The 72,089-nt window shown below is 33.9% G+C and overlaps 4 protein-coding genes across 4 annotated transcripts; all 4 read left to right on the forward strand.

Annotated features, from left to right (window-relative positions):
- The first annotated feature begins 32,864 nt into the window (after positions 1-32,864).
- LOC122275448 lies at positions 32,865-33,727 on the forward strand. The gene has a single exon (XM_043084512.1). It carries the CDS (start codon positions 33,056-33,058, stop codon positions 33,347-33,349), a length of 294 nt encoding a protein of 97 aa, XP_042940446.1. The 5' UTR covers positions 32,865-33,055; the 3' UTR covers positions 33,350-33,727.
- Positions 33,728-37,038: 3,311 nt separating this feature from the next.
- LOC122277091 (wall-associated receptor kinase-like 20) lies at positions 37,039-39,933 on the forward strand. The gene is made up of 3 exons (XM_043086971.1): positions 37,039-37,933; positions 38,522-38,584; positions 38,855-39,933. Exons 1-3 carry the CDS (start codon positions 37,039-37,041, stop codon positions 39,931-39,933), a joined length of 2,037 nt encoding a protein of 678 aa, XP_042942905.1.
- Positions 39,934-64,019: 24,086 nt separating this feature from the next.
- LOC122277092 lies at positions 64,020-68,029 on the forward strand. Its single transcript, XM_043086972.1, has 3 exons — positions 64,020-64,666; positions 64,822-66,381; positions 66,490-68,029. The coding sequence occupies exons 1-3, from the start codon at positions 64,020-64,022 to the stop codon at positions 68,027-68,029; spliced, it is 3,747 nt and encodes a 1,248-aa protein (XP_042942906.1).
- Positions 68,030-68,630: 601 nt separating this feature from the next.
- On the forward strand, positions 68,631-70,944 carry LOC122277792 (mannose-1-phosphate guanylyltransferase 1-like). The gene is made up of 5 exons (XM_043087947.1): positions 68,631-68,791; positions 68,885-69,019; positions 69,685-69,747; positions 69,862-70,101; positions 70,218-70,944. The coding sequence occupies exons 2-5, from the start codon at positions 68,909-68,911 to the stop codon at positions 70,887-70,889; spliced, it is 1,086 nt and encodes a 361-aa protein (XP_042943881.1). The 5' UTR covers positions 68,631-68,791; positions 68,885-68,908; the 3' UTR covers positions 70,890-70,944.
- Positions 70,945-72,089: the final 1,145 nt, after the last annotated feature.

Below are 72,089 nucleotides of genomic sequence, written 5' to 3' on the forward strand. Positions count from 1 at the left end.
GGCGAGACTCTACCACTATCCCTGCTCACCACCATCCCTACACGTGCATCGTAGGTGGTAATCATAGGCGGAACTCTACTATCGTTCCTGCTTACCATCATCCTTACAAGTCCGTCTGTTGATAGGAATCGCAGGCGAGACTCTACCCCATCCTTACTTACCACCATCCCTATAATACCTCTTACTCAAACTAGTCAATCCAATCATTCATATATACCTAAAAATCATTTTTCGCTTGAAAACCCAGTTTTTAAGTTCCAACACATGAACATGCATGCAATTACACGAAAACCTAGTTTTCCTTTTTCAATACATGTACATGCATGCACTATACAATGCAAATGACAAGACATAAATATATCCAACAATTCTCAACATCAACCAACATATAAATAACTTTGTCTTCTAATCCATCTGACTCCCGACTTCTCGGACTCAATCCGGCATAACCAACCAATCACAATTTATTGTTAAAACAAAAATATATTTAAATCTAAAAAAAAGTTTAAAAAATACTTACAGCACTATATAATAATTTTCGGATGATCAATGGGCTGCAAAAGGCAGAGGAAAAGCAACATAACAATGTAAAAACACTGTGGTCGTGGGTTGTAAAATACCCACTTTTGAATGGAGACGAACCAAGACTTGAGATTGATAGGAAATGGCTTAGAGGTGTTTATGAAGCTAGTGAAAGTGAGGGTTGGCCGTGGGTGGGGGCGAAAACGGCGGTAGAAGTGAAAAAAGGCAAAAATGGAGTTGAGCTCGTGATGGCCACTCCGGTGACGGATCGGATCTAGAAATGAATGGTTTAGGTCGGCAAGAGGTTGGTGATGAAGCAGTGAAAAATTGGTGGCTAGAGGTGTAACGACGGCTATGCTGGAGCACTGGAATGCCGCAACTTAGAGGGGTAATTGCGGCTTAACGGCGGCACGGATGTGGTTGAGTTTTGGTAGGGAGGTTCACCAGTTAGAGGGGAAGAGAATGGAGGGGTGGTGCACTGCACAATAGTGACTCCGGGGGCGGTTCTGGGTAGCATGAAAAACTAACCGAAGAGGGACAAGAAGAAAGAGAGAGTGAGCGGGGAAAGAGAGAGAGAACCAGAAGAAAAGTGAGGGAAAAAGAAAGAAAAAAGGAAAAGAAAGAGGAAGAAAAAAAAGAAAAGATGAGAAAAAGAAATGAGGTCCAGTCCTCACATCTAGGTCCTGAAACTGATCCAACGAAAGCAACTTTAAAAACTATAAATTGAATAAAATAATTTAAACACAATACCTCGCTAAAATATAATAAATAACTAGTCAAAACTAACAACAAAATTTTAAATCCAAAAATAAACTAAATTAAATTAAAAAACAATTTAAACATAAAATAATAATTAATATTAAGAAAGTACCTTAAAATAAATTTCACAACTAAACCAATTAAAATTCAATAAATTTAAAATAAAAGAGTCAATATTTTAATTAAATTAAAATACTTATTCAATAAAAATACATGTAAAAATAAGATATCATACAAGATATTTTTTTTCTTCCTCTAATAATCTTCTTGTTAGTGCTTACACAGATTTTCATTGGACGCTACCCCTGGTTTTCTCATTACACTTGGCTCTGGCCTTAGTTCCTGGCGCACTGAAAAGTATCAGAACATTGAACTGTAGTGCCAATTTCTTGGTTGTAGTTACTAACCATGACTCCATACTCTGTTGAACGATAAATAGACCTAAATTAGTAAGTCTATTATAATTATAATTTTATTTTAAATATTTATTAATAAATAATGATACTCATCAACAACCTTTTTTATTATTATTTTTTCATCATCGATATTAAATAATTATAGATTATTTATTATATTTCACTTATGTGTCTATTATTTAATATCATATTAATAAATATTGAGAAAATGATGATAAAAACTAAAAGGGGTGATAAGTAAATTTTTCCAAGTTTGTCTAGAATTATTCACTTTTCTTTTCTTTTTTTTCTTTTTTAATTTTTTTTATTATATATATTTCGTAGTTGAGAAGCCCTAGATTAGTCTAGACTTAGAAATAAAGTTTATAATATGAGTCGATATAAAATTACATCATATCTATTAATGTACAATAAGAATAGATGTACAACATGACATATCATGATATCAAGGCCAACAACTCTGATAGATTAATATCTTAACAAGATATATTTATAGACCAAGGATCCGTAGATTTAGTCAATGCGCCGGCGATTAGAAAAGAAAAACACGTAGGATCCAACCATTGTTCTTATATTAATCTTACGAGTCACGTACCACTTTCATACCACCACCAATTAACAAGTCATGCACTACTGTTCATCCTTCCATTTTTAACTTTCAATTTAACAAATCAATATCATACGATGTTATTGATCTTTTATATGGTTGAAAAATAATCGTTTATCCCTCTAAAATGCCGCCTCACTTTCCACTCTAGATCTAGTAAAAAGTCTTTTTTTTAATATTTTAAAAAATAAACACACACTTTTGTACTGGGAGATCAAGTGAGAGAGCAAAGTGGAGTGGATCGATATATTTTTTACAATAAATTTCTTGAGGTATGTTGTGAATAATAATAAATAAATATGTGAATAATAATAATAAAATATTAAATAATAGTAAAAAATAATGAATAGTAATAAAAGGAGATGAAATATAATAATAAAATAATAAATAATATTAGAGTACGTTAAGAAGTATTAAGAGTATCTCAACATCCAAACACACCAAGCTCTCCATAAATTTTAACTGTATGAGAAGTATTAGCTCCATCGTAAAATTAACTCATAAATTGATATAGTTTTATATAATATATTAAATCTGGAAGGGATATTTGAGTTTCCACAACTTTAGTTAAGAAATAAAATCAAGAAAAGATAAAACAGATCGACTCACTCTCCTAAAAGGAAATAGACTTAGATTCCTAACAGGAGATAGACTCCTACTCCTAGAAGGGAACTACTTCACATGGCTTAGACTCCTAAAAGGAAAATGTTTTACAAGGTTAATTAGACTTCTATCACTCTAAAGAAATAACCTCTATAAATAGCATACAAGAGGTAACAAATTCTTAACTTCATCTTCTATATACTCTCATTCTCATATTATTATTCTAACTTTGACGTCGGAGTTTCTCCAAAACAACCAGTGCCATCCTTTCGTTTATGATAAGCGATCCGTGTGATAAGTGGCGATCCATGTGATAGGTGGCAGTGAAATAAATCCTTAACAAAATCTATTTATGGAATAACAGATACTTAAAAAAATCTCAGTAAAATTTCATTAATGGCTGTCTTCTAATTATTCTTTTTTATTTCTCTCGGAAAGGAAATAGAAGATATGGAGCGGTGAAAATGGATCGAGGCCGAGGTCAGAGAAATTTGTACACATGTAGTCACCATGCTGCATGATCAAAAAGTACTGCTGTTGGTGATCACGGTGAGATCGGCCGCCATGGCCATTTCTTATATAAAGCGATTAACAAAGCCATAGTGGAAAATAATTGTCTCTTTTTTATTTTCTTTTGCTTTTGCTTTTTTTAATTTTTTGAGCTAGTGTCGACACGATCCACAAGTTTTAATATATAATAGGCTAATAAAATTGAAATGAGCCTCTTACTTTTAATTATAGCCAATGGAAGCTGGATGTGACGTACGAAACTTCCCATTAGAGAAAATGAAACCGTAGGATTAGGATTTATTTTCATCTGATACTATGACGAGAGAAAGGCAATACTCGATATAGAAGAAACAAGAGAATAAAAATTGAGAATATTATATCATCAGAAAAATAAAACAAAGTATTTATATTTACAGTATGTAATACCTTGTTTGGTATGGCCAAGATTAATTATAATTTTTTTTGATCATGTACTATTTTTTTTTATTTTTTTGAATCAAAATGGAATTTGTATTTAACTATGAATAGTTTCAGCATTACATTGCTTTTCCTTTTCTATGTATTCAGATTACATGTTTACATTTCTTCCATCCAAATAATCTCTGTATTTAAGTGCAAAGCCTCCTTAGCTAACTTATGGGCCACTTCATTTGAACCTCTTTACAAGTTGGATTTATAATTTTTTTCAATTTAATATATTTTTACACGTGAAACGTATAACTTTTTTTAACTTTTCATGAATACATTTGAACTCATTTTAGATAAGACCCACAAACTTATTCTATTCTCTCAGCTTATTACTATTCATAAAAACTCAACTCAACATTTAAATGAAACCTTAGATAGAAGAGTATATAATTTAGACTACTCTCATAAGGAGAAAATTAAATTAGTCTAGTATGAGATGTCACGAAGCTTTCCACTTTGTAGACTTGTGTGGTTTTTCACGTTGAGTGCTCTTTTAAAGGGAAAAGTAGTCAATAAATCAAGATTCATCGCCTAATTCTAGTCTTGTGTAGCTTTCGTGTTGAGGCTTAAATTATAAATAAATAAAGGTAGGTAGTGCTAATAGATTTGGGAGGTAAGAAATAGTTTGGGGGTTATAACGAGGATGATAATGATTTGTGGGCGATAGTTAATTAGACTTTAATTAAACAAGAACTTGAATATTTTAAGCTAAGCTAGGAATTTGAGTTAGTAGAACATGTGGCACTTGAAGCTAGCCCCAAAGATGAGCGGCACTTGAGGCACACACACCCTTTGAATCGAGTCGAAGTGTTTTTTGTCTGTGCAGATCAACAGTGTGAAATTGGGTAGTGCAGGGCGTGCGTTGCTTAGAGATTACTAGAAGGCGATAGATCAGTCTTGTTTTGTCATAAAAGGGAAAAAGAAAATAAAGAAAGCTTTACAAAAATGGTTTTTAAGCCTTGAAATGGGGAGGGTGGAGAGTATCTGGCATGAAGGAATCTTGACTCATATTGGCATTCTAATAATGGTATATGGGGGAGAGAGATGTAATGTTTGAAAAAAAAATGTATGCATGGTCTCAATACATATGAAGTTGAAGCACACGTACAATATTATGCCTCAAAGGAGCTTGCTCCTAATTTCTCTCACCCCAAAATCATTTTTGAGCCAAGTATCAAGACTCCCTAGCTATAGGATGGGATGGAGCTCTCCTCTAATCTTTCATTCTTTATTTGTGCATAAATTCTTTGATTCTAAGTAGGAACATAACTTATTTGTTACTTTCTAATTTGATCTACTATTTATCAATTAATTATCGGTATAATCGATGAAATCTATGATTGAACTAAAACATGAGTCTATTATATGATCTAAACGCCATTATGAATCCACACATCTAACCATCACATGTGTCTTATAGGTAGATTCTCCAACCTTAAGCCCCATTTGGTTCCTTGACTGCACCACTTTTGAACCCATTCAACCATCCAAACACCTCAGGTGAGCTGTATTATACATGAATTCGATGGGTTCATTTCCTGTAGATGGACATGACTAGGCTGGTTGACAAAAGCTTATCTCCTCTAGAGCTTCTTCTTTTTTTCTCCTTTGTGTTGTTGTCAACTTCTCTCTCTCTCTCTCTCTCTCTCTCTCTCTCTCTCTCTCTCTCAACAAAATCGGTTTGTGCTCAGTAGTAGGAGACAAAACTATTTTTTTCACAAGTCTCCTTGCAGGTTTGGGGTGTCGAGGACAAAAATGTGATGTGAACAATAGTGGGTCTCAATAATTTTACAACTTTTCATAAATATATGTAAACTCATTTTATCATCCAAACACACTTTAAATTCATCTTAAGTGAGTCACACAAAACTCTATTCATAGAAAACTAAGTTTAGCTCAGCTCAGTTCAACATCCAAATGTAATATAAATCTTTAAGAATAGATGCACCTCAACCCTTCACCACCAAGACATAAGCTTTAGGCATCAATACAACCATGTGTGCCACCGAAGATTTGTCCAGTCCAATCTCAATTTTTTTGTTATGTTCTTATTTTTTCTTGAATATGGATTTGAAGTTAGTTGATCTATTATAGCACCAAAATCCCTTAATTTTAGCAATCCCATTAATTTAGTCATTTGACAGTTACACAATTTCTATATAGCTAATTTGTCTCTCTTTCCGTGTATAAATCATCCGCTCATATTTATATATTTGTATACAAGATTAATGAGAAATACAAGATATCATTCTACCAATTTATTTTCTTAACATGTTATCAGCCAAATATCAACCCTGCATACCTTTGTATAGCATCCATGGCTTCCTCTTCTAATGCTTCCCAACTTTCCTCTCTATATCTTCTTCATCCATATTCTCTTATGGCTAATTTCGTGGGTAACTCCTCAACAATCCCCTGCTCTTTTGACTCACAGACGAACTGGATCATTGATAGTGGTGCTAGTGATCATACAAGCCACTATCGATCTTTCTTTTCGAGCCTCCGACGGCCACCCATGGCTCGCACCATTGGCTACCCACAAGAGCAATTGTTCATGTTGAAGGCATAGGCTCAGTCCACTTACCTGCAACCCTCACCCTCCCGAATGTCCATTATGTCCTTGCTTTTTGTTATAATCTCCTATTTGTCCCTTAACTCACTACTCATTTATCTTGTGTAGCAATTTTCTCATCTTCGAATTATTTTGTCCAGGACCTTCAATTGAAGAGATTGCTTGGAGCAGGTGAAGCTTGCAATGGTCTCTATATCTTTGAACCCCCACAGTCCGCTTCTTTCTTAGTGCACCATCTTGATCATAAGACCCTATGGCATCAACGTCTAGGTCATCCTTCCAGCTTTACTATTTCTAATATTTTTATAGTACATATATTCTTTCTTATTGTGATATTTGTGCTCGTTTTAAGCACACCCCCGCTTACCTTTTCCAATTCATGCTAATAAAAGTAAGATTTCTTTTAATTGCTTTTATTGTGATATTTGAGATACAACCATTTGTGGCGCACATTATTATTTTACTATTTTTGATAATTTTTCACGCATCACATAGATTTATTTAATGCGTTTTAAATTAGAAACGTTTAGTCATTTGATGCACTTATTTGCTCTTGTTAAAAATCAATTTAATCCCACAGTTAAATATATATGAAATTTCTTTCTCATAACCTCTAAACCTATTTTCATAATCATGGCATCATTCATGAACATACTTGTATTGAAACTCCTTAACATAATGGTATTGTAGAACATAAACATCAGCACCTGCTAAATGTTGCTCGAAACCTTTAATTTCAAGCACATTTACCCCTTAAATTTTGGAAAGAATGCTTTGTCGCTGCTGCATACCTCATCAATATGACTCATGTCGCTCCCTTTAGAACCAAACTCCTTTTCATCTTCTTCTCAACACTTCACCCACCTACACCCACCTCCATGTGTTTGGTTGCCTTTGCCCGATCCTCCTTCCAACCCCTTGCCAGCCATACCTCCAAACCCTGCACCCACTACCACTATTTCTTCTAGTCCCCACCACAACGTACATTACTCTTACGGTATATCTTCTTGATTATGTTTGTCCTACCATACCCACAAAGTCCATTGCTTCTTCAACAGCTGCAAAGTCCTTAAGTACTTCTCACCACTTATTCACTTTTCTATCATATTCTCATTTTTTCCCTGCTCGTTATTTATTCTTAACTGGCCTTACTGCATCTGTTGAACCTACCTACTACTCAAAAGCCACTCACCACTCCTACTAGCATGAAACTATGGCCTTTGAACTTCGTACACTTAAAGACAATTCCATATGGACACTAGAACATCTTCCTCCTAGTAAGAAATCCATTGATTGCAATTGAATTTTCAAGACCAAACTCCAAGCAGATGATACTGTTGAGCACTACAAGGCCCAGCTCGTGGCCAAAGGCTACACTCAAGTAGAAGGCATAGACTATCATGAAACTTTTGCTCAATAGCCAAAATGACCACAATTCGCTGTGTTCTAGCCGATGTTGCCAAAAAAGATTGAATTATTCACCAGATGGACGTTCACAATGCTTTCTTGCATAGTGAACTTGATGATCAAGTTTACATGATCTCACCACCCGACTATTATATTAAGGGAGAGACACGTGTATGTCGCCTTTGGAAATCACTCTGTGGCCTCAAGCAAGCCTCTCGAAACTGGAGTTTTAAACTAACATCTATTCTTCGTACTACAAGTTTTATTCAATCTCAGACTAGTCACTCTCTATTTACCTTGATCACTGCTACCAGTCTCACAATTGTTCTCGTTTATGTTGAAGACATCTTGATTATTGGCAATGATCTTTCTCAGGTCACTTCAAGTCTGTTATTTCCACTTACTTCAAAACCAAGGATCTTTGACCTCTCAAATATTTCCTTGGATTTGAAGTTGCTTGATCCCCTTTAGGCATTTTTCTTAATCAGCGAAAATATGCCCGGGACATTCTTGCTGATAGTGGCCAACTTGGCTCTTGTCCTGCTCCCTTTCCTATGGAACAAAACCTGAAGCACACAGATGATGACCTTTTCTCTGATCCTACCCCTTACTGACTCAAACTCGTTTGTGGGATGAGCTCAACCTCGAACTCGAGTTGAGAGTTTAACTTATCGAGTCCAGTTCGAACAAAGAATTAAAAAAAATTTCGAATTTGGACTCGAGCTTGAGTATTTTGAGTCAAGCCAAGCTCAGCAAGCTAAAAACCGGCTTGATTCAGCTCGATTACAGCCCTATATGGATCAGTGAAAATGAATAGAGGCCAAGGTCAGAGAAATTTGTACACATGTAGTCACCATGCATGATCAAAAGTACTGCTTTTGGTGATCATGGTGAGATCGGCCGCGATGGCCATTTCTTACATAAAGCGATTAACAAAGCCACAGTGGGAAATAATTGTTTTTTTTTTTTTTTCTTTTTTTTTCTTTTTCTGATCTAGCGTCCACATGATCCACAAGTTTTTATATATAATAGGCTAATAAAATTGCAATGAGCCTTTTACTTTTAATTATAGCCGATGGAAGGAGGATGTGACGTACTAAACTTTCATCAGTTTGCATGGCCCGATCGATAGAGTATGAAATTAAGTTTGGTATGGCCAAGATTAAATATAATTTTTTTGATGATCATGTACTATTAGTTGGTTGTCCCTTATTTCTTTAATTTCTACTCGATATAAAGTAGTCATTTTTAAATTAATTGGCCTGGTACGTCCTAAAATCATGAATGCTATGGTTTTAGATTTTTATAAATATCTCTTTGATTCTAATTGAGATCATAAGCGATCTATTGATTGTTGCCTAAATTAGTGCCATATTATCTGTACGTGTGTGTATATATATAAAATATTTTATATAATATTAAAAATTAATTTATATATATATATATATTTCATAAACCAGATCCCAAAAGGTTAAAAATCAAAATTAGATTAAATTTAACCGATTTTTAAAATGTAGGAATTGGTCCGAGACCGGACTAATTGAAAGCCTTACCAACAGGTCCGGTTTGGTTCAGGCTAGTTCTCCTATTTTTTGGTTTAAAATTTCACTCCTATATATAGCTAGTCCAAATCTTCAAATACTTGACAAACCAGCTTCCAACGTATATATATAGTGATAAGTAGAAGAAGTTATATACCTGCATATATATAAATATATATATATATATATGTGTGTGTATAGTAAGGTGAAAACAACATGTAATGAAACACATTTACCTAGTTGGATGAAACAGATTATTATTAATAGATAATAAAACCTTTTAACAAAAAAATTATAAATGAAGTATAATAATTACATGTTTGGATACATAAGAAAATAAAAAGATTAGTTCAAAATACACTATAGTTTAATACAAGTTGGAGTAGAGTTTAATATAAGTTAGAGTAGAGTAACATAGACAAATGAGATAATATAAAACTTTCATCGATTCCTAATTTATATGCAATTAGCTTAGCTAATTGATAGGATCATATTACATATAAAAGGCAAAAACAAACTTCGCTATAGTGAAGGAATCAAATAAACGAGAAGGGCAAACTTATTGGCATATAAATGAGAAGCTGAGATAATAATACAAAATATTACAATACAAACATGATAATAATACAAAATTTGTCTTGATGAAAAGACCCCCCACCCCTTTTTTTTTTAAATAAGTCTTGAGAAAAAGACTTGAAGAAGAAAGGAAGAGATCTTGCATGAAGGGAAGATTGCGGACCAATAAAGCAGGAGCAGTGGAGTGATTGTCTTTGTAGGAGCTGCATTAAAACATATATTAAATTAACATTTTGTCCTTTGTATAGGCATATACTAAATTAAGATCACTTAAGCTGCATTAAAACATAGATACAAAAAATAAGAAAATACTTATCTAAAGAGAATGCATAAAAACCCACTTAATCACATTTTGGTTGACAATAAAAACATATTGCAGGAAATCACAGGCAAATATTGTACCTAATACCTTTATCATCAACCTTTCTTGTAAACTTGTCAAAACACAGAAAAGCAATTAGATATTCTAAAACAGGTTATAATCTTACAGAGTTAGGTTCATTCTCTTAACTATCCAACTACAAATATCGAAACAATCAATTTACAACAACACATGAAAGTTCTAAATTCTAGCATGTAACTCTGAGTTCCACACACATATTGTACAAACCACTTGAGTGAAAAATGAGACTTGTCCAGTAACAAAAATAAGTTAGGTAAAGAGAGATTTACTCACATATAGAACCTACAATATAATATAAGCGACATAAATGGTTGTAAATATCATCCTCGAGAGCAAAGAGCCTATAGAGGATCTCATTGCCGACATAACATCAACAACAAAGGAAATAGCAACCATCAAAGATTCATTATTTGCCTGTAAAAGTAAAGAAAGCATGTTAGTTGAGAGAGAACTCAGAGGAGAGAGGGAATCGTGAATGTGAGATACAAATTTGAGTATGGTCTCAGAATCTCAAATTGCACTCAGTGGAGAAAACATGAATGGAAAAGAAGAGAAAAATAAGTAAATAAAAAAAAAATTATACTAACAGAAGCACTCGATGGATACAGAGATCACTAACACAAGCAATTCTCTTCTTCATAATTAAAATGATGCACTGACACTTATCAGACTTACCGGAAAAAAATAAATAAATAAATAAATAAAGTTTGCATTGACACAACACTTAGATACATAAAATCTGACACAACCCATCCCCTTTCCCATAATTATAATACACTGACATTGACTTACTGCCCATTGACATAAATCGAAAAAAATAAATTAAAAGATGTCTATATCCTTGTGTAAATGGATGGCACACGGCAAAACAAAAAAGTAAACATATAAGACATAGACGACACGTGAGAAAACAAGAAAGTTTGGATTGCATGTGAGAAAATAATAAAAATACTGTTCATACAGAATATGTGCTTATATTGTATAATATATATATATATATATAAAGTTGTTAATTACGTGATAGCTACTCGATCGTATATATATATACATACATATATATATTATATATTGAATTGGATTAAATTAATTAAAATTACTTATATATGCTGTTATCATGTACTGATAATTAAGTTTGGTTATGGTATACTTGTCTTAATCCAAAGGGACAATATATGTGAATTGGATTCCTTGATTCGTTTGTTTTCTTCTATTAATTTATCGTTGTTGTCCACTATGCACGCACCTCCACACGTACGTATATATCGTTGAAAATTGAAAGTAGCTGCTAGTGATATTGCTTACGTCCTGTCTACGCGTAGGAGTAGTACAAAGTCCAATTAAGATTTATTTTTTATCCAAATGATCCCTATACATAGTTATGTGATATCAAATTGACCCCACACGTTATTCTATAATTGGATATGACATGGCTGACGTGTGTTTGCCATGTCAACATTTTCCATCAGTGAATTATTACTGATAAGAGTTTGGACGGAGGAATTATTTAGTATATAGATCACATAATTGAGTCATTGACCACATGGACGACCTTTGTGAAGCTTCTTAAACTTTAGAGATATTCAATTTAAAAGAACCATAGACAACTTCACCCGGTAGAGAATTAGGTCATTCGTATGGATATTAAAAATATTTTATTTTATCTTTTTTTATTATAATTTTTAAATTTTTACATAAAATATAATAAATAATTTAATTTTTTAAATTTTAAAATAATAATAATATTAAAAAATGACCTAAGGCCATGCATGCATACGGATTGGATTGAGATATGATCATTTGCAAAGAAACATATAAATATAGCTCTTGTATATATACGCTACTATTAATTAAATATTAGTTTTTCTTATGATTTAATAAAAGATCTATACTCACGTGGAGACGAGAAATTAATATAAAGTATAAATTACCTGATCTTGACATCAACCATATATATATTATCAACTCTTGGCATTCTTAAGCCCCTCGATATTGGACCACATTCGTAGGACATGCAAGAAGAAGACCTTAAAAAATAAAAAATAATAATAAATAAATTAAATAAAAAATAAAAAAGAACTCACTAGAAACACTTAAAAATAAATAAATAATAATATACTTATCAAAAGATTAAAACCGAAGAATATATATAACTCATAAATCAAGCCAGTGGTTATAATTAACGATATGTTACTGACAAAAAAAAAAAAAAAACCATATTAAAAGACGTACATCTCTGACGATGTTGATTGTATATATATTTGGCAGATCATTAGATTAAAACGATAATATATATATATATATATATATAAATAAAATAATGCCGACATTGGTCGGATTACTAATATAATAATCGGACCCTCATTTGTCGTTTAATTTTAGTTTTACGTCAGACGACAATATTCTTTGCAGACAATTCGCCCAATTGGTCTTTCTTTTTACCCTTCTAGTTCTATTTCTCTTTGTTTTTTTGTTTTTTGTTTTATTCAACGAAGGGACAATAATATTATTGTTTGGGTGAAGTGTCGTGGCGAGGGACAGTTGACATGGGAAAACATTGAAAACATGAGATTTTGTATACGTACTTTAACCTGGATGAACTGGGCCGGAAAAAAAAAACCCAGCCACATGCCTTACATATGGACTCGGCAACATCTCCTCATGGGCCCAATTCAGTAGCAAAGGTTTAGCCGCACGCACGACAGGTAAATAGCCTAGAAATGGATGAAACCTGTACCATCTTTGCAATGGTTCCTATCGCACAAAAATGAGATGATCACTCAATTGGATGATACTGTATCTCGCGAGCTCGATCGCAAGAGGTAAATGCATAGCGGCCAGTTAACATAGACTCTTAATTCTAAGCATTGTTTCAAATTTCGTATCGTACCGACGGTATATGCTATATCGACTATTGGTCTGGTATATAAATTTTATCTGTTTTGTACCAGTTTAAATACCGACCGATATTTCAGCCTTCGTTTTTTTTTTTTTCATTTTTTTAAACTACAAGTTCATTTTTTAACTTTCAATTCATACCAGACTATTTATAATTTATATATATGTATTTATATATAATTTATTCATATATAGACTATTATTTTGGAATATAATTAATATATATTTATATATATAATTTATTCATATATCGACTATCCCGAAACGGTACCGGTATCGAAATATTTCGTTCCACTGCTTTGACAGGTACAGCATCTGATACGGTATTCAAAACATTGTTTATAAGACCTTAACAGTTGGTCGTCCTTCGGTAGACTTTTAAAGCTAGGGGCGGCCGTTGTAACTGTAAGCCCTACTTGGGAGGCCCGATTTGGATTTCCCAATAGGGTGGTTGCAATAGGATGGTTGCAAATGGCCTTCCAAGGGATTACCCAAATAAAAATAAAAAACTCTATTTGGAATTTGGTTCATCTATAGCACACCACGCATCCTGTCTGAGAGCGTCACATTACGATTAGGCTAGACGGAACCCGCCTCCTCCCGTTGTTTCTCTCTTCCCCATGCTTGTCTCTTACACTATTAGAAGCAACATTCCCCCCTCACCCTTTAGAGAATTAGTAATAGCTTATCTATCTTCGTATTCATTTTTATATTTACATAATATCTTTTTAAATTAGTCTATATTAAATCATGCATCTTTAAAATTTTACATATCTATAAATAGTATTTATTCAAGTTTAAAAAAGCAAAATTCACTCTCTAAACATTATTTTACTGTTTTTTTTTTCTCTCTTACCTATTAAAATCAACTCTGTAAAATTTGTATTAAAATGATTTTGATATATGAAATTTGTATTAAGTTGATGATACAAAGGGTTTTTTAGTATATATTAATATTTATTGATAAAATTGGTCATTTTGATATATGAAATTGGTATTATTTAGATATATAGAATTTGTACTTTTTAGCACATTGTACTAATTTTAAAATATATAAAAATAATAATTTTAAGAAAAAAATAAAAATAAAAATATTTTATTATTATTTGGTTCAAATAGGCATAATCCAATGTGAAAATTTTTCTTTATATGCAAAATCAATCTTTAAAAAATGTGATTTTGAATATGCATATAGAGAAACTAATGCTAGTGTTCGGTTCTCTCTTTCCCCCCATGATTCTCTCTCGTCTCTTTCGCTATGAGAAACCAACTTCCCCCCTCACTACTTGTGGTTCTCCCTCTCTATTCCTCTTTATTTTTGTTTGGCCAATTTACAAAACCACCATGGGTGCTTGTTTCAGCAAGAAGAGATCAGGGCCTTCTTCCTCTCCTTTTGTTGCTATCATTTCTTCAGCGTCAATAGCACTTCCAAACACTTTCTCCCTTGTGTGCAGTTCTCCCTATGAAGAAAATGGAAGTATATCGTTCAAACCAAAGTTACCTTATGATTTTGACATTTGAAAATCCAGTTTTAGTTCTTCCAAAATTAATCTTCCTTGCGTGCTTTTAATTATAAGAACTCTATAGTCGGTTCACCCATAGCACATCACACATCCTATCTAGGAGCACCACCAACAATTGCTCTTAGAGGGGCTAACTTTTCTACCATATGAGATGTTTATGTAAAATGAAAAAATATTACAAAATCATAAGGTATAACTATCTATAAAACTAAATCTAGATAATTTTTCAAATAATGTAAAAATAAAATTTTAAAAACACAACTTAATGTCTATTTCAGATTTTTGACAATAGTGTTTCATAGAATAATATTCACTCATTATTATTTTTAACAATATGAAATATTTAGAAATTGTTTTCTTCATAAAAACTATCAAGTAATCTTTTAGAATGTAATATCTCATTCTAATATCTAAGCTAGTTTATCAAATTTCATGTAAAATCTATTTATTTTGGTGTTACATTAAGCATAGAATGTTGCAATTATTGAGAGGTTAAATAAATTTTTCCTTGCTAAATGAAGTTTAGAGGATAAATCATCTCTATCATTTTTCATATAAATCATCAATCTTAAATAGTTTTTCTTATATTTTCATTTTGGATTTTATATTAAAAAACTTAATATTATATAATAAAAAACCCTGGAGTCAATGTTAATAGTTCATTATTTCTTCTAATCTTAGTTTTAATTTAATTTTAGTGAGGCTACATCCTTGAAAATAGATAATGTATAGAAATTATATAAAATCTAAAGATTATAGGAAAAAATTGGAAAGAAACATTTCTATGTATATTGAAATTTTACAAAATTTTAGAAAGTATATGGGGAATAAGAAAATTAGAAATTATTTTTGAGGGGCCAATTTCTATATTCATGAAATTATGAATAAAACTTAGTGGCTATTTTGAATTTTGAAACAATTTTGGAGGGGCTCAACCACTATGTAGATCCGCCACTGGCTGAATCCCTTTTCTATTGCTTCTCTCTCCCCATGCTTGTCTCTCTCACTATCAAAAACCACCTTCCCCCTCTCCCCTTATAGTTCTCTCTCTCCCCCATGATTCTCTCTTGTCTCTTTCACTATTAGAAACCAAGTACTTCCCCTCTCACCTTATGTGGTTCTCCCTATGTATTTCTCTATATTTTTGTTTGGCCAACTTACAAAGCCACCATGGGTGCTTGTTTTAGCAAGAAGAGAGGGACTTCTTCCTCTTCTTTTGTTGCTATGATTTATTCAATATCAATGGCACTTCCAAACATTTCCCCTTGTGTGCAACTCCCCTCGTTGTCATTCAAAATGAAGTTCCCTTCTGATTTTGATTCTTCCTCGTGTACTCTTCAAATGTGGTCTCTCTCTCTCTCTCTCTCTCTCTCTCTCTGGGCAAACACATGTTTTTACCATTCTTTGGATTTTTCAATTTAAAGAATGTAATGGTTAAAATCTGGTGTAGTTAGAAAACTATTTCGAAAGCCAATGTAAGAAATTTCATATATTTAAGATGAGCGTACGAGAGAATGTGTTTCGTAGGAGATGAAATTTGGGGAGAAGGCATTCTGTGGGGGAGAGCTTCTATGTTTTGTAGAGTTTTTTAGAAAGAAAAACGTAACCATGCACTATAAGAGTTTTATTTAAACTCTATGTTCTATACATCCATCTTAATAGAGTTATCTTAATAGAGTTTGGAATAACTCAAAACTTATCAGTTAATAGATGAGTTATGATGAGATAAGAAAAATCTTAAGAGATAAGATTAAAACTATATATCTCTAATTATAGTCAAACACAAATTAAGTCTGAGATTTCTTGATGGTCAGAAATCTATAAATAGCATTGAGGGGTTAAAGGGTTCTCACCTACAACATTAGAGTGTCTTTAGCCATCGAAAGACATTTAAAATGCAAAGTTATTATAATGATCCTTCCCTCATAGTCAGATTAAATTTTTCATCAAACTGATGGAGAAAGGTACGTGTTTATTTATTATAATTTTATTTTTATGGATCATAAAAATTCTAAAATCCGATTATTAATATTTATGTTAAAACATTTAACAAACACCCCACTTAAGTGTTGTGTGGTTCAGCTAGGACTCCCCAAATAAAGGGGTGGCTGCCATCCATGGCCACCCACGAAGGGGCCACCCTTCTAAATGGCCTTCCTTTTTAAAAATAAAAAATAAAAAATAAAAAAATTGTTTATTTTTTATATAAACATATTTTTAATCTTCTCTTAGTTTTTTTTTTATTTTTTATTTTTTATCTTATGTAATATTTTCATTTTTATATTTATCAGTTCTTCAATAATTTTTTTTTAACAATTTTCATATACTCTATAATTTATGTGTTCTAGGAATTTTAATGATTTTTCTTGATTTTTTCTTTTTTAAAATTCTTTTGATATTTTATAATTTTTTGTGCTTTTATTTTTTCGCTTTTCTTTAACGTGCATGGCAGTCAGTTGCTATGATTATATTTTATGTGAGGAGATTAACAAAGTCGGCCAGACAGATGGATCCATTTAAAACTTAATCATAGCTATGTATGCTTCTCCCAAATATTTAAAATTAGAAGTATCAGTTTTAAAAAAGTGCAAATCCCAAAAACTAAAGATGATTTTTCCTCTTATAGTTGGTTGGATGTAGTATTTTTAGTGTTAGTGTAGCAAGTATATTATTTAGAGAACTGCTATAGATACAAAAAGATTACATCAAAGTAAATCTACAAACTGACGTGGTTTCTTATGATCTATTAGATCTACTTTATACTAAAAGTAACTTCACAATTTAACATACTGTATCAAACCATATCAGTTTGTAAATTTATTTTTATATAATTCTTTTATAGCTAAAGTATTTCTCTATTATTTATATTAGGATAGGATTATAGAAGAATAAAGGCCGTGTTTGCCAACTGCCTTGAGGGGTCCATTTCCAACACCACATGGGATTATGTGAACAAGAAAATTAGCAGAAAATAGGGTGTAAAATCACAATACAGCACTTGGTTAATTAGGTCTAATGATAATGTTGGTAACGCCTTACAAGCACTTATGAAAGAGAGAGAGAGAGAAAATCAAAGGTCTTAAAAATTGTATCTCTATAACTTTATGAACGTAAACACGTTATCAAACTATGTTAATTTCGTATTGTGGAATTAGTTTACTTGTGTTTACTTTTGTTTTATCTGCCATTGTTTTCACAACATCTTAAGATTTTAAAAATTGTTATCCTAGTTTACTCGACCTAAAAGAAAAGGAGAGATGCATAAATCAAAAAAGGAAGAGAAGAACTAGAAAAACAGATTATTGAATTAAAAAACTAACAAATTAGCTAGCTAGCATGATATCCTCATCTTTCACTAAATTAAGGCCCTATCTACTAGTTTTTTAATCGTGAATCGACCTGAACAACTACTACAGGCCAGACCGCCCAGTACTATCGGACCTTTAACGATCTAATATCCATACGCCCATCATTATCAGATCGAGAGCATGCATGCGTGAGCCACACATGAATGCTAATAGCTAGATCGTCAAAAAGGGAGGATTCTTCACTGCCGCCCACATTTATCCATTGGTCAAGTAATAGCAGAGCCCAAAAACGAGCAACAAAATATAAGACTGATCGATGATGATTAGACAAAGCCCAAAGAACAAAAAGTTGCCATAAATAGAAAGAAAGAAACCAAAGAAAGGACTTCGATAATGATTATTTAATCACTCTTTTGTCGGCAGTTACAAATATCTACTCCATTTACCTAAGCCCGCTTATTCTTACTGTACGTAGCTTTCCGGTGCTGCTAATTAATAAGTGGTACTTCCCCAAATAACCATTTAAAAGTTGAGTTCTGCTAAGCTACCGTTCAGCAATAACTATTGAGTGTGCTGCTTAATATATTTATGAATTTTTGTTTTATTTTATTTTATTTATTTTATATTTTTTTAATATATTTAAATAATTTTTTAAAACTAAAAAATATACTAATCTATTAAAAATTATTTCTTTTAATTATTAAATAAAATTATTATTTTTTGCTAAACGATCAAATTAAACAACAAAAAATGGACGGAATAATATCACGTACTTACGTACATTTATTGCACTCCGGATTCATCATTACAACTTAATGGGCCCAACCGTAGAGCTAGGCTAGCTTTCCTATGAAGCAAGTTAGCAATATCCTCTTAAGGCAGCGTTTGATTATTGAAAGTAACTTAACACTTTTTAACTTAATGTATATCTTCACTTGGACTGATATTCTTAATCATGGTGAGTATTTTCGATCAGACTATATTAATTAATTTATCAATATATTGAGATCGAACTACTCCATCAAAAGTTTAAAACAGTTAATTTTTTTTTGGCTTCACTTATATATATATATATATTTTTTACAGTAACTAGTAAAGTACATGCTTGTAAACTAGAGAATAAGGTTTCGTTTGGTTACATAAATAAGAAGAGATAAAGTTAAAAATTGAATAAAATATTATTAAAATATATTTTTATAATATTATTTTTATTTTAAAATTTAAAAATATTAAATTATTTTTTATATTTCGTTTGAGAGTTTAAAAAATTTATAATTATTAAATGAGATATTAAAATGAGATGAAATAAAATAATTTGTAAAAACAAACCAACGCTTACTCTTTCTTCCACCCACATATATAGAGTTTTCTTTCAAACTCGAATAAAACGAAGAAAACTCCTCCTACCTAATCTAAAAATTTGTCACTTTTATAAGTTGGGGAAAATCTGAGTTGAAGGAAAACTATGTCCCACAATATGTCTAATTAGTTTTGCTATGGGCGTGCCAACTTATAATTAAACATATTGTCTACATACCAAAATTCATTGAGATGTTGCACACCATTATTCAAGTGCAAATCTTTAATTCAAAGATCAGATCATAGAGACTTAATTAATTACCAATTTATTGATCCATCCATGATCATAAGTTAAACAATAATGCATAGAAAGATGCAAATTTAGTTAAAATAATAAAATGAATGAATAATTATATTTGAAAACTTGTATACTATCACTACAAGAGATATGATTTTTTGAGACAAAAAATTTTGTCTCAAAAAATGGAAATTTCGTCCCTAAAAGTTTTGGGAGACGAAAAAATTTCGTCTCTATTTTGTCTCAAAAAGGCTGTCTCAGAAAGTTTTCGGAGACGAAAATTGATTTTCGTCTCCGAAAAGTATTTTTAGGGACGAAATTGGGCGGAACCGGTCGAAACCGTTCGAACGGGAAATTTTTTCTGAGACAAAAGAATGTCGTCTCAGAATCTAGTTCGAACGGAAATATTTTTGTTCGAACAACATGAAATGTTAATTCGAACCAATAACCATATCTGACCAAGTTTGTTCGAAGAAAAATATTAACTGTTCGAACAAATAATCTATTTACAGAAATCTTCTGTTCGAACGGACTTTTAGAAATGAATTTATTCGAACGAGTATTTAGTTGTTCGAACGAACGCATGGATTGTATTTCCCGGTAAGTTCGAATGGGTATATTTTTGTTCGAATGGGAATTTATTGGTTCGAATGGATATGTTTTTGTTCGAATGTATGCATAAATGGTAATTTACCATTCAAACGGCATTGATCAAACAAAATGAAATTGATACTAATACAAATTGTAATCTATATACATCAATTGTTCAAATGTTTACAAACATCGTAAATATAAAAGGCTATTAAAAAAAAAATAAATGAATTATGATTGTGGTGGTGGTGGTGGTATAGGGTTTTGGGACATCATTAATTGAAATTGTTCAAACATTTTTTGGTTATTTAATTGTAGCCTCTCTTCTAATCTTGCTTCTAAATCTGCTGCTTGATCTAATCGGGTCAACAACTCTTTTTCCTTCGATCTCAATCGTTCTATCTCAAGTGCAGCTTCCTCTAATTTTTTAGTGTTGTCGTCATTCGATCTGGCTTTAGAAGATGATGAAGATGTTGAGGATGGCTTCACGCAACGTCCTAAGCCCCTCAAATATCCAGAACGTGATCCAAGAACTTGAGAAAAGATTTGAGCATCGTTGACAGATGATTCATCAGATGGATCCACAACAGTGTCTTTAAGAGATATCATCTTGTCCTGGAAAAAGAAAAACATTAAAATTAGTATATGTAACAAAAATATATTTAGACAATGAAATTAAATAAACTTAAACTTACATAATTTGCCTCTGCTTCAGGATTGCTCCAAACACCATCACGATTTTTATGTGCTTTAGCATACAATTGGGTCAGATCATAATCAGTAGGATTTTCTTCTTGCTGCAAAATGAAAATTAATATCATAATTTATACGAAAAAAGTGTATATATTAAGATTTATTGGAGACAATAAGAACTAACCATTTTTTTTGCCAAGCGATGAAAAGATCGAGAACCCGCGTGATGGTGTATCGTTAAATTTGATCTATTTGTTTTGTTCACTGTACTCCGTTTCTAAAAAAAAGAATTATAATTTTTATTTAATACATCTATTATATATTATTAAAAAAAAGATGGTAGCGAAATTACCTGATAAGCAGGATCTTCAAACAGATCACAAACTTTCTCCCATTCGTTTGGTGGCATTGCTTGGAATGGATTTTGACGCGCCTCTATCGTAGTACTGAACTTCTGGTAGTGTGCATGGCATCGACCTTTGTACCTCCGAAATGCATTCGACATGAGTTCTTCAATCGTTAGTCGATCCTCCCGCCGACCAAAATTTAGTTCAAACTCGTCCTTCAAAGAATTATAAACAATTAGTATAATTTCAAACATTCGCATTTAAGTAAAAATGTTATACAAAGTAACTTATTACCAGACAACGATTTTTGATGTGGTCTTTCACATCTTGGGGAACTTTAACCCAGGATGATGTAGCCATCGGTGCATACGTGCGAGTAAGTGTACCAACATAAGAAGCAAGCCAAGCTGCCGAATCCCCAGAGCCACCGGTGTGATCATCAGATATATCAACTTTAATTTTACCCACTTTCCTTACTTTTTCTATGCAGACACCCCTCGTAATGCCTCTAACTCGGCGCTGGTTTACAACAGCTATATATACAAATGGCTTAGAATATATTTTAATTAAATTAATCTTATTTGAAAGATATACATTGAAAAAATACCTTGTTCTGGTTCTGTTGACGGTGGCCCACCATTGTTGGCAGGTGAAGCACAGGGGGATTCGCTAAGTGGTGGGGATGGCTCACGTGTTCTTTTGCGTTTAGGAGGCATATCTGTTTGAAATTACACAATATATTATTATTCGAACAAAATACATGAAATATTTTTATAAGAATTTTACCTACACAAATATCTGTTTGAAAATCATTCGGTATCAGTATTGCTGGACCAATCGCTCTCATCCTCAGTAGACATTTCAGTTGATTCATGTTCTTCCGACATGTCACCTTCAATTACTTCGGGTTGAACATCTTCTCTGCGCAATGGGACCATGTCATAATGGCTGAGATCAACAAATAGATTGATGCCTGATTCATTTTCTTGATATGCTTCTTCATGGTCTGGACTATCAACTTCTTCATGTGGTTTGTCTACCTCTGGAATATAATCATACACATTTCTCGGCGCAAATTTCTCGACTATTCTCCATGGATTTCCGAACTCCGGATCATCTAAATAAAAAACTTGATTTGCTTGGCATGCGAGAACAAATGGGTCGTCCTCATACCATTTGCGAGATGTATTGACACTTACAAAATATTCATCCTTACGCACTCCCAATCTAGGATTCGAGACATCCCACCAGTTACATTTAAATAACCAGACCATATATCCCCCCACATACTTTAATGCTATGATATTCTCCACAATTCCGTAAAAATCAATATTTTCATCCCCATGGCTTCCTTCGACAACAACCCCACAATTTTGAGTTTTCCTATATCGTTCTCTGTCTGCTGTGTGAAATCTATATCCACGCACCAAACATCCTGAATATTGGATAGCCCGCTTAGACGGACCACATGCCAAAGCATATACTTCTGGTGAGATTTCACCTGAATGTTCATTATATTTCGATGCAACCTACATAAATAAATTTTATTCTACTTATATCAATATCATATATAAATATGATGACACCTACAAATTAAATAAAGTTTAAAATACTTTCAAGCATAATTTTTTATACTATCAATACCGTATGTTCAAACCATGAGGCAAATTCTTCTTCATGCGTCTTTTCTACGTCAGTCACACCATTCGTGCGAAGTAGTTGTATATGTTCGCTGCATATGTTAATGTGAATTATTAATTTGTATCAATATATACTATATTATTAGAAATGCACTTAATACTACTACCAAATTAGATGATCATCACGAACCTCAAATACTGTTCAATCTCTTCACAATTATTTAAGACATACCATCGAGCTCTTTCAAACTCTCGCCCACATAGGTCATAGCCCCCTTGTGCACCTATAGGACGTACTTTCTGGGAAAACACGGTAAATGCTGACGAAACTCCCATTTGTCCACCTTCATAATTTCGATCCGGTCTCGTAAATCTAGTATCAACCCCACGAAAATACATTGAACAAAATGTATGCCACTCATTATGAATATATGACTCTGCGATCAATCCTTCCGGACGAGCCTTATTCCCCACAGATCGCTTAAGTTTTCCCAAAAACCGTTCAATAGGATACATCCATCTATACTGAACGGGGCCAGCAACTAAAGCCTCACGAGGGAGATGCACAGCCAAATGAACCATTACATCAAAGAATGAAGGCGGGTACAAACTCTCCAATTTACACAATATCAATGCAATGTCAGCTTCCATTTTTAATAAGGCATCAACTTTCAACGTTCTACTGCAAATATTTCTGAAAAATCGCCCTAATTCTGTGATAGCTGTACGAACATCTGGAGTAAGCTTTCCCCGCACACCAACTGGCAACAATCGCTGTAAAAATATATGGCAGTCGTGACTTTTTAGACCAGTTATCTTCCAATCATAAGGTCGGACACATCTTGACATGTTCGAAGCATAACCATCGGGTAATTTGATTGTCATAAACCAATCACAGAATTTCTTTCTCTCATCACTTGAAAGTGTATACCATCCAATGGGCATATAAGCTGATGACCCAGTATCTTGCAAATGCAACTCTGATCTGATTCCCAACTCTTTCAAATCTTTACGAGAGTTGACTGTATCTTTTGTTTTTCCTTGTATTGACATCAGGGTACCCAAAATATTCTCACATATATTTTTTTCAATGTGCATTACGTCTAGATTGTGACGCAGTGTTAAGGTAGACCAGTATGGCAACTCAAAAAAAATACTTTTTTTGGTCCAATTCAATTCCACTGCTTGTCTTTTCCTCTTTCGGCATCTTGCATTCTTTCCAAATCTGTTGTCTGGGACATCTGCCAATTGAGTGAGAATATCACTGCCAGAATACTCTGGTGGTGATGACCTACGATCAACCGTTCCATCAAACATTACCCTATTGTTTCGCCATCTATGATCATGAGGTAGATATCGACGGTGTCCCATGAAACATAATTTCCGGCCATTCGCTAACCACTGAGACTGTGTATCTTTGTTACAAACAGGACAAGCCATTTTTCCCTTTGTGCTCCACCCAGACAAGTTCCCGTATGCCGGAAAATCATTAATTGTCCAAAGTATTGCAGCATGCATTTTGAATTCACGCGAAGCGGCCACATCATATGTATTGACACCCTGTTCCCACAACTCTTTCAACTCTTCCATCATTGGCTGCAAATATACATCTATTTTATTTCCTGGTGACCTTGGCCCTGGAATCAATAGAGTCATCATAAAATAAGGATCATTCATACACTTCCATGGTGGCAAATTATAAGGCATTACTATGACAGGCCAAGTGCTATGAGAAGTGCTCATGTTGCCAAATGGATTAAACCCATCAGTTGCTAAACCAAGACGTACATTGCGAGGTTTTTCAGCAAACCATGGATACTCGTCATCAAATTTCTTCCATTGTAAGGAATCTGCAGGATGAGTGAGAAATTGATCATTTTGAACTCTTTCTGTGTGATGCCAAGTCATATCTTTCGCAGTCATCCGGGAAGTAAATAATCTTTGAAGTCGAGGAATAAGCGGAAAATGTCTTAGCACTTTCTGGGGTACATTACGCTTATCTGATGTCCATCTTGACTCAAGACACACCGGACATGATTCACATTCTGCATATTGCTTCCAGAAGAGAACACAATCATTCTTACATGCATGGATGATATTATAATCAAATCCTAACCCTCGCTTCAATTTCTTCGCTTCATAAAAATTCCGAGGTACTACGTTATCCTCTGGCAGAGCCTCTTTAAATAATTCAAGCAGCATATCGATAGCCTTTGCAGAAATACGACAAATAGACTTTATATGGAGCAACCTGACAGTGAATGACAACTTGCTATGACGGGTACACCCTTCGTACAATTCTCGTTGTGCATCCTCCCACAATGATCCAAAGTCTTCATTTCCCCCAAATGACTGGGTAGATGTTCCTTCTCCAACCCTGGCACCAAATATACCAGCGCCAAGATCTCCTAACATTTCAGTCATATCTTCTCCATTATCATAACCATCATCAGAAATATCAACATTTATGTCCTCCGTGTCGATCTCGTTACATTCACCCATCTGGTTGGTGTGACTGCCAAATCTAACTCCTTGGGGAAATGGTTCTCCATGTAAAACCCAATCTGAATATTTACCATCAATTCCATTTACGAATAAATGATCCTCCACAACCGTCATATTATAAGAACTAAGGTTTTTGCACTTCTTGCATGGGCATCTTATAAATCCTCGACTATCAACACTCCCACAAGCAAATTCTAAGAAAGACTTCACCCCTTGTGCATATTGTATATAGTCTCGACCAAGTCTATCTCCCAACAACATCCAACTTTTATCCATCTATAAAGGAAAACCACAATCATGGGATAAACACTATCATTCAACTATTACAATACATGTGTTTAATTACCATGTACTTTTAAGGTAGTTGGTCCTATCCCATTCGAGAGACTATCATCTATATCGCATATATACTCAGTCTAAAACTCGTATGTTAGTTTAAATTTCGGCAGCATTTCCCTACAATTCTCCAAGTATGCTAGTCACGATAAGTCGTCGACCCTATTCATGAGCCGAGAAACTTATGAACTACATACTCGAAGAATGTAGAAAAATGTTAAACCAAAATTTAAATTGACTAACACAGGAGTTATAACTAAGTATATATGCCATATAGATGATAGAATCCCAAACTGTCCACTTTGGACAATTCAAGAGTTATACCCAAATATTCTTTAAGAGAATATTTGGCCACAACTCTCGAACGGGTCTAAGGTTTAACTGCATGTAAAATAACTACAAAATCCAAACACTTAGTAATAAACATAACAAGCATATGTCACAAATACATGGGAAGATTACATTACAAGTATACATGATGGGCCTTGAAATATTTAATACTTGAGTACTCAAATATCTTCACATATTTAATTATAATTTTTTAATTAAATATCTTATTATTATATTTGGAGTATTAAGCTATTTAATTAGTGTACTTAGATATAATTAATTATACATTAGGTATTAATCATCTTATTACTTGAGTACTTACTTATGTTCAAATATGTAATTATAATTTTTTAATTAAATATCTTATTATTATATTTGGAGTATTAAGCTATTTAATTAGTGTACTTAGATATAATTAATTATACATTAAGTATTAATCATCTTATTACTTGAGTACTTACTTATGTTCAAATATGTAATTATAATTTTTTAATTAAATATCTTATTATTATATTTGGAGTATTAAGTTATTTAATTAGTGTACTTAGATATAATTAATTATACATTAGGTATTAATCATCTTATTACTTGAGTACTTACTTATGTTCAAATATGTAATTATAATTTTTTAATTAAATATCTTATTATTATATTTGGAGTATTAAGCTATTTAATTAGTGTACTTAGATATAATTAATTATACATTAAGTATTAATCATCTTATTACTTGAGTACTTACTTATGTTCAAATATGTAATTATAATTTTTTAATTAAATATCTTATTATTATATTTGGAGTATTAAGCTATTTAATTAGTGTACTTAGATATAATTAATTATACATTAAGTATTAATCATCTTATTACTTGAGTACTTACTTATGTTCAAATATGTAATTATAATTTTTTAATTAAATATCTTATTATTATATTTGGAGTATTAAGCTATTTAATTAGTGTACTTAGATATAATTAATTATACATTAAGTATTAATCATCTTATTACTTGAGTACTCAAATATCTTCACATATTTAATTATAATTTTTTAATTAAATATCTTATTATTATATTTGGAGTATTAAGCTATTTAATTATCACTGCAAATAATAAGTATTTAATTCTGTGATACTGTTCGAACAAACACTCTATAAGTTCGAATGGAACGCTGGTGAAGTTATATTCTGTTCGAACAAATAAAAATTAATTCGAACGGTATTCAGAGCGTTCGAATTAAACCAACCCAGAAACCAGTCACGAAACAGAGCACAAAACTGATAAACAAAACACAATTTCTGCATTCATGATGCCATATTTCAATACAACAAACTCAAAACATCATGAATATCTCTAAATATGATTATTAAAAAACTTAGAAAACTAATAAAACTTACCTCTTGTACTAGCAATTCAAACTTTAGTCAATCCACAATACCTATATATACATAAAACACATTAAACTGTTGTTCTATCCCAACAAATAAATGCAAAAACTCTATAGATATTTGTAAACGAAAATCGAAATGAAAAATACAAAAAAACACAACTTACCTCTTGTCCTTCTCCTTTCTCTCTCAAGAATCTCTTCTCTCTCAACGCTTTCAAGCTCTCTCTCTCCACAACACTCTCTCACAGCCTCTGCCACGCTCTCTCTCCTTTTCTCAATCTTCAATCCGAGTGAAAAATGAAGTGAAAGGATCGGATTAATAATATGTGCATTTCAGTTCGAACTAAATTTTAATCAGTTCGAACGCGAAAGTCCAAATACCGCTAATTTTTCCCACAATTTTTTCGCGTTCGAATTAATATTTTTCCAGTTCGAACAGAAAAAGGAATATTCTCCAGCATATACTGATAACTTGGCGCGAATTTTCTCTCCAAACAAAAAAAATTCGTTCGAACATGAATTATCTCTATTCGAACTAACATTATATTAGTTCGAACAGATAATTAGATAAATATATAACTATACACATAATACACCCAATATTATTATGTGTATATGTAAAAATTATATAGACTATATAATACTAAGTGTCACTAATATCATAATACTAAGTTTCTTATCAATCTATAATATTAAGTATTTAAAATAGTATAATATTTTATTTACAATCACTAATAGTGTTATACTTATAAGTTAGTATCACTATAAGTATAATACTAAGTATCACTAATAGTATAATACTAAGTGATATTAAAGTATAGATACCATCAAAATATGAAAACTAATAATACTGTAATATTTTATAATATAGTCCAAGTACTTGGTTTATTATTAATATACAAACTAAACATATTAGAAATATGTTTTTTATACTAGTATAATTAATGCAATGTTTTACTATATACTTACTATATTTACTTTATAATGCAATACTTTAGACAATACTATTTTATACTCATCTAATCCATAATATATATACTATTACATATATATACTAGATACTTACAATATATATAAGTAACTAGTATAAAACTCTATACTATCGATATATAGTTATCTAATATATATTATTATATATACTAGTGAGAAATTTGGCCATTAGTACTAGTATACTCTGTATTATATACTATTATTACTAATACTTCTCAATTGTTTTACCTCTTGTACTTATATATATATTTTTATGAAGTATTATATAATTCATTCGAACTTATACCCTTCTAGTTCGAACTTATACCCTTTTAGTTCGAACTAATTATACTTCCGTTCGAACGAAATCACGTTATTTAAGCCGCGAACCAGTTTCTTCCCCAGGAGATTTCGTGCCTCCTCTCATTCGAACTTTTCGATTTCCTCCGCCGTTAGCAGCCACAACGCCGCCACCAACTCCGACCAACTCCTCAAATCTCCTAGAACAAGAGGTATGGGTTAAATGTTAATTATTTTTATAATTTTTTTAGTTAGTTTTGGGGGGGTCGGATTTTGAATCAATCCGGCCCCATTTTGTTGTTTTGGGGGCAAATGACACAACTATAATCGGTAGAAATGATAGGGATTTACTCCTAAATCATTTCTACCGATTAAAATATTGGATTCCTTCATAAAAATGAATGTGTCGGTTCGGTTCTGAGTCGACTCAGCCATGTCTGTTTGGCTCAGGTCCGTTCGAATGAATACAAATTTCATTCGAATTGAAGTCAAGTCCATTCGAATTAAATTTATGTTAATTCGAATGGAATATAATTTTATTCGAATGGATTTTAGGCTAATTCGAATGGACATATCTGAGGTCATTCGAATGAAAATTATGTTCATTCGAATGAATTTAAATTTCATTCGAATGAATATAATTTAATTCGAATGGAATTAAAGGCCATTCGAATAAGCAGTTGTCAACCATGATAGCACAATATCATCATTCCTCTAATTCACTTTAATTAGATCACATATATCTTTTATACATCAACAGTATACTAATGGCAAGCAGCAGCGGAAGAAAACGTTCCAGACCCCAGACAGTAGAAAGTACCTCCGCATCTCCTTCTCAGCCGGCCGTCAGGCCTATACTAGTTGAGCGGGAGATCATTTTAGGTGACTTCCGTGACCTCACTTGGGAGGGGCGGAGCATACATGACATCATCACCGATCGTGGATGGACCCCGATCTGTCAACAGAGGGGCACAGCATATCCTGAGATGGTCGGTGAGTTTTACCGTGCCATGGGTGAGCAGCCTGGTGATGCTCTATGCTATAACTTAGTAGTCCGGGGAGTGAGTATTATATTCTCTCCTCGCGTTATTGCTGAGTTCCTAGATTTGCGGCGAGAGCCCGGTGCCTATCCTGCAGCAGCAGCAGCGAGATCAGCGACTGCACCATCTGGAGAGGACACTACAGTCGCATCCTCATCGCCAGTGCCGGATAGACAGACCGCAGAGCTGGATGCTAGCTCGGATGATAGCGAGAGCGGTGATGAGGTACCTGATGATGGTCTCACAGACGATCAGGTTCGTGACCTAGTGCGAGACCCTGAGGCTCCTCCATATGATGGCGGTAAAGTGATCCGACAGGCCGACTGTATAGCATTTTTCAGAATGCTTAATTTGATTGTTGGGTATAACATTGATCCGAAAAAACACAAGACTGATTTCAGGATCGAGCGGGCCAGATTTTTGTTACGGTTAGCACAGGGGGAGCCGATTGATCTGGCATTATATTTCTTCCTCCGCATTCGCACAGAGTCACGCTATTCGGGTGGAGGTAGTCTACCATTTGCGCTTTTGATATCTAACCTCTTACTCCATTCAGGGGTTGCAGTGACTTTGACTGAGCAGAGGTCGCCACAGATGGGGCCCGTTAACAAGATCACATTCAGTAAGAGCAAGGGTCACTTGTCGAAGACTCGTCCAGTCCTACAGGATCAGCCTCCGCCTACTGATCCAGCTTCTACTGCTGCTGCCCCTATTGAGAGACACCCTGCTGGGGCTACTCCAGATGAGGTACGAGCTATATTGGCGGACCACCGCGACATTTTATTGAGGAACTTCATTCAGCCCATGATGGAGAAGCTTAAGGACCTAGAAGGACGGTTGCAAACTTTACAGGAGGATTTTGATTTATATAATAAATAAATATTGTTAGTAATTTTTTTACTTTTTTATATTGTATAGAACGTCTAACTCATTTTGGAATGTAATTAATGCAGTATAGTTTTTATTTTTAGTGTTTGCTAGCCTCTTTATTGTTAATAACACATTTCTTCTCATTATACTTAGTGTTCACGATAATTGAAAAAATGACACTATCTTTAAATTAATATTTAGTTAACTAAAATATTTTTAAATTAATTACATAAAATTAATTATTTATGAATTTGTAAATATTTTAATTCATTGTAAATCATAATATATAATATATAGAACTTTTTATTTACTTTGGAAATGATAAAAAATTAATAGAAAAAATATGTATTCTTACAATTTTAACAATATATCTTTTCAATTAAATAATACCGTTCGAACACGTTAATACTAATTCGAACAAATAATATTGCATTCGAATTAATTAATTTTCTGTTCGAATTAAATTTAATTAGTTCGAACGGCATAGATTTTTGGAGACGACCTAATTCGTCTCAGAATCTCAAGTTCGAACTAATTTTTTTTAGTTCGAACGGATTTATAAGGTTTTCCATGTTTTGAGACGAAATTAAAATTTCGTCTCAGAAAAGTACTTTTAGGGACGAAATTAATTTCGTCCCTAAGAAATTTCGTCCCTAAAAATTAAATTTCTTGTAGTGTATGATATTCGCATGACATAATTTAATTTGAAAAATGAATTTTAAAATGTAAATCTTATAAATTAATTCATGTTATGCGGATGGTGTGCGTTGTAAAGACTTTAATTAAAATAGAATTGAATTTTTGGCCCCACTACCAAGATTCTAAATGGATCGAAAGGGCTAGGTGCACAACATGACCACCTTAATGAACCATGATAGTGCCGGGGATGGTTTTGTATTCAAGTTGATGTCTCTTTTAAATGGTTGGGTTTGCATCTAATCAAATGGGAAAATAATGCCAAATTGGACTATCATTTCTATATATATATTTAATGTCATCATGTGAAAGTAGCTCTTTCCTTTCTTCTTCGTCACCTAACGCCCACGTAAACTTAGGGCACACAGTTTTGCTAGCTTTTGCTTAGGGAGCGCTTAATTGATTTCTGCTTTGAAGCTAACATGTTCGAGTGGAGATAGAAAACTACAAGAAGATCATTTTTTAACCGCACGATCGATATGATGAACCGATTGATGATGCAAACAATGACTTCATGATCATCTATATACGATTGGGACAATATTGGAGTGGGTAATTCGATGAAGCAAGCAAGCATCAATAATTTTTAATATTGCACATTAACTTATATGTATATATGTCAACAGATTTTATTTTATTTTTAAATTTTTTGGTACCCTATTTAATAATTTCTTATCAAATAATATATAAATTTTCTCAGCTAGTACTCATGACTCGGTTGTGACTGATCTTACGTACAACTTGTTGAGTAGACTAATTGAACTTTTGCACATTTTTTTTTAATTTTCTTTATTATTTTAATGTTCTAAATAATTATATATACGACTAGTCATCTGAGGGGTATACATGGTTAATTGACTACTATTATATATAGGAAGATATAATCCTAATCAACGGTGTAGATCATGAGACATCAAAAAGCTTATCATAATAGTTTCTGATTAATTAAGAAAGTACATGAGTAACCAAATGGATTTGGTTCCATATAGCTACATATGGAAAAAAAAAATATATATATTCAGAGAAAAAGAAATTAATTTCCAATTGATTAATCAACCACATGGATCCATCTGATTACGATGATGATCATGATGTGTTTATAATTTTGCGTGGACAAGTGGCAAACCATGATTTGATTTTGTATCGGTACCACTACTCGATCGATCATCTTCCGGATGGGTTGCACAAATATTAAAAAAAAAAAAAAAATCACAATAATATTAAACAATCAAAAACAAGCTAGCCGACCAATCTTGTTAGCAAAGCTAAAACTCCCCGAAGCCATATATATATAACCTCGGAAATTATATATATATATATATATTAAAAATAATGCAATATTAAACCAAAGGATAAGAGTGAGATTTGGTGAGATGTAAACGAAGATAAATGGATGTAGTTTGGATAGAGCTTTCATGTACAATAGCTTTCGAGGTCTTCGTGCGGTTTTGCGTTGAAGTCTATCCTGCAGCGTGCTTGGCGTGCAGAGCTAGATTCCAATCCATTATATAATACTCTCACGTCATCAACCTCCGCCCCGGCCCTCTTTTAAACCAATCCCACATCCCCCTTCTCCTGAACACCATCTAAAACGGCACAAAAATCTCTCTCTCTCTCTCTCTCTCTCTGTGAAACAGTAGAGTAAAAATGGAGGGTCTGATTCCTCTTGTATACCGGGCCATAATGCAGTACAAGTACGGAAAAGAAAGCCATCTTGAGTCATGGTTCAATGACTCACCCTCGGCTTCCTATATGAGACTTCCCGGCGATTCAGGTCGTTTCCAAACGTCGGATGTACAGCTCTTCTGCTCATCAGACTATCGTTTATCTGCATCTTCTTCGCCATCTTCAAGGGCTCCTTCAACTACCCAAATCATAGTTTCCTCAGGAGTTCAGTCTCCGCTTTGCCGCTTGACTCCTCGTCGAGTGGCAAGCACCTGATCAATATCGTCAATGAAAATAATAGTGACGTGCCTGAAGAAAGCTGAAGGCATGGAACTTTGTCATGTTATGATCAGTGCATGCATGGACTGTGATAAGTGTATCTTGACGATTCGTACGTGTAATATTCCTTCTGCTTTTCTGAACTTCTAATGGTTTTTAGTTTGTAATTTTGAAGATATATAAAGCGTGTGGAGAACCAAAATTAGGACCCTCCGCTTTGATTTGTACGTAACGTACGCTGTTGTCTGTGTGAAGTGTGAAGGTAAAGGGAATTAATTCCCAATGTCGACCTAAGATGTAATTATTATGGATATTGTGATGTCTGAAAAAAAGGATGAATCATGGCCAAAAGGCCGTATCCTTTGTTAACTGTAATTTTAATGCAATAGTTGTTTTTTTTTTTTTTTTTTTTCTTTTCTTGTTCGTTCTTCATTTCATTTCCTTCTTTCCCGATCTTTGGGTATGGTTGAAGTTTTCTTTCTTATCGTCTGTCTTTCCTTAATTTTCAAGCTTTTATTGACAAAGATGCCATATAGATAGCGAAAGTGGGCCACAATATGACCAAATTTTTATTTTTTCTGCTTGGAGTCCAGCTGATCATCTGCACGCCGCTTGCTCGAGCTCCGCAAGCCGTAAACGGAAAAAATGGACCTCGGTTGGACGGGGACGGAATCGAACCATTTGGTCCGGCTTTTGGCGGCCTAGTCCGGTCAGTTTTTTCAACTTTTCAGTTCGGTTACCGGCCGAGGTTGCATCCGGACCAAACTAAATCGAGCCGAATTAATGATATAATAATTATTTTTTTAAAAAGTTATTTTTCTATATTATACATGAATATTTACGTATATATAATAAAGTTAATAATTATATATAGCATGAGATTGTAGTTAATTAATTATTACACCTTGTAAGGAACTTAACTTATCCAAAGTACAACATTAATTTGGAGAAAAAAGGGAAAAGCGTTTTGTAGATGATCCCTCGACTCTGTATATATATAAATGAGTTCTAATATATACAATCATTTTTATATATTTTTTATACATTTTATTAATATAATTTGTCAAAATAGTTATTTTATATTTAAAAAAATGATGCAATTAATCAAATTAATGCAGTATATAAAAAATATGTAAAAGTAACTGTATATAGAATTTTTATATATGAATTGTGGACATCACGGTTTCAAGCTTGCTAGGGAACGATCGAGGTTTGCGGGTATTCATGATTTTGTAACTTTTTTTTTTTATTTTTATCAGATGATTTTGTAACTTTATTTTGTTAGGCTAAAATCTTGTGTGTCATTTATTGATTGGAAATTTATTTATGATCTTTTACTTATTTCCTAATAATTTAGTACCACATAAAAATAAAAATAAAAAAGATGGTAGAGGATTATAAATAAATGAATTTTTAATTAAAAATATTCATTAATGATCAAATTCTTGTACGTTACCATCAGGTCATCATGGCCGGATTTATGACTAGATGTGAGTATATGGACCAAATGATCTCTTAGCTTTGATATGATTTGTTTAACTAGTAGTTAGCTAGGTGGCATGCATGAAACGACCAATACATGTAAGTCGTTTAATATATAGATCCTTGTCAGTTCATTATTCAAACAAAACTGATCATTAATATTTCAACGTATTAATATATAAATTAAGGGGGTTAAATTGACCCGATACTTGATATATATATGGGTTTAATAACGAAAACATATCTTATAAGCTGCCTACTTATATCAATCAAAATATAACCTAAATCTTTGTGCATATATGTCTTATATATAAGCCTACTTATATTAATATCTTATATATACATCTAGATTAAGGACAAAACCAATAATCCATAAACATATTTACAATCATAGAGTGCGCAAACGTCACATAATTTCTTTGAAAAAAAATAAATAAATACGAAATTCACATAAAAAAAACTAATTTTTTAATAATGAACTTTACTCTTTTTCAAAACGATTGTTTGACGCTTACATACTCCACGACTATGTATATCATTACTCTTTAATTAAAGATAAACTTGTAAAAGAAATTGATAAAAAAAAATTTATTTTACTCCATACAGGTCTGTATAGATGTGCATCAATATCGATCATCATGATTAGTACTACATATTTAATTATTGATGACTTAACCCATGATATATATATATATATATGATCTATTCATTATTTATGTCTAAATATTCATGATGTATCTTCCTCTTTAACTTTGAGCTAAATATTAACACTCAATTTAAAACTATTTAACTTTGTTGTTCCTCAAACATTAATTATTAATTATTAATTGTCAACCTTACTCGTCACTCGTCAGCCTGTTAATCGTGTACGAGACCCATTTGGCTCAACATATAGAGGAATCTTTTACGCATGACACAAAGAAACCAATGCCTTATGGGCAATTAAAAGTTGAATATATATATATATACACTTTAGTGCCGTTTGCTACAATCTTTTTCAGGTGAGTCTTCCACCTTTGACACAATGATGAAAAGCTAATACTTACGTCTCTCCATTTGAATAATGTGCATGATGAGGATACCATGTCTCTCCAATACACACTGACTTGCACATAGAATTTTTCATCCTACGTACACACACATATATCACACACACACACACACACACACACACACACACATATAATTGCTAAATATTTCTGCCATGCACGATCGAGTTCCTTTGAGTTCATGTTTCATCCGTTTTTGGACGTCCTTCATGGGACCTGTATATACGAGAGATTGCTACATTCTCCGATATGATATAGCTACGTGGTGCTCCGTCTGCACTTCGTCGGCAGTGAATAAACGAAAGAAGTGAAGTTCAAATGCAGGTTCTAATTGTTTATTGGGGAAGTTGATGTTGGGAAGCTAAAAAAACTGGATGAGTAGCTTTGGATCTTCAAATTTTAATTAAGCAAACAAGTGACCCGTTAATTATGTGGGGAATTGAGCTCGAAATGGGCATAATACCATATCTTCGTCACTCAATGAGATGGAGGGTGGGACACAAGTTTTGGAAATCGTACGTCCACCCTCATTCTAACAGAGAACGTACGTATGTGATCTCTTCTGAGTCATACAAATCCTCATGGGAATGTTGCCTGTGATCTCTTGCAGGAATTTGAGCGCCACCAAAAAAATAAATTAATAAGTAAATACTCAGGCAGCTTGAACAGTGGAATATAGCTGGCATTTACAGTACTAAATTAAAGCAGCATCCACACGTCTTACTTAAGAGTTCTTAATTTTTGCAACAGCTACATTGATAATTTGTTGCCCCAAAACAGCTCGTAACCACAAAAGAAAAGGACAACAACAGAAGGAACAGTCCATTGAACAATTGCCCAAGAAACGTGCATGCAATTCTAGAAAATCACCCCAAGTCTGAGGAAAATTGGAACATGGGTACTTTGATTCCCTTCCCATGGCCTTAATGCTTTCTGAGCTCGAGATCAATCTTCGAATGCAGTACTACTCAACCTAGTCCGAAATTTCAGGTAATGTGATTTATATATAAGAAGACTAAAAATTTAGGAATGCACACTCATTGGCGCTGGCTCCACAGTTTCATATACAATTACGACATTCATTTAGAGAGCATCCCATTTGGAATACATTTTATGTAATATTATATAATATTTGTTCTGAATTTTGTTTTGGACATGATATCCAGATTAAACAAAAGAGTGATAAGCTATCCAGACCTAACCAAGTCGCCATTTCCCTCACCTTGGCTCCACTATCACATAAAAACACACAAAACCCCAAGGGAGAACAACATGAATTCCCTGATAATGATGCTCACGTTAGCATTAATCTTATCATTCTCCGTAAGCATCGTTGCCGCAAAGCGGTGTCCAGACTGTGGCCGCACACCAGTGCCATATCCACTAAGCACCGGGCCTGGCTGCGGTGACCAATCCTACAAGGTTCAGTGCAACGCCGGCACGCTACGGCTCAAAGCGCTCAACGACTTATCCTATGTGATCGCGTCCGTCAACCCTTTGACGCAGCTTCTAATCATCCGTCCTCCCGGCTTAGCCAAGAATACGTGCATGGCGGCTGATTTTTGGAGTCAGGGAATCCTTCTAGACGATAACCTCCCCTTCAACATCACCAGCAGCAACACGGTCTTTCTCATGAACTGTTCCTCCGAAATGCTTCAACTTTCAATGAATTGCTCCTCGACAAGCGTTTGCCACAACTTCGTCAGAGATAATGCTGCGGTGGCAGCGGCCTGTACTCGGGCCTCGTCGCTATGCTGTTGGTACAAGACGGGTGGGTCTGGAAGCGCGTACAAGATGAGGGTTCGAAAGGAGCGGTGTTCAGCGTATGAAAGTTTTGTCAATTTGGATATGTCTTTGCCTGTGAGCAAGTGGCCTGAGCCTGGAGTGGAGATAGAGTGGGCATCGCCCAAGGAGCCACTCTGCAAAATGCCGGTGGATTGCCGGGACTTGGTGAATTCAGTCTGTTTGCTGGATCCGGCGAGTGCTGGTCAGAGAAGGTGCTTATGCAAGGCTGGGTTTCGTTGGGACCCCATTAATGGAGTTTGTATCAGTAAGTTACATTGGCCTGATCTTAATTAATTTGCTGAATTTCTTACGCTTAACATAGACGACCATGGTTATGATTATGTATTGATTATGACGATTGTTTCTCTTCTTTTTTTAAATAGAAATCCTTGACTATAGGCAACGTAGCCATCATGTGCTTAAAGGTGTTAGAACTTTCCCATGTTTGTTGTTTCATATTTTCGGTTCGTACGTTGGGAACATGACATAATATTACAGGTTACTACTTTGTTGCCACGAAAAAGAACTGGGATTTAACACAACTCATAATAGATTAAAATTGTCAAACATTAATTAATCCATCATCAGGTACTCCTCTCAAGTCTTCTAGTATCTTCTTGATTCTCTTGAATATATGGGGAACCGGTACCACGTACTATACCATACCGTGATAATTATCTAATCTGACAATCCAACATTAATTGAAATTTGAAAGCATATATGTAAATTCTTCTCTTGTGAAATCTGTAATCCCATGAATTACATACAAAGCATACATGACCTTTACATTCTGATGGTTTCTTTCTATCTTTTTGTTTTTTCCCCTCTTTCTCTCTGATTGCCACCTTGGTAGATGTGAAATGCCCACATGGGACACGTTGCAAGCGTCGAAAAAGTAGAACTGCACTCCTTGGAGGTATGTCCAACGTACTCCTAATTCCCCCAGACTCGCGATTAATGGTGTGTTTCCCTACATGAATTATGCATGCGTTGATGCAAGTGTTACAATATTTGACTTTCCATACATCTGAATTATTTGAACTCTATATTAAAAAAAAAAAAAAAACTGCAGTAACATATATAGCATGCAAGTACTTATAAATAGATTGGATGACTGAATTCGGCATGGAAATATGAAATGGCAAGGAAACGGACTCAGTTTTTGTGATTATTCTGAATTCATTAGGCGCGTCCGCTGCCGGTGCAATGCTAGTAGGAGCCTTGGTCGCGGCTATAGTGTACAAACAGCGGCAGCGCGCGAGGAGAGAAGCCACCCAATCAATTGCAAGTGCAAGAAAGGTGCGGAAAGACAATATCTTAAATGCCAACAACAGTTGGAAATCGACCAGGATCTTCTTGGCCAAAGAAATAACAAAAGCAACAAACAACTTCTCCAGGGACAAACTCCTTGGCTCCGGTGGTTTTGGCGAGGTTTTCAAGGGAACTTTGGATGATGGAACCCACATTGCCGTAAAGCGTGCCAAGCTTGGCAGCACAAAGGGCAGTGATCAAATTCTCAACGAGGTCCGAATTCTGTGCCAGGTTAACCATCGAAGCCTTGTTCGATTTCTGGGCTGCTGTGTTGAGCTTGATCAACCTGTTCTAATCTACGAGTACATTCCGAATGGAAGCCTTTTCGATCATCTCCACGGGACTCGTTCCGCCAAGCGGGCCTCGCTCACCTGGCGACGGCGGCTCTCCATTGCTCACCAAACGGCCGACGGCCTTGCTTATCTCCACGACTCTGCTGTACCGCGGATTTACCACAGAGATATAAAATCAAGCAACATCTTAATAGATGAAAAGCTTGACGCTAGAGTTTCAGACTTCGGGCTGTCAAGGCTGGCCGTGACCGAAACAAGTCATGTTTCGACATCTGCGCAGGGAACTTTAGGTTATCTCGACCCTCAATACTATCTGAACTTCCAGTTGACCGATAAAAGCGATGTTTATAGCTTCGGAGTTGTTTTATTGGAGCTGTTAACTTCGGAGAAAGCTATCGATTTCAATAGAGAAGAAGAAGATGTGAACTTGGTTGTTTTTATGAAAAAGATAATAAGGGAAGACAAGCTCATGGATGCAGTTGATCCAGAGCTTAAAGAAGGCGCTAGCAAGGTAGAATTGGAGACTATGAAGGCGCTAGGATCTCTAGCTGCGGCATGCTTGGCTGAGGATAGGACCAATCGGCCTTCAATGAAAGACGCTGCAGACGAGATTGAGTACATTTTTAGAATTGTTACTAGTCATGAGGTTTCGGCAACGTAGGTGAATCGATTATGCATGTATTAATGGCCCTAGTTGAATAATGGGCCCCAAGAATTTATGAGTGATCATGCCTTAATTATCTCTCTTGGTAGATGTGGCTTCATACTCAGATCTTAATTAGTATATGCAAAGGAAAAAGGTTAAATCTACTAAGAGAAATTTATAAAAACACTAAATCATCTACATGTCAGTTATTAATATACTAAAAATTATAAAATTTAAATTTAAAAAAAAAAAACTAACAAAATGAGTCTTATAAATAAAATTATTAGTAATATACCACTAATCATCTGCAAGATACCAAATTCATGATCTACATGTTTTACTCATAACGTCCAATTCTTTTGATCTGTTAGCAGTTCATGCGCATGTGTTGTTAGTTTTTTTTTTAGAACTTTAAGGAGGTTGACTATCTTAGGAGAGGGAAGGATTGCTTGCTGCATGGACCCTTGATCAAAGCTTTCTAGGGCCGCCCTTTAAGGAGGCTGACTATCTTGGCTCGCAAAAGATAGTACCAGGAAAGGAGGGTTGTTGAGGAGGAAAAATAACCCTTTTGATCCCTTCTCTCGTGCAAATGACTCGCTTTTCTAATGAGCTATTACTCGTATACTTCTGGAATAGTTTATTTGAATGCTCTCATCAAACCAGTATACCTTAACGTACATGATCTAACCAATCACCTTAATTTGTTTACTATTTTATTAGTTCCTTGATTTTATTAATCTCTTAATTAAAACATCAATCTTTCCACTTCACACATTATTAATATTTAAGTACTTATTTTACGCTATTCTTATTATTTAAATGACTATTTCGATTTTTAAGTCTCAAAAGATGTTCCAATTTTCGCTATCCAAAAGGCCGTCGGATTCTACTAATTATTAGGGATGAGCATAGACATCATCGGAGTCAAATTTCCCTAAATTCGACTCCAACTCCTATTTGTGAAGGCTCTAATCAAACTTCGACTTGTCGGACTGGTGTTGGATTTGAACTTTTTTTAGGCTGCTTTTTTAACTTCATATTTAGCCTTTTTGAAAAATAATAATAAAAAATTGTGGACTTTCAAATTTTAATTTTTCTAGAAATTAAAATTAAAACTAAATCATTCACTGCTAATTTACTTTTACACTAATATCAAACTTATTTTTATACTAAATTTATACTATAGTGTCTAATTACATATTATCATAGTACTATAGTATTACATATTATTTCTAGTGTCTAATTATATGTTATTCTACTATAGTAATAAGTGTTATTAACTTATTATATTAGACTTATTTATACTCTAATGTCTAACTTATTTCTATACTAGACTTGTAATATAGTGTATAATTACATCATGTTATTATTAGGGGTGAGATTCAACCAGTTTGGACCGAAGAAACCGACCGGACAGGACCAAGTGAAAAATTAAAAAATATATATTTTTTATTATTTATATATATTATTTATATAAATAATTGTATAAATTAATTATATAATTATTAACTAATACTAATATTTATAGTAATACTAAATTACTAATAGTCTAATATGGTGTAAAAAAAAAAATACTAATAGTATGATATAGACTATAGTTATACTTATATACTAAATCATTATAAGTAATATTAACATATAGCTATACTAATAGTCTACTATTAATACTATTATATAGTTATACTAATCACTATAATTAATATTAATATATAGCTATACAATATACTTATATAGTTGTACTAATACTATTAGTCTATTATATAGTCTAAATTCTAATTAATATAGGTTATATAGCTATAACTAATACTAATATTTATATTAATACTAATACTCTAGTCTCTAATATAGTAATGTAGAATATAGATATACTAAATCAATGATTCATCATAACTAATATTACTAATATATAGCAGTATTATATTTATACTAATATATATAAATATTAATATATATATATATATATATCATAGTATACCATATGTATATATATTAAATTATTTCATAGTTATAGTATAACATATCACAAATCACAATATAATTACATAAGTACTAAAAAAATGATCATTATGCATTAACTATCATAATACATTATTATACTCTTAAGACTAAGTTAGTGACAAAGCAGCAATTAACATCATCAATATAATTTTAATTAGTTATTTTTTTAATGAGTTAATTAATTAATCCACATTAAATAGTTTACTTAATTTTAATTTTACTAACTCAAACATTTTTTTTATTAATTTATGTGCCAACTATATCTTAGAATTAAAAATCACATCTTATTTATTAGAGAAAACGATGCCATTTAGTTTACAATTGGACCTAAATGGTGCGGTCTAGTGTGAAGCAAATTTAACGGACGTTTCACACATCCCAATTTTTTTTTTTTTTTGAGACCAATCTGTTAAAACGGTGTTGTTTAGAGTTAATTAAACAGCGTTGCTTTAACCATACTCTCTTAGAGTCTGTTTCACGCATCCCTTTTTTTTTTTTTTTTGGGGACCGATCTGTTAAAACGGTGTTGTTTAGGGTTAATTAAACAACATTGCTTTAACCATACTCTCTTAGCTCTCTCAGACCTCTCATCTTTCTCAAACGGAAGGAAATCCTAGCTATTTAGTGATTCCGTCTCTGCCCTCTCAAGCCCCACCGTCGCATACCCTCCCCTCTTCAGCCCTCTATCACACCCCACCTCCCACAAACCAGCCCCTTCCGTCACATCCCCTCCCACAAGCTAGCCCCTCTGTCGCGACTCGCAGCCCTTGCTAGGCTGCCATCTCTTGTCCCTTTGTCGCTTCCTCCAAATTTATTTCGTTTAGGTATTTTCTTTTGCAAGTATGGATTCAATCAGCAGATCAATTTTCCTCCAAATTTAGTCAAATAAATTGATTAATCATGTTCTTCACTAATTTTTAACCATAAACTTGCTATTTTTTTTTATTATCATATTCTTATTTATAAATGTTATTTTTTTTTTTTTTTTGGGATTTGTTTACAATTCATCCTTTAGGTGTGACCATGTGAAGAATATATGAATATATATATATATATATATATGTCATATATATGTATAAAAAATAAAAAGGATTCACTTCAACTTGCATAATAAAAAGGGTCAAGAATGGTATACTAATTAGACAATTAAAAACAAAATTCATTAAAAGTAAAGAAAGTTGAATCTAGTTTTTTTCTAGTTAGGCTTGTCTTAAATATTGCAAGGAGCACTGAAAATGAAGGAGACTTATTGTTGCACTTGTATTTTAAGGGGAAAAATATATACAAATGATGTTGGTGGCATGCCTTTCTTAATTGTAAAATAATTTTAGTAGATTTTTGGTTTTGCCTTAGAGATGCTCTCTGGGGCTACACCTAGTAGCTAAAAAGGGAAGAGATAACAAGGCTAGCCAATTTATTAAGCTCAAGTCCAGCCATCAGTTCTTTTTATTTCAACAAATTAACAATCATCATCATTGTCCCTGTCCAAGTGATCAGGTACTACTTCACATGATAACAATTTAATTTATATACGAAAAGATGCAAAAAATAACCTACACAGACTATTTTATTGGCTTTTTTTTTTCCAATTTTTTTAGACAGTTATTTTTCCAATTTTATAAAGGATGAATTGTAGTATATGGGGTTTGTTTTAATGCTAGACAAATGGACAGGTTACAAATAGTATGTGGGATTTGTTTGTGACTGTTAGTTTGTGATTTTTTTATTCTTGTAATGTTTGAGTTTATATCAAATCTAATTGTTGATTATTTATTTTTCTAGATGGAGCCTTCTATAAATGATGTGCATGAGTCAGTACAAAGTTCAGATATGCCTCCACCCCCATCGCCATCCAATGTAATGAATAAATCTAATATTGGTGCATCACAAAGTGGTAGAGTTAGGTCAATGATTTGATATCAGTTTACAAGAATACCAAAAGGTGATCCTACTAAACCTAGGGCTGCATGTAATTATTGTAGTGTTTCGTATGCATGTGATACGAAGACCAACGGTATGAAGTCCATAAAATATCACATTGAGAAGCAATATAAGAAAGCACCATTTAAGAAGACGGATATATCCCAGACGACTCTAGGTAAGGTGGAGAGAGTTAGGATAATGGTTTGGGATCACTTTATAAAAATACCAAAAGGTAATCCTACTAAACCTAGGGCTAGTTGCATGTAATTATTGTGGTGCTTCATAAAGACCAACAGTATAAAATCTATGAAGTATCACATTGAGAAGTAATGTAAAAAAGCGTCGTTTAAGAAGACAGACAAGTCCCAGACGACTCTAGGTTGGAAGGTGGAGGGAGGTATGGGTAGTGGGGGACTTTTACCTATTACATTTAGTGTTGAGACTTGTTGACAAGTCTTAACAGAGATGATTATTCTTAATGAGTTGCCCTATAGATTTGTTGAAGGCGAGGGTTTCAAGAAGTTTATGCTTGTGGTTTGCCCTAAATGGGTAAGGATTCCATCCTGTATGACAATTGCCAAGGACAGTTTTAATCTGTTTATGGGGAATAAAATAACTTGAGAAGTGCTATTGGAGGGCAATGAATTTTCCTCACCATGGATACATAGACATCCGTGCAAAGCGTTAACTATATATGTATCACAATACACTTTATTAATGATGACTGGAAGCTGTAAAAGATGATTCTTTCATTTTCTTTGGTTGAAAATTACAATGATGATACACTTGGTAAAAGCATAGAGTTGTGTTTGCATGATTGGGGGCAACCGAAATTACTTGCAATCACTCTTAATAATACAAATTCTAATAATGGGGTTGTTTCTTATTTGAGGAAAAAAAAACCAAGTATAGGAGGGACATGGTTTTGGAACATGAATTCTTACATGTTCGATATTGTGCCTGCATGTTGAACTTAATCGTCCTTGTAGGGTTGCAAGAATATAAGGAGTCTATTGCGAAGGTGATGAATGTTGTGAAATATGTTAAATCATTCCCTCAAAGGTGGAGTACATTTAAGAAATGTGAGTGGTTGGAAAAGATTCAATCCAAAAGTCATGTTTACCTAAATGTACTGACTAGGTGGAACTTCACCTATCTTATGTTTGAGAGGGCTTCAAAATTTAAAAAGGCTTTTGATCGTTTGGAGGAAGAAGATCCCCACTTCCTTAGTAGCATTGGAGATAACGATGATGATGATGATGAAGATGATGTGGTCAATAGAAGAAAGTCAAAAAAGTTAGGGCCTCTCAATGCATCCGATTGGAAGAAGGTACAGTTGTTTGTGAGGTTTCTTGGATTATTTCATAATGTAACTTTACGCTTCTCACGAGTGAATATGTAACTCACAATTTTTTTATTTTTTTATTTTTTTTTTTGGAGTTAGTTACAATGAAAGATACCATTAACATGGAGTGTGAAGAAGGAAACCCTATGATGGGATTAATGGCCACAAATATGAAGAAAAAGTTTGAAAAGTATTGGGAGAACTTGGATAATTAGAATATGTTGCTGTATGTTGGGATTTTTCTTGATTCTCGCTACAAGATGCGATATTTGAACTTTGGGTTAGGAAAAATATATGCACATGATCATGCAAAAACTATTGATTTGAGTTGGAGGTTGAAATATGCATTTATCCACATGTATGAAGCATACGTGGAAAATGAATCGGGGAGTTCTTCTCAGTGTGCTAGTTCCCCACATGAAGATGTAAGTCCTTTAGTTGGTAAGCCTGTCTCTAGAAAGGCACAGTTAATGACCAAATTTAAGCAACAGTTACAGTCAGAAAATTCTTTGGAAAGCAAGTCAGAGGTTGATATATTTCTAGTTGAAAGATGTGAGGATCAAGATGATAATTTTGACCTTTTAAATTGGTGGAATGTAGACTCAGTTAGATATTGCATACTTTCAAAGGTTGCATGCGATGTACTTGCAATACCGATATCTACTGTGGCCTTTAAATCTACATTTAGCACTGCAGGTCGTATACTTGACCACTTCCAAAGTAGTTTAAATCCGGTGATGGTTGAGGATCTCATGTGTGCACAAAATTGGTTTCATTCTTTTTCTACTCCAATAAGTCTTAGGACTTTAATAGATGAAGTTGAGGAATTTGAGAAGCAGCTAGATATGGGTATGTAATAAATTTACTTTTGATATCTTATATGGTTTGTTTTGTTTTATCTTCTATGTTATGTAATTTTATTTCACTTGTTTTGTTTTAAATTTTTATGGATAAAACCTGTTGGGGATTTTGCTGATTCTGTGGAGGCGTCAAATTCAATACCTACCGTCCCTACACCCAATATTGATTAATTGATTAAAGACTAAAAAGGTGAAAAGGTGAAAAGATTAAAGACTAAGAGCATTAGACTATTCCCATGCATACATCCAAATTAAAAACTTATGTGCATTTTTTTTATGTTTCCTTGAGCTTTGATTCTCTTATATTTGGTTTGATTTTGTATGCTGGTACTCAATGAGTTTCTTGTTGGTATTAATATTGTTTCAAAAACTTCTATTTCTATAATTTCATAGTCATCGGTGGTGCCTTAATTTACATTTCCATCTTTTTTATGGTATGCAGACTAAGAGAATCAAGAAGGCCGATATTGTTGGGAAGTATAGTAAGTTCTATAGTCTATAGGCTTATTTTTCTGTTGATAGGGATTTGCATTTTAAGCTTAATTGGAAGATGTATAGCGTGCTCCAATTTTTTTTTTTTAATCTATTCACGCTACAAGGTTAGAAAGATTGTATATTATAGAAGAAAGGAATTAAAACTTGTAGTTATGTGTTGGCCATTTCCTCATCTAAGATTTTGAGTGTCGTAAAGTTGAGACTTTAAAAGTCTAGATTACTCTTGAGATCTTTATTGTGATGCTAGTTTTGGATATTATTATTACGCCGCGACTCTCACGTACGGACATGCAGGAATCATGACATCAGGATAATGACAACCCGAGTCACGCACCCCAACTATAAGTGCTCAAGTATGTGCAACATGCAAAATGTGTACAACAAAAGTTGCAGTGGATGATTAAAAGTTAACCAACTAAGTACCAGAAATTTAAATTCACACATATCAAAATAAAAGTAATTCAAATATTATATAGTTATCTAGTGAAAGTAAAGTAAAATCCAAAATTTACATAACCAAAAGCGATACATAACCCGATCCAAAGTGACCACATGTCACTCCTCTAGCGGAGCCGATCCCTCAAGCTCAACATCTTTATTTGCATCAAAGTCTACAGTATCATGAAACGGTACCGCAGGATATCAAATACCATGAGATTATGAGTTTCAGTAAGTAACTAACTAAAACAACCTAAAAGATAACATTCATGTAACTAAGAAATATGCGTGCACATGACGAAACATGCATGTAACCCAAAACCATTCTCCAAAAATAATCATTTGCCATTTTCCCATAAAATGGCCCAATCATAAGATCCACTATTTTTCTAGAAAATGGTGCTCGTATTCATTTAATCATATACCACCATTTTTTCAGAAAATTGCCCATTAACTAATTAGCATTGTAGGCGGGAATCGTAGGCGGGAATCACAGGCGGGAAAATGGATTAAAAAGGCAATTAATCTGAATGATCAAGCACCCAAACACTTGGTTAATGCCAAAAGCAAGCTTGAAAAGAAATCACCAAAAATCACAAGTTTTTGGACTGAAAATGGGTTTAAAAAACAATGAAATCTAAAGGGAATTTCGTGGAAGGAAAATGGATGATTTACTAAAATAAAACTAGAAGATAAGGGCTAGAAAATGGTACATGGCGAAAGGAAAAATGACTAAGCAAGACCAAATAAAAACTCACAGTTTCAAGGACAAAAACACCAAGCATAACCAAACTCGAAGCACACGGATTTGCGGAGAAACATGGCACGATTTGAGGTCAAATAATATAACACAGTTAGAGGAAAAATATACTGAAAATGCAAAGGTTTCACAAGCTAAACTGCGAAAATGCCAAGGGAAAAATAGAGAGAAAATGGGGCATGGAGGCTCATGGTTTTACTTGCAAAAATAGAGAAAAAACAATGGAAATAAAATGCAAGGAAGGAAAAGAGAAATATACAGTCTAAAACAAAGGAACCAAAAATTAAAGAGATTGAAATGAAACTTTTACCAGTCGAAAATGGAGGAATGAGTTGTGGCACTCACTAATTAGCAAATGAGAAGAATTGGAAATGAAAAGGAAGAAGAAACAGGTGGTGCGGGCAGGAGAAGAAGAAAAGAAGAGGAAAACAAAAGAAATGAAGAAGAGAAGAAGTAGCAGATGGAAACACATGAAAAAACAGAGGAAAGAAAAGAAATGAAAATGAAGAAGGAGAAGTGGTCGGCGCCAACAGGAGGAAGAAGAAATAAACAAAGCCATAAGGGCATTGAGGCCAAAACAACATCGTTTAAGGGAATAAGGGGCTAGGTTATGAAGCCACACGGGCTAAGCCTAATCTGGAAGGGCTGGACCCCAAAACAAAGGAAAACCCACTAAAAACAAGCCCAAATTGAAAATAAAAGTCCAATAAAATCAACAATAAAATAATTTAAACTAGAGTGTAATTTAAATGAAAAATAATTATTAATATCAAGAAAGCATATTATTTAAATTTCACAACTTGAAAATCACAAAATAATGCAACGAAAAATATGTTAAATTTAAAACAAGAGAACCACTAATTATAATAATTTAAATAATCATTTAAAAAATATATGTAAATACGAGGTGTCACAATTATGGACTAAAAGTAGTTTGATTTTTCTGTACTGTGTCATAAAGCTACTGATTAAAAAATTTGTATCATAGATCATTGTGTTTGGCCTAGTAGGAGGAATGTCTTTTAGATTGAGCTATATAGCCTCTCTTTTTTTTATATATATGTCTTTTAGATTGAGCTATATAGCCTTTTTTTTTTATCTGCAACTTCTCAAAATCAACATCACATTAAATTGTTGTTAGTTGCCAATTAAACAACTTATAGATTTATTTTGCTTTTACTCACTGAATCTGACTTCGCTTACTTTTTGCAGATAGGTTGCTAAGGGACTTGGCTTTTGGCATTTTGAGTTTGCTTGGATCATCTTATAATTATATTCTTCTTAGTTGTTCGTTGTTACTTATTGGTTAATAGTTATGTTAAGTTATTAACTCATCTTAATTAATATTAGTGTCTACATGTGGACATTGCAATATTTTAGAGAGAGTGTTTTAGATTGTAATTTGTAATAATTTTGTATTTTTTTTTTTTTTTTGGGTTTTGTAACTTCTTTTTTCTTTTATTTGGACTCCTGAAATCTACTTTTGTAAATTGCATTAGTTTTTTTTTTTGGTTTTTCTACTTCTTTTTTATATAGCTTATTTTTCTTTTATCATTTTTTTTAAGAGAAAATAGTTTTAGTATTTTTTAGCTTAAAATGTACAAAATGGAAAGTGGGCTGAAAATAATTGAAATTTGGCCCAAAAAAAAGATTTGGACTAGACCGATTCTGGGCTGAGTGGCCCATTCTGGTCAAGGTCCAAACCGAATGGACTGACCAGACCAGACCGGACCAAAAGGGTTCCATATAGTACTTGGTCCGGTCTAAGGTGAAAAAATCCTAGACTGAATAGGTCCGATCCGGTCCACAAATCCCCATTCCCCCCCGGAGATCACCCCTACGTAGTTCCCAAAAGATTTTAGAAAATGAGGGCTGTTGAGGAGGAAAAATAACACTTTTGATCCCTTCCCTTGTGCAAATGGCTCGCTTTTGTAATGATATATTACTCGTATACTTCTGGAATAGTTTATTTGAGCAACCTCATCAAACTAGGATAGCTTAACATGATCTATCCAATCACCTTAATTTGTTCACTAATTTATTAGTTCCTTGATATTATTAATCTTTTAATTACTACGTCAATCTTTCTACTTCACACATTGTTAATATTTAAGTACTTATCTTACATTATTCTTATTATTTAAATGACTATTTCGATTTTTAATTCTCAAAAGACATTCCAATTTCCACTCTCCAAAAGGCCTTTGGATCATTGTTTTAAATACCATATTGTACCGGTCGGTACGACCGGTATATTCAGTACCGACCACTGGTCCGGTACAGGTATTACACTTATTTCATACCACCCCAAATACTGGTTGATATTTTGGCTTCTACTGGCCTATATTTTGGCTCATACCAGCCGGCATTTCGCCCTTTGCTTTTTTTTTTCATTTCTTCAAACTGCAAGCTCATTTTTTAACCTCCAATTCAGACTAGGCTATTTATAATTTATATATATATATATATATATATTTATATATAATTTATTTATATATAGACTATTATTTTGGAATAAAATTTATATATATAATTTATTCATATATCGACTATTCGAAAAAGGTACACGAAACGGTATCGGTACCAAAATATTTTATTCTAATGCTTTGACCGATACTGCCTCTGGTACGATATTCAAAACTTTGCTTTGGATTCTACTTTAATTAGCAGCTAGGGATGAGCATTGACATCATCAGACTCGGATTTAGGGGAGGGAAATTCGACTCCAACTCCAACTTGTGTAGATTTCGAGCAGTGTCGGATTTGAACTTTTCTTGGGCTTCTTTTCTAACTTCATATATAGCCTTTTTCTAAATAAAAAATAAAAAATTGTGGGCTTTCAAATTTTAATCTTTCCAAAAATGAAAATTAAAGCTAAATCATTCACTGTTAATTTACTTCTATACTAATATTTAACTACATTTTATACTAGATTTATACTATAGTATCTAATTACATATTATTGTACTATAGTATTACATATTATTTCTATTGTTTAATTATATGTTATTATACTATAGTAATACATGTTATTAACTTATTATATTAGACTTATTTATATGAATGAAATTAAAACTTGCAATGTATATAATAGAAACTCATAGGATCCACGGTAAAAGGGATGATCTACAACATGGTAAAACATGTAATCACATCATTCTTGGAATGTTAAACAACAAAAGGCACAATGGGAAGCTAATACATGTCATCTAGGCCCCAATTTCTTACTCTATTGGAATAGAACTTATAAGAAGCTAACATCATATGTAAAATCAAGATACACATTATAATCTGTTCTCCACATCCTCAACCAAGAAAGAAGCTAGTGAATTAAGTCTTACATATTATAAACCACCATGATATATAGTTCACACTGATAAGGGGGTAAACATAAAAAACCTTATAAGCAGCAATATAGCATCTAAAGGCAGGGCTGGGTGAATTTTCTTTAGCAGCAATGGGAGTATATCAGTTCTCACAGTGAACTCTTGATCAACCAGCATCTAACCCATTTGCCTATTTTGTTTTTTAAGACCAACAACTCCACTGTGGTATGCTACTTTTCTCTACCTCTACTTACTATTTATATACACTCACATGATCTAGTGCCTCTGTGAGAATAACATACCCAAAAGGTTATACAACATCACTAAATATATATTCAAAAGCTCTAGCTGTCAAAATCATACAAAGCAACTACTATGAGTATGTAATGCCCACAATTCAACTTTTATTTACAGTTCATGCAAAATAGTGTAAATACCCCACCCATGTCACACACTTAACCATAGCAAACCAACAATGGTCTTTATGAAATGCTCACCAACCTTCAGAATTAGCAGAATGACTCAAAGCAATATCATCATTCGCTCAATGCTCCTTATGCCATCTCATATAAGTTGAAATCTTTGTAGACATATATAACCATTGTAACCTCAGCTACAAAGGAAAATGACACAACATATTTTGAGGGATAAGTCGGGTCCTATGTGTGTTTGACATCGACGTAGAAGCTTTACACTTAGCACTCATTCTTCTTGGCATTTTCCTTCCAAAAAAACATGCAATCGTTAGGACATGTATAAATTTTAGGGTAATTGAAGCCAAACCCTGCTCCAATGATCGTTACTCCCCATATCATTGTGGAAATATAGCATCGGGAAATGAAAAGCTCAACAGGTTAAGGAGCATATCATTTACTTTATTGACTAATCCAATTGTTTTAATGTGTAGCAGCTTAACAATAAATGGGAGTCACAAAAGTTTTGTACAACCAACAAAAAGTGGACGTCGGGCATCCTCTACTAGTTTGTCATAAGATGAATATAAGAAGAGGCATGTTAGACAGCAGCCTCACATCCAACACACCATCATTTTTTAAGTATAAAATAAAATAGGATAAAATAGTAAAATCACATTTTTTAATAGTGTGAACAAGTGTGAGGCTGCTGTGTATAATTTTTCATATAAGAAAGGCTCAGATATAAGAGGTCAAGTTGAACAACTAATGTTGTCTGAGGGAAAATCAATGAACGTGCCCCACCTTATGTCATCGAACACCTGTTCCATGTCATTGATGTATTCATCTTCATCACTAACCTAAACAAGTTCATGCTTATCATTGACATGAATCTGAGCTTCCTCCTCTTCATGAAAAATTTAGTTAGTCTAATTTGGATTGATACCTTTTTATGAGCAAGTGAGTTTCCACCTCTTGTATGAGTAGGAAGAGATTATTACCGCATAAACTGCATGGACACCGAATGCAGTAAGTTCCCATTGGGTGGTTGTGTGCTAGTGTGAGGAATTTGCTAACCCCTTCAGCGTATGCAGTTGACTTAAGTCTATCACTTGAGTTCATCCAACGGTTATCCATCTAAATAGAATAGAAATCATGATTAGTCTGATCTCTACAAACTAGTTAGCTAAAACAATATTCTCAATGTGTGAAACAACAAAGAAGAAGGGAGGGAAAGGTTACCAATAAGGTTCGTAGGTCCATGGTTTAAGCATGACCATAGAATAGTTAAACATTAGATAAAACTCTTACCATGTATGGGGTATAATTGTACATGTGAAAGCTTATTACCCTAGGCTAGAAGGCATATATTTCTACTCAAAATAGGAAGCATGTTAAATATTGGAAGGTATGTGATTTATTTAAGTAGAGCACTTGGTATCATTGCAATGCACATGGTCTTTATAAACAAGACATCATGTTTCCAAGAGATTATGTCATACAAATGCATTAGGCCAATATAAAAACATTTCATGAAATACAAATACACATTAACCAACTATAAAATTTGTCGATTAATGGAAAAATGGTTGTGTGGACTAATATGACTTAATTACTTCCAGAACATTGAATTAAAATTCAGAAGAAGAAATTGTAACTATAGTCAAACTCACCAAATTCATGACAGTGTTCAAACTATAATCATACAAGTCGAAAATAGTTGACAAAGGGCCCGGTCAACAAAACTAAAAAACTACTTTATAATAGATACTCGCTTTTTAGCTAAGATGTTGTATGAGCCAAATTGGCCTAACCGGATTGGCGGGTTCATCAAATTCTCTTGCCTGGATAGTTCGTGAGAGCCTCTATTCTTTTAAGCTTTATAGCATAGCAATCTTATGTAATATGCATATACCTCATTGTAAGTTCTTGTAAGTATTGGCATATATTATTGATGAAATTGTTAATGAAACAAGGGTGCAAGAATACAGCTAGGTAGAATTAACAAAAGATGGATGGAAGAAGCTTCTAGTGGTTATAATAGCATGGGTGCTTTTAACAAAATGTGTGAGACATTACATTTAAATCCATGCTTAACAAATTTTGGTCTAACAAGTGCTAGCTAGAAGTGGGTCATGGTCACCCCGTTGTGGAAAGTACTCATTGCAACTCGTGGCACAAAATACAGGCTTAGAGGATGGAAAGTTGCCCTGGTTTAAGAACAATAATGTGTGATGCATAACGACACATAATAACTATATCTATGCTTATGTGACATGCATCAATAGTGGACTTTATAAATAGAATTACATACTCAAGCCTAATAAGTCATGTGCCCCCTTTTCATGCCTTGTATTTAGCCTATATACATAATTATTTTCATACCCCTCTCTAGTTGAGTCTCACTAACCAGAATATATAACATAGTACGAGAGTATCATGTCGAGTAGATGAAACATTGTCCAATGGGATCCTAACTTGGGTACGAAGTGGGGGTAATGACCAAACTCAGTGTTGGTTCATTCCAAATAATCTTGAGAGCAGTGAGAAGCTTTACATATTAGAGATCAATCACGTAAAAACGTGTTTTGCCTTAAAAGCAAACTTATAAGTGATGTTCATAAACATAAGGCCTTTTTTAACAACATTTATACATTTGAGACCAAAAAATAGATCACCTAAAACTATAGAAACTAAAAATACAGAGAAGCTGAATTCAATGCATAGCTAGAGGGTGACAGTTCGGCCTGTGCATATAGGGCTTGGGCCCGATTCTTCCGAACAACCCGCCCCTACTCAACCCGTAAAAGACAGGTCATCAGGTCAAAGTATACATATCGGGTTGAACAAAGTCGAACCCGTCGAACCCGTCGAAACTGATAAACACGATTTTCTTCCTATATCTCTGTCTCAATCCCAAAAATTGACTCCATCAGTTGCTTCTGCTGGTGCAGAGGACGAGGGATTGAAGGTCGTTCTGCGTGATAAGGTCTTCACAAGATTCGTTACTTTCAAGGTCTCTTTGTTTTCGTCATTGTCTTCAGTATTTTAGGAGGATCGTTTGATTCTTCGAATTTAGGAGGTCGCTGCTGAAACTTGAAGTAATCGGGGAATGGGCATGGAGGAAATGATATCGTCGGTGGGCCAACGATGCAGCTCGTCTAGACCCCTCTCCTCTATCCGCTGAAGACGACAACGAGGAAGAGGATAACCATGAGCATCAAAAGGTACATCAACGGAAATGAGAAATTTTTTTTTTTTTTAAGGAAATGAGAATATTAATCATATATAAATTTTATTTTCTTCAGTATTTTTTTTCTCCTTTAAAATTGGTAGATCAAGAGAATCAGATCATGATTCTTAGCCTTCAAATCATGCATTTGATACTTTCAAAAGTGGTAGTAGTCGACCAAAAACAAGGAATACACATCGAAATTGCTCTGGGCTTTGTTAAAAAAAAATAGAAAGACAAAAAAAAAACTCACCACAGCGAAGCTGTGAAGCCATGCCGACTGCATCAAGTTCATCAAGAAGACGATTTTTGCCCTTTTCAGTTTTTGATTTTTGGGATCTTCTCTTAAAATTGAGGATGAATGTTAGTTTACTATCATGTTGTCATCTCAGATTTGGGAGATATTTTGTAAATCAATATGTAGATTGTAAATCGACGGGTAGAAAGTAGATTTTGTTTTTCAAAGGTCGGGTCATACGGTTCGATCCAAGTTTATTTTGATCGGATCGGGTCATATCGGTTTGGCGCCATAAATGGGTCTGTGCAGGTCAGGTCGGCCTCAAATCCGACTGTGCAGGATCGGGTTGCAGGCCTAGTGACAGTCCTAAGGCTAATTTCGATCATACCAGAAATGTCTACCCTGTTGTGGTTGAGAAATTGTACCACTAAAATGAATGTACTGTAGTTAGAATATAAGATACGGAAAAGTAAAAATCATACAAAAATGATTAAAGACCAAATCCATAATGCCCCATAGAACATCATGTGTGGATTCGCTGCGTAAAGGATCATTGGTCTGGTTGACAAGTGGAATTTGTGCTATGGTCTGATACTAATGTAATATAATTTCAAGCAAAACTAGGGATGCATGACACCATATTATACTCCCACAAATGCACCAACACCTATTCTAGCTAGAGGATTAAGATAGTAAGATAGAGTGTAATCCCATATCTATATCTATTATGTATTTTAGATTTGATCACTCTTTGAAACAATTATGATATTTCCAAACTTTTAATAGGAATTAAAGTGAGATTAATTGCTTAGCCAAGAGTTAGTCAATTGCTGTTTGCAGATGATAGCATGCTATACTTTATATTCTATAATCCGTGGTACAATATTTGGTTTTACAACACTCAAATAGGTATAAAAATGGATCTAGACAGAGGATTAATTGAGACAAAAGAACCATGGTATGTAGAGAGAATATAAATGCTTAGTAGCAAGAGGTATTGACCTATACGGGGTGTTAAAATACGTCTCAAATATGAGAAATATTTAGGCATATGTCATATGGTGGGTGGATGAAAACACTAAAGCTTTATCAGATATAAAACAAAGGGTATGAAAAAAATATAAAATTGAAAGAAGAAATTGTTGTCACAAGGGGGAAGAGAAATACATACAAAGGCAAAAAGGAATAGTCTATACCTAACTACTCAATAACATGTTTTAAAGTACTAGGTAATTTAAGTTCTAAGGTATAAAGTATGATGCAATAACTTCTAGTGGAGTCAAAGACAAAATGAGCATATTTTTCATTGGATAAGTTTCTTGTAATGTGTAAAGCATAAGCAGAAGGAGGGATGGGATTTAAGGAATGTAAAAACCTTCGATTTGGCTTTGTTAGCAAATCAAGGTTAGAGAATTATGCAACATGAATCTTCCCTTATCATTATGATTTCAAAGCCCAAACTTATTACCAATGTTAAGGTTCCTTAAGTCAAAATTGAATCAAAATCTCTAAGCTTGCATGGAAAGGCATTTGGGAAGCTAAACAAAAACTGAAATAAGGATGCATGTGGAGGGTGGGCAATGGGAAACCACTAGAATAAATTTGGGCTGACTATTAGATCCCTAGAGTTACAAGAGTTATACAATTGGAGTGATGAATGAGAAATAATTAGAGATTTGGATCGTTAATAAACTCATTAACAATAATACAAATTGGTAGAATGTAGCCAAAGTTGGACACAACATTACCTCCAATAGCTACCACTGATGTGTTGAAGCTAAATAATCAGTCCAGGAGAAATGATTAGAAGAAAAACTGATTTGGGCCCTTGAGAAAAATGGAGTTGAGTGTGAAGAGTGTTTATAGATTATTTAGAACATTGGAGTAAGAGAGGATAGAAGGAGGATACTCAACGTTCAATTATCTTGTGGTGAGTTTGGAAAGACCTCTGTTATTTATAGATTCCTCATAAGCTCAGAGTATTTGCTTGGACAGTCTACAAGAATATATATACAACAAAGAATTAATTGCCTCAAAGAAGAGTGATCCTAGATGATTCATGTCATTTTTACAAGAGAGCAAATGAAGACATTGAGCTTGCATTTAATAGGCCCTGTTTTATAGAAGAGATGGAGAAAACACTTATCATTTGTATATGATATTGGTAGAAATAAATTTTTCATTGAATTAATATATAAGAAAGAGAGAGAGAGAGAGAGAGAGAGAGAGAGAGAGAGAGAGAGAGAGAGAGGTGGGAAAGAGAAGGTACAAAAATTCCTAATACTAGCATGCATGGCATTTATTCTTTAGAAGCAATCAAATACATGTATCATGATCATGAAAATAAATATATAGCACCAGATTAAACTATCAAGAAAATACAATAGAAGGGATTATGCAATAGAACATGATTTTGAGAGATACTTTAAGTTCACAATGAAAATAAGGTCCAGTCATCTAAAGTTAAAGTATTTTGAATGTTGTTGGGAGCCACCCCACAAAAAGGGAGTTCTGAAGCTGAATGCTGATGGCACCATGTGTAGTGACCAAAATACAGTAGGTGTTGGTGTGATATACATAGAAGAAGATGGTAGTGTGCTTATGACTGCAAGTAAAAAAGTAAAGGAAGTATCAGGTCCAGATCTAGACAAATTTAAGGGTCAATTTTTATGTCTGGATATTGGCATTTATCATCTAATAATGGGGAGTGATTCATTATTAATTATCAAACAAATAAATCTTGTAGAAGATTCATGGTCTTTGTTGGAGAATCTTGTAGAGTAAATTAAAGAATTGATGAAGAGGTTTAGGAATTGCAAGGTAATCAAAACAAGGTTGATTCAGCAATGATACTAGTACATAGATTACCAAAATATGCTTGGAATGTGAATAAGATTCATTTATGGTAGGAGTTACTAACAGATATAATTTCTCATAGATCTGGGTTGACTAACGTTTGCGATGTCACGTAATATGTAATGAAATCTCTTGGAAAAAGAAAAAAGAAATTTTCCTAGAACATGCAATAGCCACATCAAAGAACAACAAACAAAAGGCGAAGGGAGCTTCACAATTGTAAGTATGTGTATGGTTGTCTAATTTAGTAGTTAGACCAACCTAATAGTAACTTTGGCTAGGCGACTTTTGATAGGGAATAGAAATACTTATTCTTATCTCTATATTGTTCTTCTTCAACTGTTGATTGAGCCCGAAATCAATGTTTGCCTAGTGCTCGAAAGGTGTGGGATGTAATCATCATAGGAATCCAATCACTTAAATAAATATCTACAAAAATAATTGTTTAGAGAAGAGAAAGCGCCTTTTCCAATGGATTTAATCCACAAACCCTAAAACTTACCACAACAATTGGGTCAAATGTCATGATAGTAGGCTGGAGAGATTTATGAGTTTAATGTTCTAACCTCAGAACCTTCTTCTTGATTGCTGAAGTTTTCTTCGATTCGTTTTTGGTAAGGGGAATCATTGCAGGTAGGGTTAGATGGAGAAGAGGAATGAGGAAATCACAAGGGATACTCGCACTTAATGATCGTTTCTCATGAAAACGTTGGTCATATTTGGGGCCGGGTTAAGATAATCTGCCGTAAGAAAATCTTATTACCGAGGGAAATGTCCAAGTGAAAAGGGAGACATCATTTGTTGCAATTAAATTGTCACAATTGATCAATTACTAGACGCAATAAATATTTGATATGTTCTTGAGTGAGAAAGCTAGTTATTTATCACTTGAATTTAACGACAACTTTACTATTGTCACAATTAATGAGAATTAGTAACGATTTCTTTTGTGATCGTATAAAAATCCCGGTTTAGGGTTTAGGGTGACTTTTTGTATTTAGAAAAAGTCTAAATACAAATCTACATTTTCTAAAATAAGCTCATAATTGAAATTATGTGGAGAGAAAGTCTCTTATTAGAATATGTTAGAAAAAGACATATGCCACATTTCATGTCTCGAATGTGCTCCTGAGCAGTAATATTGAGAGTGCGAATTTATAAAATATTCTAAACTCATCATATCTTGTCTATTAGTGGCTAAACAAAGTAATGAGCATTTAATGAAAAATCATTAGTCTTGTCCAATTGGTTCTACTTTATTACCTAAAATGAATGGAATATTGTTTTATAATCATCAAATAAATCGTGAATGTGGACATGGCCGTGAACATGGAAGTGGTAGGAAAAATTATAAAAATCTAAGTGGCCGTTTTCAAAATTACTCAAAGAGGAACTTAATATAGCATCAGAAGCGGAACCACACTAAAATAACAAATGATGAAAATAAAGGCTTACAGAATAAACCTGCAGAGAACTATGAGGATATAAATGGACATTAGTCACATGCCTGTCTACACTAAAACATTTGATAGACCTATATCAGGCCTCTATATAAGAAAAAGAAAATATGATCGAAATAAATTTTGCTAATCACAAGAATCCAATATATCCAACTTATACCCAAAATGGAATGGATCTCACCCACCTACATGTTTTTTTATTTCCCTATGAACCTGAATAAAAATACTGATTTTTTAAATGGTGAGAATTATGGTTACAACAATTAATTATTCACTTCTTCTTCTCTTTTTATTTTTGCCTTGTAATCATATTATATTTCAGTTATTATCTTCAAATACGTTTTGTAATTTTCATTTAAATTAATTAAGTTTTATATATGTTTTGCTTTTATAATGAAGCATGAATTTTACTAATGAATTAATCATTTTGAAGAAAATTGGTGGAGATGTATGTCTCACAGGCAGTTGTACCACACATAATTTTTAAAGATAACAAATATTTTCAATGTTTGACATTGAATAGAATTAATGTCAACACTATATCCGGTTTTTCAAATCTAGTTGAAGGCTATGAAAGAGCAAATATAAAATTACCAGAAGGAACATAATTTTGTATTGGCATTACTTTGTAATCCTCAAAATCTAGAAGAAATTTATCAAGATTTAAAGATATTTGTCGTAATGGTTATCATGTTGAAATCATAAATGAAGACAGTAATGGATATCTTTATATGATTTCTATGATTTTGAAATAGAAACTCATATTAGAAAAACTGCCAACTTTCTCTTCAGGATTATACTATACAATTATGAGTACAATTAAATCAAATATTGTAATGCACCAGAAGTGCTTTGATCCAAAGATGTTTATGCTTTGACATAGTCACCTAAGACATCCAGGAGCAATTATGATGCGTCGAATAATTGAGAACTCACATGGACATCTTCTAAAAAAGTAAAAGATTCTTTTATCAAGTGATTATCCATGTGCATCATGTTCTCAATATAAACTAATTATCAAACCATACCCTTCCAATGTAGTAATTGAATCCCCATTATTTTTAGAAAGAATTCATAGAGACATATGTAGGCCAATACATCCATCATGTAGACCATTTATATATTTTATGATCTTAATAAATGTATGAACTAGGTAGTCACATGTTTGTCTACTCTTTACTCGTAATGTTGTATTTACTACACTTCTTGCACAAATAATTAGATTATGAGTTCAATTTCTTAATTATCAAATCAAGTCTATTAGATTAAATAATGCAGGAAAATTTACATCACAAGCCTTTGATTTTGCATGTCAATTGAAATTCATGTTGAACATTCAATTGCCCATGTATATACTTAGAATGGTTTCACCAAATAGTTTATTAAATGACTACCATTAACTGCTAGACATTTACTTATGAGAACAAAACTACTCGTTTCTACTTGGAATATACAATTTTACATGTTACATCATTAGTTCAGATTAGATCAACTGCCTGTAACAAATACTCCTTGTTGCGACTTGCTTTTGGTCAACCACTAAATATTTTTCATCTTTGCATTTTTTGTTGTGTTGTCTATGTTTTAATTGGACCTACTAAACCCACTAAGATAGACCCTCAACAAAGACTTGAAACTTATATTAGTTTTGATTATTCATCTATTGTTAAATATCTTGAACCTTTAATTGGTAATATTTTTAAGGTATGTCTCACATATTGTCATTTTGGTGAAACAATTTTCCTACTGTTAGAAGAAGAAAATATGCTTGAAGCACAAAAAGAAATAACATGGAATGATTCAAAATTATCTTATCTTGATTCTCATACAAATCAATGTGAACTAGAAGTTTAAAATATTATTCATTTGCAAGGTAGCAAATCAATTACCGATTGCATTTATTGATAATAAGAAAATAATAAAATCTCATATTTCAGCTGCTAATATTCCAATGAGTAATGAAATTCCTGTAGGACAATAAAGAAATCTAACAACAAATTAATCTAAGACGTGCTTGAAGTGTGGAAGAATTATTAGTACAAAGGATAAGATTCCTCGAAAGATAAGCCAAAAAAAAAAAAAAAATGGTGTTTCTAAAGAAGTGATACCCACAAAATAGGCAACAAAACCAATTGATCCATCCATACTTTTTAACACCAAATTCTCTTGAAAAGAATTTCTTAAAGAGGAATAGATACATGAAAATAACAAGATTTTGATACATTATGTAAGTACAGGAGAATTATGAGATAGAAATAAAATTGACGTTGACAACATATTTCTATTTAAAGTTGCTCTATATCTTACAAGAAGTAATGATGAAATTGAACTCCAAACCATCAAAGAATGCCGATATATAAATGATTAGCCAAAATGGAAAAATATAATTCATATAAAATTGAATTCACTTGTAAAACGTGAAGTATTTGTACCTGTGATCCAAACACCTAAAGGTGTGATGCCTATTAGATATAAGTGGATATTTGTATATAAACATAATGAGAAAAATGAAATCGTGGGATATAAAATATGACTTGTTACACAAGATTTCTCATAGAAATCTAGTAATGATTATCAAGAAATATATTCTTCTATAATGGATTGGAAATACCAAGTTTTGGAAAAAAAAACAAATTTTGTCTTGATATAAAAATTGAACATTTTTCAAATGGAATTTTAGTTCATCAATTTATATATATAGAAAAAGTCTTGAAACACTTGTATGGATGAAGCTCACTCTTTGAGCACTCCAATAGTTGCTCGATCATTTTATGTAGAGAAAATCCATTTTTCTTACTTGGCATGACAAATTCTTTGCATTGCATGACATTAAACATGGCATATTAATGAGTTTTACACAAAATAGCATAGCATAGCATAGTCATGATATAGCATGATCTAAACATTACATGGAATACATGTGATATTCATAACATATCATTCATTCTAACGGCAATCCATATCAGCATAGCATACATAGTCTCGTTCACAAGCATATTATCGCAATTCATTGAGGTTCGTGAAAAGGGACTAATATTGAATTGGCTTGTAGCGTAAAATAGTTAAGCATCATATTTTTCATGCAAAAATAAAATATTTATAACAGCCATAAAAATTATGATCACGCTATTTACATATTAGCCCTGCTTCTTGTATCCTACTTTTTAACTTGTGCCGTATCCAAAGTACTGGATGTTATTAAATTTTTAGAAGAACGTGTCATAGCATTCTATTCAATTAAATACATATCATGGATTACGGAGTCTTCTCTCTCTCGCTTTCTCTCTCGAGCAGGCGATTTTGGTGAAGTAGGTCAGTCACTTCCTATTCTTGGTTTCTTGAAGAGTAGAGAGGTGGTACGTCTGCCGCTACGGTGGTAAGGATGATGGAGGAATTAGAGGAAATTTGTGATCGATTGAACCTAAATGAGGATGAGATAAAACCGATTGAGACAAACTTATGCGATCTGGAAGAATTAAGGAGGAAGGGGGATAGAAGTTTGGTTGGGAAGATTTACTCGGATAGAACAATTGGAAAGGATATTGTACGTTCTATGATGGAAAGAATCTGGCGAGTTAGTAGGATGATGGAGTTTCAGGAGATCGGAGCAAACTGTTTTGTAATTACCTTTGCTAATCAAGGAGATCGGAAAAGAATTTTAGAAGGATGCCCTTGGTTGTTCGATAACTATCTTTTTGCATTGAAGGTGTTCGATGGAAGTTCACAACCAAATATGCTTGACTTTTCAACGGAGAAATTTTGGATTCAGATGTATAACCTGCCACTGGGAGGGATGACTAGATGTATGGGAGAGTTGATTGGAAATTCAATTGGAAAAGTATGGGATGTGGATGTTCAAGAGGATAATATGGCTTGGGGACGTTGTCTTCGAGTGAAAGTCGAGTGTGATCTAATGAAGAAAGTAGCAAGAGGGAGAACAATTATGTATGAGGGAAAGAGCATGTGGATCCCTTTCAAGTACGAGAAGCTTCCGAAGATTTGCTTTAAATGTGGATGTATGACACATGGAAAGCTTGGATGCCAAGGGGGAGACAATCAGGGAGAATCACAACAATTTGGCTCTTGGTTAAGAGCCCCCGCTGATAACCGCAAGAAGATTGGGAGGAAGAGCATGTATTATCAACAAGATAATGCTTCGGAACAAGCTTATGCATCAAAGGAGGGATCTGATGTGCAAGGGGCAGTGATTGTGGCTTCAAATGGACGTGGGGAGGAAATAGAGAATGTTACAAAGGCAGGGAGAGATGTGGAGGCTATGGAAAGAAGTAAGGAGCAGGGCAGTATGGGGGTGAGTAAAAATGAAGGTGCTGAGCAAGTAAGTTCTCCGAAAAAATGGAACAATGATATTGTGGTTTCTTCACCAAGGAGTGGTGAGAGTCAGAAACTGGAGAATGACAGTGAAGATACATCAGGCAGTGCACAGAAGGTGGTGAATTCGAAGGTGAGTGGATGGAAGAGAAGGGCCCGTGGAAAAACAATACAAGGTGTGTCTCTTAACTTTACTTCTTCAGTTAAAAGAGGTATAGAAAGTGTTTTGGATATGGAGGGGTCGAGGAATGGGAAGGAAAAAAGGAATAGGAGGGAGGATGTTGGGGAAGGGGATAGTGTGAATGATATGGTGGCGGTGGCTGTAAAGTATAAGTCACCCTCGGACAGTTCAGGACCTTAGCATTTTGGTTAAGGATAAGTCACCCAAAATTGTTTTCCTCATAGAAACAATGATAAAAAGTACAAGAATGGAGAGTCTGAGAAATAAAATAAGGATGGAGGGTTGTTTTGTAGTTGATTCTATAGGGAAGAGAGGTGGATTGGGGTTATTCTGGAAAGGGAAAGATGAGGTAGAAATAATCAACTACTCGCAATGGCATGTTAGTGCAAGAGTCTATGAAGACAATGGAGGAAGTTGGGTTTTCACGGGTTTCTATGGGCATCCAGATGCAACTAAAAGAAGGAATTCATGGGACCTGTTGGCAAGGCTAAAACCACAGAATAATGAAGCCTGGTGTGTAGCTGGGGATTTTAATGAGATACTGTCTCAAGAAGAAAAAAGGGGAGGTAGCTTAAGAGCTGAGTCACAAATGGTCCAATTTAGGGAAGCTTTGGAGGTAAATGGATTATATGATGTGGGATATGTTGGAAATCCTTTTACGTGGAGTAATGGTCATTCAGATCTTACTTTCACTAAGGAGAGACTTGATAGATTTGTAGTTAATAATGGTTGGAAGTATAGATTTAAGGAGGTGAAGGTGGAAGGGTTGGTGGCAAGATGTTCAGACCATAAACCGATGCTATTAACTGTAGTAGAGGCTGGTGGTATGAGGAGAAGAAGAAGATACGTGTTTAGATTTGAGGCCAGCTGGATTAAAGAGGATGAATGTGGGAGGTTAGTTAAAGAGGCTTGGTCTCGGGGAAAATATGTTGCTGAGCCTATGAAAAAAGTGCAAAGACTATTACGGGTTTGTGAGGGGGTATTGGTGAGAGGTTTTAAAAAAAAAAAGAAAAAGAGAGAAACAAAAATATTGAATTGATTACTGGAAGGTTAAAAAAGATGCAAGAGGATGAAGGCCCAGATAATGTTGTAGAAATTCGAAGCTTGCAGCAAGAGGTAGGAAAGTTGTTGGAGCAGGAAGATGTGAAGTGGAGACAAAGGGCAAAGAGGAATTGGTACAGCCAAGGAGATAAGAATACTAAGTTCTTCCATGCTTGTGCCAGTCAAAGGAAGAGGAAGAACAAAATTTTTTCTGTGCTAGATCCCCAGTCAGTATTGAGAGAAGGAGATGAAGAGGTAGCTGAAGCTTTTAGAAATCATTTTTCTGAAGTTTATAAATCTGAAGTACCTTTGAGAAGTGTTATGGAGAAGTGTGTGGAGTCAATAGAGGAAAGAGTTACGGGCACAATGAGGGAAGAACTGGAAAAGTGTTTTACCAGGGAGGAATTGGATCTTGCTTTAAAACAAATGGGGCCATACAAATCCCCTGGTCCAGATGGTTACAGTGCTTGTTTTTACCAATCCTTTTGGAGCATAGTAGGTGATGATGTTTGTGATGCAGCTCTCAGTTTCTTAAATGGGGGAAAGCTGGAGAGAACTTTGAATTTTACCTATGTGGCTTTAATTCCAAAGATTTCAGAACCAAAGAAGGTGGGAGATTTTCGGCCAATAAGCTTATGCAATGTTTTGTACAAATTGATTGCAAAAGCAATGGCAAATAGATTGAAAAGGGTACTGCAGAATATTATTTCAAAAAATCAGAGTGCCTTTATTCCGGGTAGGCTGATTTCAGACAATACTATTGCAGCCTATGAAACTTTGCATTCAATGAAGACAAGGCTGAAAGGGAGAATAGGCAGTATGGCATTAAAATTGGATATCTCTAAAGCTTATGACAAAGTTGAATGGCCTTTCCTGAAGTGTATAATGGAGAAGCTTGGTTTTGGAGCTAGATGGGTTAATTTGATAATGGAGTGTGTATCATCAGTGTCATATGCTGTGTTAGTAAATGGAGAGCCAGGGCAAGTGATCCATCCTACGAGAGGGCTTAGACAAGGGGATCCACTATCCCCTTATTTGTTTCTACTATGCGCTGAGGGATTGAGTTCTTTAATAAATGGGGCTGAGGCAAGAGGGGAAATAAAGGGAGTAGCAGTGGCAAGGGGAGGAATGAAACTCACACACCTACTGTTTGCAGATGATTGTATAATATTTGGAAGGGCATGTTGGGAAGAGTGGCAGAAAATTAATGACATCTTGAAGTTGTATGAGGAGGCATCGGGTCAAAGCTTAAACAAGCAGAAAACTTCCATTATGTTTAGTTCAAATGGATGTAGAAAGGAGTGGGATAAAATTGTGAGAGATTTGGGAGCTAGGGTGCAGAATAATTGTGAAAAATACTTAGGTTTACCTATAATGGTAGGTAGATCAAAGTACAATACCTTTCGGGGTATAAAAGATAGAGTCTGGCTCAAGCTCAGTAATTGGAAGAACCAATTTCTTTCACCAGCAGGGAAGGAAATTCTGTTAAAAGCGGTAGTTCAAGCAATCCCAACCTATCATATGAGTGTGTTTCTGCTTCCTAAAAGATTGTGTAAGGAAATTGCTGGGTTAATGTCTAAGTTTTGGTGGGGACATAAAGAAGATGACAAGAAGATTAAGTGGATGAGTTGGGGGAAGATGGGGATGTCTAAATGTAGTGGTGGTTTGGGGTTCAGAGAGCTAGAGAGTTTTAACAAAGCTCTTCTAGCAAAACAAGTGTGGAGAGTCTTAACAAACCCAAGTTCAGTTGCTGCAAGGATTCTCAAAGACAAGTATTTCAAGAATACTAGTGTGCTGAATACAAAATTAGGAGCCTATCCTTCTATGATATGGAGAAGCCTTAGGAGTTCTCTTGAGCTCTTGAAGGGGGGGTTAGTTTGGCGAGTGGGAAATGGGAAATCAATAAAAATTTGGGGGGATAAGTGGATTCCTAGATTTTCTTCTTTCAAAGTTCAGTCACCTTTGAAAATACTGGAGCGAGAAGCAAAGGTGGAGAAGCTTATAGAAGAGGGGTGTGGGAGATGGAAGGCTGACTTGATTAAGGAAATTTTTACAGAGGAAGAGGCAGATTTAATTCTAAATACTCCCATCAGTCAAACTAATTTGGATGATAAACAAATCTGGGCTCCTTCAAAGAAAGGTCAGTACACGGTAAAATCGGCTTATCATTTTGAACTGTGCAGGAAAAGATTAATTGGTGGGGAATCCTCATACTATAATGTTGAAAATAAGGGGTGGAAGAGTATTTGGCAAATGAATACCCCGGGAGTTATTAAAATGTTTGTATGGAAAGCCATTAATAACTGTTTACCAACAAAGTGGAACCTGTATAAGAGAAGGGTTACAAAAGACCCTCTTTGCCCCATCTGTGTTAATAAAGAAGAAACAGTTTGCCATGTCTTATGGAACTGTCCAGCGGCGGTGGATGTATGGGCTGAGGTTGATAGTCCTGTTCAGAAATGGCCTACGGGTGAGACTGACTTGGGGCAGTTATGGAATAAAGTGGTAGAAAGATGTGGTGAGGATGAAGTGGTATTAATAGCTACTGTCATGCGAAATATATGGCTGAGGAGGAATTCTTTGGTTTTTGAAGATGATTTTTCCAGTCCAGGTGCTTTGTTCAATAAAGCAAAGAGTAGTATAGCAGCATACCAAGAAGCACAAGAAAAGCAAGGTATGGGAGCAGGCCATGTTCGAGTACATAGAGAGAGGGTGAGATGGAGGGCTCCTAGGGAAGGGGTGGTGAAGGTTAATTGGGATGCTGCCTATGAATTAAAAAATAAAAGGATGGGGTTAGGTGTGGTCATTCGTGATGGAGAAGGGGAAGTACTGGTCTCTCTATGTAAACCAAGCTCTTATTCAGTGTCTGCTGCTGTAGCTGAAGCTGAAGCTTTGTGGCGAGCTATGCTGCTCTGTATAGAATTGAATTTTGGGGAGGTTGTCTTTGAAGGAGATGCTTTGGGCATCATTCAAGCTGCATGCAGTACAGAGGAGATATGGGAATGGTATGGTCAGAGACTAGAGGACATCAGAGGATTATTAAAACGGAGACCCTTGTGGACAGTGATACATACATATAGAGAAGGTAACATTGTAGCTGATTTTTTAGCAAAATTTGCTCTTACTGTAGATAAGGAGAAAGTGTGGATAGAAGATGGTCCATGTGGATATGAAAGTTGTATTCTACAGGATAAGTCTTGTATGAAAAACATTTGATGAATATAATGGATACAGGTTTTGTTTTCAAAAAAAAAAAAAAAAATACATATCATGAACTTTAATTTAATAAATTATTCAACTATATACTGGATTCAATAAATATTAATATCATATGATTATTTATACACTAATATCACATTTAATCTTTGAAATAGTAGCGTAATTTAATACAAATATTTTAGATAAGTCGCTAAAACTCAATTTATAAAATAGGTCTAGTAATAATTTATTACTTAGTAATATATATTAAATCCCTTTTATATTTTCTCATAAAAATAAGTCTATGGCTAAAATATTTATTCAATTAAAAACTAAGCCCGTGTAAAGTATAACGAGGTTTGCTACTCTCATTTCACACACCACATACTATATTTTTTTATTTGATTTTATTTCTCATATACTAATTGAGTTTTTCTACCCATCGTCTATATATTATATATTTAATAAAAGAAAAAAATAAAAAATAAAAAATTAAGTGTGGTTTTTTTTTTTAAAAGGTATTAAGTTACGTGGTTTGTGGTATGAGATGATAAGTAGAAAATTTTATTTATATAATATATATATATATATATATAAAATACGTGGGTTGACGAGCAGAAAAAAATAAATTTTGAAAAGGCCGAAAAAAAATAAAAGGGGTTTCCGGGAGAGGGCATTGTGCGACCGGGAAGGATTCAACTCACCGAGAGAGGGAACAGCTACGACGGTGGGTCTAGGTGTCTGGAAGTGACCGGCAGCGATTTCTGTGGCTGAAAAGAGGTGTTCCGACGAGAACTTGGACCAATTCAATATTTACACCAGATTTTGTGCTTTTTCCCTACTATTATGTTAATTTGGTGGTTTACAATATAGGTGAAGAGGATTTAGGTTGTCAACATGAAGGCGCTTATTCTCGTTGGAGGGTTTGGTACACGATTGAGGCCTTTGACACTCAGTGTGCCAAAGCCACTGGTTGAATTTGCCAACAAACCCATGATACTGCATCAGGTCTGTCTTTGGAGCAAGAAACACCTTCTTCAAATGGTTACTGTGGTTGACTTTTGAAACTTGGCATTTTTTTTTTAAACTGTATTATATCTGGTTCTGTTTATTAACCTGAAAATATGTATCTTCTTCAGCATGAGGCACCCATTTCTTTTTCTTTTTCTTTTTTGGGCCTGGTGTTCACCATGAAGCTTTATCACTACTTCAAGAAGTGTTAACCAAATCCTCATGGTACTCTAAAAGTATTAGTCATAGTACAATACCTTTCTCAATATAGCGAATGGACTACTTGGCATTACTAGGCTGATTCTAATGCCATTGGCTGCAGCTCCACAAAACGATATTCAAGTTTTCTTAATTCCAAAATGACTAATCTTAGTTATTTCATCTAGCACACAATCTATTTGCGACTTGGCATATGTAGGCCTTCTCAGTCTACCATTCAATGTGGGATTTAACTCCACTTTCACAACTCGCAAGCCAAAATGTGACAAACTTACTTTCAAACTTTGCTTATTAACGAATTTTATTCATTTACCTCTGATCTTCTTTAGTTTCCAATTATAACATGGATTTATCTCTAGTTATTAGTTCATTGATCTAAGTTTGATGTCAATGAAACGAAGTGTGGTTTGCAATGTTGCATAATGTCTTAATTTCACGACCAGATTGAAGCTCTCAAAGCTGTTGGAGTAACTGAAGTGGTCTTGGCCATCAATTATCAACCAGAGGTAAGCTTACTCCTCTCTTTACTTGCTGCAAACTTCCTTTATATTTTATCGACATTTTTGTGGCCAAATTTTGAATGCCCATGTGATCTGATGCCCTTTTTTCACCTTCTGCAGCTTATGCTGAATTTCTTGAAAGAATTTGAGAAAAAGCTTGAGATAAAGATTACCTGCTCACAGGAGACTGAACCCCTTGGTACAGCAGGTCCTTTAGCTCTAGCAGGGGACAAACTGATAGATGGCTCTGGCGAACCCTTCTTTGTCCTCAACAGTGATGTTATATGTGAGTACCCACTGAAAGAAATGATTGAATTCCACCAAAGTCATGGAGGGGAAGCTTCCATTATGGTAACCAAGGTAAAAATATCTAGTTTTTACCTCCATTATCGTAACTGGGGTATTATTAGGCTTCTAATAACTTTATCAAGATGATACTGTCACACTAAAAAGGAGAAATTACTTGTTTGTTTTAGGTCGATGAGCCATCAAAATATGGTGTGGTGGTTATGGAAGAAACTACAGGAAAAGTAGAAAAGTTTGTAGAGAAACCAAAAATATTTGTGGGCAACAAGATCAATGCTGGAATCTACTTGTTGAACCCATCTGTTCTGGATCGGATTGAACTGCGCCCCACCTCAATTGAAAAAGAGGTCTTTCCCAAGATTGCAGCAGAGCAAAAGCTCTATGCAATGGTCTTGCCTGGGTTTTGGATGGACATTGGACAACCGAAGGATTACATCACTGGCCTAAGACTGTACCTGGAATCCTTGCGGAAAAAATCATCAGGAAAATTGGCAAGAGGGCCTCACATTGGGGGAAATGTTCTTGTTGATGAGACTGCTGCAATTGGGGACGGATGTCTTATTGGACCTGATGTAGCCATTGGCGCAGGATGTGTAATTGAGTCGGGGGTTAGGCTCTCACGCTGTTCTGTAATGCGAGGAGTTCGAATAAAGAAGCATGCTTATATCTCCAGTAGTATCCTTGGATGGCATTCCACTGTTGGGAGGTGGGCTCGAGTAGAGAACATGACAATCTTGGGGGAAGATGTTCATGTTGGTGATGAAGTTTATACTAATGGGGGTGTTGTCCTGCCTCATAAGGAGATAAAATCTAATATTTTGAAACCAGAGATTGTCATGTGACAATTATGGTGAGACATAATTTAAGGTATCTATTTTGTTCGGCATGTTAACTTGATTTGAAAGTGTGCCAGTTTGTTATTAATTCCCCCCCCCCCCCCCTTCCTTCTCTCTCTCTCTCTCATCTCATCGTGTAAAGTCCTACTTTGACCGTAACATTCCTAGTTTGGTTACCCAATTCAGATTGATGAGATGACATCTTTTATTAAAAATTAAATAAAATATTGTTATAATATAATTTTGTAATATTTATTTTAGAATTTGAAAAAATAGAATTGTTTATTATATTTAGTGTAAAAATTTATGAAAGTTGTAATGATTATATAAGATGAGATGAGATAGTTTAGATTTTCATAAACCATTTCATCTCTACTCGTTTCATTATTACAATTTTTTTAAATTCTCATACAAAATAAAATAAACAATTTAATTTTTTCTAATCCCAAAATAAAAATAATATTAAACTTCCAATACCAGAGCCAGAAATGGGAATGCACAAAAGGATGCATACTCAAAACTACGAATTTATATGTTTCCCTTATTGCCATTACAAATAAAAGGATCGATTTTAGCTTCCTTGAAGCATTTCAAGATCTGGTAATCCCCATCTTCTGTGTCATGTTATATTAAATACAACACGAACGAGCTGGAAAGGAATGTCGGTTTTTAGATGGAACAGGACTCTGGTCTGAGAACGTAATGTGATATTGAAAGAAGTATTTAATCATTTAAATGGTTTTTCATTAATGAATTAGCCATTCAACATGTAGAAATTTATCGCAAATTACAATCAATTGGAAGTTTATCGTTCGTAGATTTCTTTTTTCTATCCAGTAAGTTTTCATTCTTCAGAAAGTTTTTCTTCTTTATCAAGACTATCCTTCTTGTTTCTTGAGCAACACTTGCAGAGATTAAAACCCCTGGCCTCACCCTTCATCTTTTACAACGAAAGCAAGGAACAAGTACTAGATAAGACAAAGCTCGTCGACACTCGACAGGAGCTCGATTCAACCGTCCAACTCCAATTGATCTTTCTTTTTCTTTTCTTTTTTTTCCCTCGTAGCAAAACTTGAAACTTCTCACCATTGAGGTTTCAAGTTTTAAATAGTTTTGAACTATGAAAAGCAAGGAACAAGTAATAGATATGCTTCGCTAGGTTCGGACCTACCATATTATACAGAACATTCTCAAAAAATCAATAAC

Source organism: Carya illinoinensis, chromosome 9 (genome assembly GCF_018687715.1).
Source record: "Carya illinoinensis cultivar Pawnee chromosome 9, C.illinoinensisPawnee_v1, whole genome shotgun sequence".
Taxonomy (NCBI): Eukaryota; Viridiplantae; Streptophyta; class Magnoliopsida; order Fagales; family Juglandaceae; genus Carya; species Carya illinoinensis.

Coding starts and splice junctions, on each gene's coding strand:
- LOC122275448 (XM_043084512.1), top strand. CDS start 33,056: ATGGAGGGTCTGATTCCTCTTGTATACCGGGCCATAATGCAGTACAAG.
- LOC122277091 (XM_043086971.1), top strand. CDS start 37,039: ATGATATCCAGATTAAACAAAAGAGTGATAAGCTATCCAGACCTAACC. Junction 37,934..38,521: donor CATTAATGGAGTTTGTATCA/GTAAGTTACATT, acceptor CCACCTTGGTAG/ATGTGAAATGCCCACATGGG. Junction 38,585..38,854: donor TAGAACTGCACTCCTTGGAG/GTATGTCCAACG, acceptor TGAATTCATTAG/GCGCGTCCGCTGCCGGTGCA.
- LOC122277092 (XM_043086972.1), top strand. CDS start 64,020: ATGGAGAGTCTGAGAAATAAAATAAGGATGGAGGGTTGTTTTGTAGTT. Junction 64,667..64,821: donor AAAGAGGATGAATGTGGGAG/GTTAGTTAAAGA, acceptor GATTACTGGAAG/GTTAAAAAAGATGCAAGAGG. Junction 66,382..66,489: donor TTGTGTAAGGAAATTGCTGG/GTTAATGTCTAA, acceptor TTTGGGGTTCAG/AGAGCTAGAGAGTTTTAACA.
- LOC122277792 (XM_043087947.1), top strand. CDS start 68,909: ATGAAGGCGCTTATTCTCGTTGGAGGGTTTGGTACACGATTGAGGCCT. Junction 69,020..69,684: donor AACCCATGATACTGCATCAG/GTCTGTCTTTGG, acceptor TTTCACGACCAG/ATTGAAGCTCTCAAAGCTGT. Junction 69,748..69,861: donor CCATCAATTATCAACCAGAG/GTAAGCTTACTC, acceptor CACCTTCTGCAG/CTTATGCTGAATTTCTTGAA.